The following is a 72089-nucleotide window of genomic DNA, read 5'->3' as shown; positions in this document are numbered from 1 at the left end:
TATAGATGAGGAAATGGAAGATCAGAATGGTACATGCACTTCACCAAAATCACATAGTTTGTAAACCACAGAAAGCATATTAAAACTCAGATATCTGTCTCCAAGACCATTTCTCTTCTTGCCAAATAATGTATGAAAGATAAGAGACTTAGCAAGAGACCTCTTTTCAAGGTAATGAAACATATTTGAGTCAGCCCAAAACCTCTAGCCCAACACTTTCTTGTGGGAAACTGGGTTGGGTCTTAATAAGCTTAATAGTAGCTTGCATTTATAAAACATTTTTCTTTGAGCATTTTCACATGCATTGCATCATTTGGTCCACACAACAATCAAAGACCATAGATTTAGAGCTGGAAGACAGGTCAACCTCCTCATTACTTGCCCAAGGAGAATAAGCACTTGAATCCTAAAAGGTAGGTATTGTCATCCTCATTTTTAATAGAGGAGGAAACTAGTTTTAAGAGGCTGAGGTCTGCCGTATGGTAAGGACTAGAACTCAAGTCTCAGGGCATCTTCATTCCACATTCATATACTTCATTTCTTTAATGAAAAGTGTTTTTGGACACAGTTAAGAAAATAAACCAGCTTAAACGTTTTTCTGCTTCTTTCTTAAACATTTCCCAATATAACTTGAATTTTATTTTGAAATATAAAAGTCAAAAATAGGGAGCTAGATATATGTCTTTTTCAATGTTTTTTTCCCTATCTACTTATAAGCATTCTCTCTCCTGTATCACATTCCCCATACATCCACACTCAATGATTTCTCCTTAGGTTGTGGGACCATCTTAGGAAGAAATCACAGAAATATTTCAAAAACACTTAAAGAAGGATTTCATGATGTCACAGAAGCAAAGACCCACAATGAAAACTGGAGAGATTAATAAGAAAGCAACGTCACTTAAACAAACAAAAAAAAGATCCAGAAACATTTTCAACTTTTTAACACTTTAATTTGGCCTTCATCATTGTAATCATATATGGTGTACTGTTTCCTCTCAATTATGTACTTTCCTATTAATTATTTAGCAACATTATTTAAATTTTATTAAAATAATAAAATTATCTACTTACCAACACATTGTGTTGAGGGTTAGACTTTCAATCAGGATTTTTATTACTGTGTATTTTCCCTGGGTGACTACTTGGTAGTTATTACTGGAAAATGTCCCTTTTCCTCTTCCTTCCCAGGCCTCAGAGGCTCTTCTCCATTATGTAAGGATGGAAATTTTTCTGTCACAAAAGGCCTGGGCTGCTGGCCCATCTGGAGCCTGGCCCTCATTGGACTGCCACAGACACAAAGAATTCGGGGAGATAAAGGGAACTGTGGTCCTTCTCAAAGGCTTCCTTCTTATTGTTGTTTTATTGCAGGGTGCTTGGGGCAATGCCTGGGAGAGGGAAGCATGAAGGAGCCAGGCCTCAGATGGCAGGCGTCAGACCCAGCCTAGACAGATGGTGAACAAAGGGGATGAGCCCAGGACACACATAGGCCGAGTCCCAACAAAGCCCTTTCACTAACCCTCAATTAAACTCTGCGCTAATACTCAAGGGAATACACTTCCCAGAAAGATGTCTGTCCCTACTATGTTGGGAGAAACGGACTTTCTTTAGTTGATTGTTCAGAGGAAGGAATGTTGGTATTAAATACCGATATTTAAAAGTATTATTGACTTAAGAATGCTTTTAATCCAATACATTATGTCATTTCCACCTTGTAGAACTGATCAATCAGTTAAATACCTTTTACAAACCTCTAAAAATAAGATCCTGGATTTGTCATTTTAGAGCTGAAAAGAGACTTGAGAGGGCTTTCTAGTCCAATACTTTCACTTTACAGAGAAGGAACTTGAGGCCCAGAGAGACTGTGACTTGTCCAGAGTTATTAATATTAAGGTAAATAATCAATCCCATGTTCTCTGACTACAAAAACGGCTGAAACAAATCTCTAATGACTATACTCTGTAGAGCCATAGGCAACCCAGCCCCCATTGAGAAAGGCTCTATTTCACTAGCTCTGTTGCATGTGTGTATGTGTATGTACATGGAGGGAGGTGTCCTATACTGCAGACAGGTTGATATGACACCTACTGAACTTTACCAACAAGGCACTAGATGGACATTTGGCTCTAGCCGTCAAGGTTTTCATTTGGTTTCAACTTGGTCTCCAAAAAAACAGATAAAACAAAAACCCGGGCCCTCTAAAAGAATATAGAGAATTTATTGTTATATCATTTTGCCCACTGTAGTCCAAGGGATTGCATTTCTTCATTGACTATATGAATGTTTGCAAATAGGAATGGCTTAACACCTAAACAGAGTAGATGGTAGGGCCTAGGAAGACCTCTTACCCACAAACCTCTTTCCTATCCAACAGCCTAAAGTAGGGATTTGAAAATCTTCCCTTAGAAATGAATTTATTTGGGTTGCACTCACTCCTGGTCCAGATCTAATTCCTACTGGGGTGTTAATCTGATACTTTCCTTCTTAACAGAAGGCCACTAGCACAACTTATAGAGGCTCTCTCTGAAAGAGGTGGGAGGTGGAGGTAGGGGGGAAAGTATTGAAAACTAGCATTATATGTAATGGAGAAATATTACAGGCATTCTCAGTTGTAAGTGATATAGTTTTAGAAATGCTTCCCTACTGTGCTGCCCCTTTCCGCTCTCTCCTCATCCTGTGATCTGGTGAAGCAGAGCCTAATGCTATATAAAATGCAGTAAAGGAATGAAGAGATTAAGGTATTTCTCTATGTAGAGGATGAAGAGAAACAGCTTGGCTAGTGAACAGAAGGGCTGACTTTTGAAAAGAACTGAATTGAATCCTGTCTCTGATGTAATACTAGCGATGTGATCACAGGAAACAGATATAGGTGGTAGAAATGACATGACTGTGTAGTTTTAAAAATCCAATAAACTCAACAAGAAGATGAGTTGACAAATTATTTTAGCAAGATAACCTAGGGTAAATTAAATCTGCAAATCACCTTAGAACGCTTAGCCTGGAAACAGGAAGACTTGAGTTGAAATCTGACCTCAGACCCTTCTAGTGGTATAATCCTGAGTGAGTCACTTAACCTCTGTTTACCTCAGTTTCCTTATCTGCAAAATACAAAACCTACCTTTGACAGTTGTGCTGATCAAATGGGATAATAATTGTAAAGCCCTTAGTAGAGTGCCTGGCACACAGTAAGTGCTATATAAATGTTAGCCATTATTATCTTCGTTTTTCTACATTACTAACAAAATCGGGAAATATTGATAGGAAAAGACAGCCTGTTTACAACAATGACAAAATATATCAAATATTTTGTCATTAACCTATTACATGAGACATATAAGGCAACTTCAGTATGGTACAGTAGAAATTAAGCAATCTATACCTTACTCATTTAGTTGGAGATCAGTCCTTTCAGTCTTGTCTGACTCTTTGTGACCCCATTTGGGGTTTTCTTGGCAAAGATACTGGAGTAGTTCGCTATTTCCATTTCTCCAGCTCGTTTTACAAATGAGGAAACCGAGGCAAACAGGGTTAAGTGTCTTGCCCAGGGTCATACAGTTAGGAGTGTCTGAAGCCAGATTTGAACTCAGGAAGATTAGTCTTCCTTACTTCAGGTGCAGCACTTTATCCAAGGCAACACTTGGTGGCCCATTCCTTATGCATAGTAGGTATTTAATGAATGTTGAATTGACTTGGCTGCTAGTGCCCCACTGTCCACTAGGGCACACCAACAGGATGCAAGTGATGATGTACCATCAGAAAACAATGAGAACATGTACTTCTGAGCTTCTTGTAGCTTCTGTTACCGAAGACTGGCCTAGTAGGAAGCACAGGGTGACCAAGGCATGGGGAAGGCTAAGATCCTACCATCCTCAAACTTTGGCCAAATGAATTTATTTTCTAATCTCTGTAGCAATTTACACCGAATGTGAAATTATTCCATCGACATCTTTCTGCCTGGCTAAAGTGATGAGAGTTTTCTCCTGCCATCCCTTCTTGGCTTGTGCTGGGGGAAGCCACACTTCCATGAGTATAAGTGGCAGCCTGACTGTGCTCTCTCTTTTCAGGGGAAATGGGAAGATATGCAGAAGTGTCTGTAATTGGCCACAGTTCCAGAAAAATGCCATGTATGTACAAGAACAATTTCCTAAGCATACTTGCAATATAGAAGACAGGAAATTCACTTTGGAGATGTGATATAACAGTTCCACATTCACAAATCAGAATTTAGTGTAATAGTTTCCAAGAATCCCAGAACAAATCCATACCAGATGCTTGTCAGACTTTGAGCTTCTCCTAAACAAAACTGACTGGCTTCCCCCATCCCACCCCTTTCAAACATTTATTGGCCACTGTTCAGCTCTGTTATTGTGACCTAACTGTGGTTGGATCTAACTATCTAAAGAACTATGGTGTTCCCCCCACTCCCCAATCGTTAGGTGTACTATAGGATATGAGCTGTTTACTTGCAAATTCCTTCTTACCTGATATTTCATACATGCACACATTTTTAGGACAAAAACAATCAAGAAAAATGCTTTTCCCACTGAACACATTTTCCCTTCTTTTTTTAGTAACAGCAAAACCTGCTGCCAGCAGCATGTTTAAGGATGTACTGTGTCTTTTCCAGGGCATTTGAAGGGTTAAGTCAAAGTTGGAACTGAGCGCTTCCCACTGGTCAGATTCCAGGAGGCCTGGGTTCTACTGGGAGGAGTGTGGCATAGTGGAAGTGGAACTGATCTGGGCGTTAGAAGAGCTGGGCTCCTATCTTGGCTCCACCATTAATGATGTACACGTGAACAAATGAACTAAACTTCTACGCCTCAATTTCCTCACTTGTACGATGAAGGGAACAGATTAGATGAGATCTTTTCCAGGTCTAACATTCTTATGTAGTCTAGGCCACTCTACCTCTGGCCCTCCCTACTGCAGTGGCCTCCTGATAGGCCTCTGCTGAGGTCAAGGACTTCCTTTTGCCTCTTTTTGTATCCCCAGGATTTATTGTAGTGCCTGGCACATAGTAGATGTTTAATACATGTTTATTTTCTCCACTCAGCTGCCAGATTGTTATTCTTGAAGGGCAGGTCTGAACACATCACTCCTCAGACTAAGAAGCTTCAGTGGCTTCTCATTTGTTTTAGGTTAAAATACCATCTCCTTTGGCATTTACAGCCCTCCATGATGTGGCTTCAGTCGATCTTTCCAGCTCGTGCCATATTCATTACTCCTCTTTACACATTGTAGGCTCCAGCCAACCCGGCCCGCTTGCTGTTCAACTTAAAAGATGTGGTTCTCCATCTCCCATCTCTGGACCTTTGTCCTGGCTATTCCTCATGACCAGAATTCACTCTAGTATCACTTTTATCTCTTGGAATCTGTACCTCCATCTAAGGTTCTGCTCAGTCGCCACACAGCTGTTCCTGCAATTGTTGATGCTGTCCCCATGACTATGTATTTATTTTGTATTATCTGTGAATATATGTCACTCCAGTAGCATGTAGGGCAGGTAGGTGGCACAGTGGATAAAGCACCAGGCCTGGAGTCAGGAAGAACTGAGATCAAATCTAGCCTCAGACACTTCTTAGCTATGTGACCTTGGGCGAGTCACTTAACCCTGTTTGCCTCAGTTTACTCACCTGTAAAATGAGCTAGAGAAGGAAATTGCAAACCACACTGGTATCTGCCAAGAAAACCCCAACTGGGGTCATGAAGAATCAGACACAACTGAAAAAAAATAACTGAACAAGTAGAATGTAAGCTCCCTTGAGATGAAGGACTTTTATATTTCTGTCTACAACACTGTGCCGAGCATGTAGTAGGTGCTTTAATAAATGTTTACTGATTGACTGATTGGTTGCCTGGTTACCTCACCCCATGACCTAAAATGACATGGCTGTCATCTTCCTGGTCTTATCCTCTAGGGAAACACTGAGCTAGGTCTACAGAAGCAACCTGGTCCGGCTTCCTCACGAACCTAAAGTGCTTAAGCCCCTAACCTGAAACCTGAAAGGAAGGAAATTCTAAATGTAATTACTATCTCTTAGTCATCTGGAAATCACATTCCTTTCTTTCCTTTTCTCTGATTCTCTCATAGATACATATGCAGCTGCAATTACAGTAGTCTTTCACTATAAGTAATAAGAAATTGTGAAAAGAAAGGGAGAGATGTTGAGATGAGAATTCTAATGAATTCTGCCACTGATTGCTGTATAATTCTGGTTCACAGTAGACAAATGATAGATCCACTAAATGAATAGGTTCTTTGGTAAGTGGGTTATAATGATATTAAACATTAATGAAGTTTACTAAGGATAGGGGTGATCCAGAACCAGATGCAGATTTCCCTTTACATTTCGCCTGTCTGTTTTTATTTTTAAAAGCTGCATTTATGCTTTTTGTTTTTTATACCACAGTCATATCCGCTTCCATTGAATCTTCCCTTGTAACAAAGGAAAACAACCAAGCAAGACTGATTGAAACACTGCGTGCGCAACATTTCACACCTGTAGTCTCCCCCTCCCCCTCCATCTCTCTACCACTTGGTAGAATGTGTTTTTCATTCTCTGCTCTGAGAACAGTTTATTTCATGAATCTTTGATTTTCTGCATGACTTTGGAGAATTATTTTCTGTCCTGGCATCCAAATCAGCATGAAACACATTCCACCAAAAGTGTGTCTGAAGAGCTTGGAAGAGGACGGAAGAGGGGATAGAGGAGGAAGATTATATCACTATTATATACGCTAAATCTAGAGCCAAATTATTTAAGGATTATTCGTGAATATTTTGCAAATATATTCACCAACTAAGCTGCAAATAAGAAAGTATCCAGCTGCTTTAAAAACTTTATAATTGCATGCTAGCTAAATTCTAAATCAAACACCACATCATTATGCCATAAAGTTATTAATATGAAGTGGAAAGTTAGTTATCAAACAGAGCTAAGCAGAATGCAGAAAGGCAGCTTCATGCTAGTAATAAATACACTACAATTACAGTTTATATTGTCATGGAAGGCTATAATACAATACTTATTTCTTTCCATATTTTAATGTTGCAATTTATCAAGCCTTTAAGAGTTTCACAAATCTCTCTGAAATGTTAGTATAAAAAACTTTTATGTGATTTTGGTGTGGGTGCTGATCAAACATTGTCTACAGTTTAGAGTCTTATACTCTTAGAAGCTAAGTGATTTCCTTAGGGTCATATGATATGGCATTATATAGTAATTAATTAATAACATATAATTAATATGAATTATAATGAATAATTCAGGAACTTGCTTCAATCAGGATTTGAACTCTGATCTTCCTAATTCTGAATCTAGCCACTACATTATAACGCATTGGGTCAACCCTCCACCCCCAAACCTAATTTTGCACAAATAAAAGTACTTCCAGGAATGGCTGACATTATATCCTTCTGAAAACTTCCATTGTCAATGCTTTAGATCAATATGAAGCAGTCAACCCTAACAGGACCTCCACAATGTTTGCAGGGTGGGAAAAGGTTATTTCTCCCTGAACCTTGCCAAAAGCTATTATAACAGAGCTTAGCCTCATGGCTGCCAAGGCCCCATCTAATGTTCTGGGCTTGACAAGTAATAGAAAAAAAAAGTTCATCTAATAAGGTTTCTGAAGGAACAACAAATCATCAGAGACCATATTTACATCAGAAACAAACTTTCTTTTATAAAGACTCTTCTCTTTGTATAATGTGTTTTGTTTATAAACTTTCTATTAATCTTCTCTTACTTCAGGGGTAAAATGATGAAGTCCTTTAAAAACTATAGCCTGTTAACCTTCTTCATCAGCATTTCAATCAATCCCATGATCACAGAATGTTAGAACTAGAAAGGATGAAAGAGTATCTTATTCCAGGGGCAAAGAACCCTTTTTTTGTTTAGTAGTTTGACATTGTTATTCTAAGAATTTTCTATCAAATGGAAATATGGTTTACATGATATATACCCTATATCAAATTGCTTACTGTCTTAGGGAGGAGGGAAGGAGGGAGAGAGAAAATTTGGAACTCAAAATTTTATTAATAAATGAATGTTAAAATTGTCTTTACTTGTAATTGAAAAAATAAAACACTATTAAAAAAGAATTGTCTATCAAACCATAAACTATGTTATTTACAAGTAAGCAAAAAGGCTGTAGTGAGGGGTCACAAAAAGTTTTCAGGACTCAGGTTCTCCACCTCTGATCTAATTTAACACTTTTGCTGTACAGAGGAAGCAGCTAGGTGGCAAGGTAGATCTAGTGCCTGGCCTGGAGCCAAGAAGAGCTGAGTTCAAATGTGGCCTCAGACATTAGGGGTGTGACCCTGGGCAAGTCCCTTAACCTCTGTCTACCTCATTTTCCTCTTCTGTAAAATTGGGATTGTAATAACACCTTCCTCCCAAGATTACTGTGGGAATAAGATGAGATAATATTTAGAAAGTACTTTGCAAACCTTCAAGCACTACATAAATTCTAGCTATTATTGTTAGTATTAATTGAGTCTTATCAGAAATGGCTTGCCCAAGGTCACACAGCTGGTTAGTGGTAGGGCTGGCACTAGCACCTGGGCCTCTTTAATTCCTGGTCTAGTGATCTTTCCCTCACATTATACAACATAAGATATTGACTCAGTACCTACTCATGCCCTTCCCTTTGCATGGTGCTGAAGAAGAGGAAGGAATCTATGACATGACTGAGCTTCATGGAGTTTATAATCTAGTTGATAAGACAAGGTTGATGGCAAGCAAATGAATTCAAGGATAATCAGGCTCTGAATGGCTTGATATTGACTTGGTGATGGAGGGTCAATAAAATGCCATTTGAGCCTATTTATTCACTACCCTGAAGGTGTCTTTCATTGTCAGCAGCACATTGCTTCTAGTTTTTTACTCCCTCCTTGGATTCATCCTATACATCACTGCTAGATTAATTTAGTTAAAGCAGTTCTGAATATGTCACTGCTTGAAAACCTCCATTTTCTCCTCATTACCTAGAGAAGGGAAGGGAAGGGAATAAGCATGTATTAAGCACCTACTATATACCAGGCACTGCCTCATTTGAGATACCTACAGAGTATTACCTGCAGAATAAATTCCAAACTCTGCAGGATACCTAGTCTCTTCGAGGCCTCAGTTCCATTATCTATAAAATGAGGTTAGACCAGGTGATTTCAAAGGTCACTTCTGCGTTTTAAATCCCATGATCTTCATTTTGACATCCAAGGCTCTCCAGAGTATTGTTAACCCACTCTAGCTTTTCAGCCTTATCTCCAACTACTTTTCTATTACCTTTGCGTTTCAGTCAGACTAGATTATTCCTTGTGCCCTAAATATGCTCTGCTTTTGTGCCTTTGTTCATTTTGTCCTCTTGGACAAATGTCATCCTCTTGGACTTCTCTGTCAAAGTCTTATCTATCCCTTAAAGCTCAACTCAAATGTTGTCTCCTTCATCAAGATTTCCCTGAGTCTACTCATGGGAACGATGGCAATGAGGCTTAATGCACAGAGCAAACTGGATTTAGAGTAACGAATAGTTGAGCAGTTAAGTGGTGCCATAGTGCACACAGCACTCGGCCTGGAGTCTGGAAGACTCATCTTCCTGAGTTCAAATCTGGCCCCAGACACTTCCCAGCTTGGTGACCCTGGGCAAGTCCCTTAACCCTGTTTGCCTCTGTTTCCTCATCTATAAAATGAGCTGGAGAAGAAAATGGCAAACCACTCTAGTATCTTTGCCTAGAAAACCCCAAATGGGATCTGAAGAGTCAGACACAACTGAACAACAGGTGGGTTCAGATCTTGCCCTCTGACATTTCCCAGCTGTGTGGTTTTGAGTGAATCTCTTAATCTCTTTGAGTCTGTTTCTCATCTGTAAAGTGAGAGAGTTGAATGAGAGGGCCTCCTGGTTCTACATCTATGATCTATAGGCTTCCTCCACTGAACTCATAAAGCATCTTGTTTTTACTGCTTGTAGAAGGGAACACATTGTACTAAGGTGTTTGTGTATGGGGAATTCCTACTAGACTGAAAAGTTTCTTGAGGACAGGGACTGTTTTATTGATCATTTTATCTTCCACAGTATCCTGAAGAGTGACTTGCACATAAATATTTGTTGCATTGAAAAGGTGCAGTTGGACTTCTTTCTTTTCATTGTTCAGACACTGCTGACACAGAAATATTTAATTATCATAAATTTAGTGTGGCTCAGCCTACCCAGACTAGATGTGGAAATTACTAACTCATCATTTGCCACCAAGCGTAGGGCTAATTTGTATAGGGAACAGAGTGAAATGAAAAGCATGTTGGATGTGGAGTCAGAGGACGAACATTCAAATCCTGACTGCCATTTACTACTGTGTGACTTTCGACAGATAAATTCCTTCCTATGAGGCCTCATTTTCCTTCTTCGTATTTGAGGGAGTGTGGTATGGCACAAAAATCAATTCCCTATTCAGCATTTTAATATCTCTTCGTATCTCAGTTTCCACATTTGTAAAATGGAGGTATTAGATTACATGATCTCTAGGGTTCATTACAATTCTAGATCTGTAATCTTGTGATTAGATCACCTCCAAGGGCCCTTTCAGCTATATTATCTACGATCTCTTTATGTAGCTGTCCTTGCTCCCTGAGATTATAAACCCCTGACAATGGGGACCATTACCTTTGTATCATCAAAACCTAGAATACAGGACAAGCTGGTGAATGTTGATGGCAATGATGAAATCATAAACCCTTTTCGATGAAATATGAATTCATCTAAGTGCTCCAAACTCCTGTAGTTATTTTATAAAATATTTGACTAAACATTTGAAAGGCAGCATGGAGTCCTGGGAAAGAAAACTGGACAAGGAATTAGTAGACTTGAGTTCTGTGACTGATCTGACATTTGGAAGAAACAAGACTATGGGCAAATTATTTAATCCTTGAGCCTGTCTGCCACCTGGAAGTGTGTAATGGAAGGAACACTGGACTTGATGTCAGAAGACCCTAACCAATTAGGGACTGGGACTTCAATTATACAGTTTACCAATAATAAATAAAACAATGTGTGGTAAACACGTGACTGTGTATGAGATCAACCTTGACTCTGTTCTTCACCTCCCACAGTCAATCAGTTGCCAGGCTCTGTCAATTTCACTTCCTCAACATCTCCTTTTCCTTTCCCTTCTACTTAAACCACAACTTGTCTAGTCTAGGGCCCCACCACCTCTTGCATGACCTATCGCAACAGACTCCTGACTGTTCTTCCTGCATTCATTCTCTCCTCTCTACAATTCATTCTCTATAGAACTACCAAGTTGATATTCCTTAAGTGTATATATGACCATGTGACTTCTCTGCTTAAGAAGTTTTAGTGGTTCCTCATTGCTTTTAGGAGAAAGCATAAACTCAACAGCTAGCATTATATAAATGTTAGTTATTATTATTATTCTTAGAGCAGTTAGGTGGCGCAGTGGATGGAGTGCAGGGCCTGGAGTCAGGAAGACTCATCTCCCTGAGTTAAAATCTGGCCTCACACACTTACTAGCTGTGTGACCCTGGGCAAGTCACTTAACCCTGTTTGCCTCCGTTTCCTTTCTGTATAATGAGCTGGAGAAGGAAATGGCAAACCACTCTAGTATCTCCACCAAGAAAACCCCAAATTGGGTCACAAAGAGTCACATGATGGAACAACAAATAAACTCCCCTGTTTGGAGCATATGAGTGCAAGAGACGGGAGTAATGTTTCATCAATATGGACACCAGATTATGAAGGGCTTTAAATGCCAAAACGGGAGGTTTATTGTTTTGTCCCAACGCTGTGAAGTCCTTAGACCTTGATTATTAGACATTGAAAACACCAACATCATCTTCTACATCCCGGGTCGGTTGCTGGTCATTTCGACTTTTGTCTTGCCACTGGACTTCGATGAAGAGAGTGAGACTGACGACTTTGTGTCCTTTGTCTCAGTTAGCCAATTCATATACAAGTCAAGCTATCACCCCATGACACCACTAACCCTCTTTGAAAAAGGAGAGCAAACAAGCTACGCAAACAGAAAATAGGTTGAAATCACTTTAGATTATCTAGTTTTATATAAAACAAGTGGGAAAGATGGAGAGGGATCTTGTTCTTAAGAATTATCTCAAGTACAGGGTCTATTTTTGTGTGTGTCATAAACCATTTTTTCAGGTGAAGCCTATGGACCCCCTTTCAGGATGTTTTTAAATCTTTAAAATAAAATAAGATTACAAAGGAAACCGAAAGCTGATGAAAATAAAGGTGCATTTTTTCTTCTTTCATGGACTGTGAAATCTGCGGACCCCAGGCTATGAAATCCAGCTCCAAAGGAATTTAAAGTAGCTCCTCTGTGGCTCAGTTTAAAATTTTATTGCTTAAAAAATCTATTTTATTTTCATTTCCAAATTCTCTCCCTTCTTCCACTGAGGCAAGAAAAACAAAGCCCATGACAAATATAGTCACATAAAATAAATTCCCACATTAGCCATGTCCTCCATCCCCCCCCCCCCATATCCCCCAAAAAAAAAGAAAAAGAGAAGAAAATGTGCTTCAATCTGCACTGCAACAGCTCTCTGGAAGTGGATGGCATGTTTCATCATTAGTCCTTTGGAATTGTGGTTGGTCATTGTGTTGATCAGTTACTAAACATTTCAGAGTCAATAATCTACAAAATCGGGTCACTGTATAAGTTGTTCTGGTTTTGCTCACTTTCCTTTGTGCAGGTTTATACAAGTCTTTCCAAGTCTCTAAAACTACACCCTTCATCATTTCTGATAGCATGACAGTATTCCATTGAATTCATATACCATAACTTGTTCAGCTATTCTCCAGCTGATAGTTATCTCCTCAGTTTCCAATTCTTTGTCACTACAGAAAAAACCATTATAAATATTCTTGTACATATGGGTCCTTTCTTTCTTTGGAGTACAGAACTAGTAGAAGAATTACTGGATCAAAGGGCATGCACAGTTTAATAGGTTTTTGGACAGTTCCAAATTGCTTTCCAAAATGGTTGGACTGGTTCATAACTCCACCAACAGTGCAATAGTATATCTTTTTTCCCATACCTTCTCTACCATTTGTCATCATAGCCAATCTGAGTGGTGTGAGGTGATAAAGAATTATTTTAATTTGCATTTCTCTAATTATTAGTGTTTTCGAGCATTTTTTCAATATGGCTGTTCAATGCTTTCAATAAATTTTATATGCCTACCAAATTTATAGGTGACACAAACTTAGGTGGGATTGCTGATCTGTTAGATTGAAGAATTGAAAATAAGATGGTTAAAACCCATAGATAGATTTTCTTTTTTGCTTTTATTTTTCCTCTTCTGCCACTTTCGTGTTTGCACTCGGCCCCTCAGCTTCCGACAGGCAGAACAATGCCGCGAATTCGTGGATCTCTACGCGCCCTGGAAATGCTCTGCGAGCCAACAGGATCATCGGGGCCAAGGACCACGAGTCCATCCAGATGAACGTGGCCGAGGTCGACAAGGTCACAGGCAGACCGAATGGCCAGTTTAAAACTTATGCTATTTGTGGAGCAATTCGTAGAATGGGAGAATCTGATGACTCTATTCTTCGGCTGGCAAAAAATGACGGTATCGTTTCGAAGAACTTCTAATTGAAGAAATCTCGTGGAAAATGTCTTAATAAATCAGAAAAACAGCAAAAAAAAACCCCAACCCATAGATAGAAATGCAAAATCCTATATTAAGATTAAAAAACCCCAACCATGTAAGTATGAGGGGCGAGAGGCAGCTTAACAGTTAATTAAAAAAAAAACCAAACCTAGGCATTTTGATTTCAAATTTAATGAGTTGTAATATGACATGATGGCCCATGTAGCTAATAATATTTAGCTAAATTTGCACAAGTATATGATATAGTGCTGGATAAACTACATCTGGAATATTGTACTTTGTTCTGGTTGATACAGAGGAAGGTTATTAGTGGTGTAATGAAAGCAGTAGATTCTATATGAGGCCTAATTCCCCCAGCTAGCTAGTGTTATCCCCTAATAATTTACGTATTTATTTTGTATATCTTTATATATGTATATTGTCTTCCTTAATAGAAAGGGTGGGGATTTTCGTTTTTTTTTCATTGTACCCTCAGAGTCTAATGTAGTGCCTGGAACATGGTAGGTACTTAATAAATGTTTAATAATTTGAAGACAAAGAAATCTAGGTTCAAATTCCAGCTGTCAGTTGCTACCCATGATGGTCCAATGATTTCACTTTTCTTTCTTTCTTTCTTTTTTTTGGTGAGGCGATGGGGTTAAGTGACTTGCCCAAGGTCACAAAGCTAGTAAGTGTTAAGTGTTTGAGGCTGGATTTGAACTCAGATCTTCGTGACTCCAAGGCCAGAACTCTATTCACTGCGCCACCCAGCTGCCCCTCAATGATTTCACTTTTCTAGGCCTTAGTTTTCTCATCTGTAAGAACAGAGGGTTGAATTAGATAAATTCTAAGGTCACTTCTAGCTCTAAATTTTTGATTCTATTTAATGTCAGCTATTATTATTGTTATATTTAATAAATCCTAAGGTTAGGAAATAAGGTGAGTTATTTTCAGTTTACTTTGTATTGAAAATGTTTCAACAGCTTTGTTCCCAAGGGAACTTGGCTTCTTTAGAAAGAAAGAAGCCGGCGGATGAAATAATAGGCATACCACATTAATGGGTGTCAGTATTACTTTATTGCCTTTACTACCTGAGGTTCAAGGTAAATTGGTATCTTAATCAATAAATTTATTTAGGTTTTGTTGATTAACATCTTTAGCAAAGTTATCTTTCATCACATCAATCTATTGCTTTAAAAAACTTAGTGATTCCCTAGTGTACTCAAGACAAGTTTGAATTTGAATGTTTTGACTTCTAAGTCTTTCCATAATCTGGTCCCACCTACATAATCTCATCTCTCATTAATTCCCAAAGGAAATTATTCCAGGTGGACTAACCTCATTGTTCCCCACAATGTTCATTTCATTGCCAAAAACACCTCCTTCCCTGCCTATCTGAATTCTACCTATCTTCCAAGGTCCAAACAAAGTTCTATCTTCTCCATAAAGCTTCTTACTGTCCTGCATAATATCCATAGCACATTTTTCTACTTTTGAACTCATATAGTATCAAAGTAGCACTCAGCTTGGTATACACATCCTGCCTGGCATTATTCAAGTTTCATGTATGTCTATTTTCTACCCTCTCCTCACCCCCAACTAGATGATAAACTCCTTGAGAACAGGGAGGATGTTACATTTCCCCTCTTATTACTGCTAATGCCTTTAATATCTTTTATTACTATGAGAGGCATCATAGTATAGTGGACGAAGCACTAACCTTGGAGCTAGGGAGAAATGGGCCCAAGTCTTGCCTGATGAATAGTGGCTATGTGATTGGCAAATTCCTTAACCTTACAGCGTCGCAGGAAGCCAAGGCCATAAGCTATTGAGATGGTATTGACCTACATTGGTAGTTGTCCTATGTGGCAATTCTCTATACCAATAAAATCATAGGCCCATTCTCTATCACCATGACTAGCACGAAAAGAGGGGTTGTTAAATGTTATTTTTAACTGGCTGTCAACACAGAAGCAAAAGAGCCAATTCCTTCAGTGCAAAATTCATAGACCAAATCACTCATTGACTGGAATACAATTTTCATTTTTTAACCAGTAGGTGTCACACAGCCCAAACTTAAAGAAACCAAAAACTTCTAGTTCAACTCTCTACAACTTCTACAATTTGTAAACACATGACTTTAAAAATGAACCCCGACAGAGAGAATCTCATGTGAACCTCAAACCACCACTTGTCTCTCTGATAACGATAGGCTTCTTTAATGGGAAGAGAATTATATTTAGAGAACTTTTATTTCTTTACTTAACTAGTGAAATGGGTAACTAGTATGTCAATGTCTAGCATAGCTTTTAAATAAAACAAATTCTATGTAAAAAGTTTTAAGGTCATAGATAAAATAAACATTAAAACTGAAGGAAGTAGCACAATCTCCTCTGACAATAAAAAAAAGTATAAATACTAATAATTTCAGGCAAGTGAAGGGAATAAGCATTTATTAAGTGTCTTCTATGTGCTTTGGAATATTATCTCTTTTGCTCTCAAATGAGATTATGGTGTGTGGTATAGTGAATAGGAGACTTTGGTGCCAGGAAGATCTGGGTTCAAGACCTACTTCTTCATGTTGGCAATGTGACCCTCGGGCTGAGGTCAACCCTTACTCTCTCTGTAAAATTATAAACTGGCGAACAGCTGACAATCTGCACCGTAGGAGTTTTTTCAATCTCCCTATTTTGATGAAATCAGAGGTCCTGACCCTTCCCCCACCCCCTAAAAAAAGTATTTCAGAACTACTAACACTTTTTTAAAGTCAAACTCAAAATCTTACCTACCTTTGCCAATTTCTCTTTCAGTATTGTATAGCTTAGGTGAGACTTGGATGGGACCTTTAAATTTTCTTTCTTTCTTCAAGTACCTAGTCTGGTGGTACAATAACAGTAAGGCACATTTCTAGAATGTCTTAAAGTTTACAAATAGCTTTTTCTTCAACATCCTTTTAAGACAGCTAGTGCCAGAATAATAGGATCCTAGAATTTTCAGTCTTAAGAGACCATTTTTTCCAACTATACCTGAACAAGAATTCCCCTTGGCTTTCCCATTCAACCTCTTCTTGAAGACAGAGAGGGGAACCCATTAACTCCCTGGCAGCTGATCCAATTATGGATAGCTCTAAATGTTGGGAATTTTTTCCTAGCATTGAGTCCTCAATTGGGCAGCTAGGTGGCCCAGTGAATGGAGTGCTGGACCTGGAGTCTGAAAGACCTGAGTTCAAATAAAACCGTAGTCACTTATTAGCAGTGTGACTATGACAAGTCACTTAACTAGTCTACATCAGTTTTCTCATCCCATCAAAATGAGAATAACACCTATTTCACAGGGTTATTAAAAAGCATCAAATGAGATAATGTCTATAAGGTGTGTTGTAAATCTTAAAGCACTATATAAATGCTATTATTTCTCTCTAGAACTAGTAGATCATCCGACCAGATGTTCTAATAAATTAGCTTCCAATTCTGTAATTCTGAGTAACCATACAGATATTTACACTTTTTTCTTCAATAACTTTAACTTCCCTCAAAACTAACACTGCATTAAGTTTTACAAGCAAAATAAATGGAAAGATAATTCAGTAAGTTTGTTCCCATTAAATATCCTTAGTATAACAGGACAAGGATTTATTTATTTTAAAACTAAACCAAAAGTCTGCTGGAGTTTTTAGAAACAATATTTGTCCTCGATGGAAATGAGAAGGATAATGAATAAGAAAAAATGCTATGCAAGGATTTAATATTAAGTGTTATGATACTGTTTCTTGTTCTCACTACAAAAAATAATCTTAAGGTCCTGGAGAACTAAAGTCTCTTGAAATAAAAGAATAGCAGCCATTTCTGCTCTACTTAGAATCTTAAGAAAGTATAACTAAATTCTCAAAGTACCAACTAATGAATTTTACAAAATAGTAGCAAAAACAAGTCACCATACTTGCATAAGCATTTTAATTTTTGAATTTTAACAGTCCAAACAAAAGTCAGCTAGATAACATAAATATAGCGTATATGCACACAATTTACAGCCACTTACATAGATGCAAGAATAGCAAACCTCACAAGAATGTCAAAATATTTCAACTTTCACGGAGTCAACTATTTAGATATGATGATGGGTCATAATTTCAAAATTCACATATGGAGGGGTAAAGACTTAAAAAAATTACACAAACTCATAAGTGATATTAGAATTTTCAGTTTCTGGAAGTATAAAAATGAGCACAGAAGTAACATGAAGGACAGGCAAGAGGGGATGTGTGGGCAGAAAGAAAGAGTACATTATTTACCTGAGGGTATTTCAGGGCTCATTTTAAAGAGTTTTATACAAAAGTCTTTTCCCAATTTAAATTCTTTGGAAGTAATGTCTCAGGAATGTTAAAAGTCATGATCAATGCTGGAACAGGAAAGGGATAAGGTGTGCTATCACAAAAGGTGTCCCTACAGTACTAACAGAATTAGAGAGGGTCATGTAAACAACCAATAATGCCAAAAGATGAAGGGTTAGCTTGGCTGGATTGACTTAAAATGTTAATAATCATAACATACATGACTTTTTTTTTTTCAGTAGTTTAAGGCCATTCTAAAAACTTTAACGAAATACCTATACGTCAATTAAAGGTAGATTAAACACCATTTTTCTTCGTAATACCCAAACTCTGCTGGTCTTATACAGAAATGCTGTTTCATATTTTGTATCAGGATTTATAAGGAGACAATGCCATTACATAACCTATTGATATTTTTTCTACTGTGGTTTCAAGTTATTAATTTTTTGAGGTGCTACTCTTTGTAAGGTTTTTTTTTTTGCACAAAGTCTTATCCATAATAAGAAAAAGCTTTGGTGGTACAGTTTTTTCATGGATTCATATACCATGATCATAACTAATAAAGCTCAACTTTGGACAATAAAACTTAGGCATCTGTTTCTATGACCCAGCTTACACTAAAGTCCCATCTACTGTTCTATTAGAGTACTAAAGAATGCTATTCCAGGACTTATGTTTCACCTATAATCACATATATACTAAATTTCCATGAGGATTACATATATATAAATAGATACATTCTGAAGAATGCTAATTGGCTGTCTGTATCCCAGAAATCATATATTATGATCTAATGGCAAACAGATGACAGAATAGGAGACCTGGTAAAAATGGGGGGAAAAAGTTATTTTGAAAACTCTGATATCATGACAAATTGTTTCTGCATTTAAAATCAATAAAAACAAAAAGAGGTGGAATCTTTTAACAAGCCTTTGGTAAACACAATGTTTGTATACGTATTTCATACATAATTTAACCTAATAGATCTCCATATAAACTGACCTTCTGGAGATTGTGCTTTGGAAAATCTGACGTTAAGAATTGCCAATTAGAATTAGAATTCATTGTTGTTCTTCTTTTAGTAGTACAACATAGCAAAAGGTTATACTATCTTCTTTTTTGTTACATAAATAATACTAATGTTTTAACGTTGTATGTATGCACGCATTAAAAGCAAATCGAATTTTTACAGGATTAGACCTGTTTTTAATCTTTAAAACGGCACTCATCTCATAATTTGAAGTAACTAAGTACAGTTTTGCTTAACTATTAGTTTTGTTGTTATTATCAATTAGGTATTTGTTGAATCTCATTATGATTGGAAGAGCCTCTGTTCCACATTCAATTCAATTAATGTTTGTGAGTCATTCATGGGACATATGGCACTGTAATTAGGTAGCATATGTGGCACCAGAAAGGCTAGAATACATTCATGATGTAGACTTTGTCTATGAATCTGAGTTAGAAAACCATCCTTTTCAGTGTTTTTCAGTAAATACATCAAAGTAAAAATTAGTTCAAAGTGTATTAATTGTTTTTACATTTAATTCACTTTTGGTTTCCAAACAGACTGGAATGCTCTATTTCTAATCAAAGCACCTCAAAAACATCCAGTTCTTAAAAGTTAAAGAAAAATTAGGAGATCACTGTGCTTCACTGTTAACAGCAGAGGAAAACTGCTATCAAACATTTCTATGTTGAACCTTGCAATGGCTCACTGAAATTACTCAGCAGGGAGGACACTACTAATGAAGAGAGTGCATTAGAAGCTTTTATAAGAAAAACTATGTATATAACACATATAATTCCAAAATGATATACAACACATTCTATGAGTAAATAGATGAGACATAGTTTCTCCTGTAGTATATGGGAATCAGGAAAAAATACTTAGTGAACGATTTGTTTGAAACACTGTCTAATATTCATTACCAATATTTCAAAATCTTAACATGGAAAAAAAAAATCACAAGCTTCCCCCCTCTTCCAGCCCACAAAAAAGGCCACAAAGTGCATAAGGAATCGTTCTTAAGATAAAGCCATTGCACAAAACCTACAGTCCTATGTATACTGAAATGTCACACTGGAGATTAATTGCACTCTTCTGTAAACCAGTGTAGGAACATCCATATGGAGAAGTCTACTGACAAAATTATAGTAAACATGTTTGTCAAGGGCCACACAGATATAAACCGTATTTAAGTATTAAAAGGTGCAACTGAGAAGTCTAATAACAACGTTAAAAGCTACATACTGTTAGCACATTTTAACCTTAATACCTTATGATTTGTCACTTAGTAAATTATTACAGAATGAACTTCTCTTGTCAAATGCAATCTGTAAATATCATTTACAAAACTAAGTCAATAAAATTACTACCAGTAAGTCAGATGTTAGGGGCCCCTTTTTAATGTTTGTATTGCCACAGTTTAACACAATGCTGCTCTTTAAAGAAGGGATATAACATTTAAGGGAAATGCTTTAAAACATTCTTAATTACCATTTTCTCCATTAACTGGACAAAGACTGCATTGTGCTAGAAATCAATCAAAGATTCAAATTCTTAATATATAGGGATATAGCTATAAAAATAAGAAACAACAAAATTCAGAAGTAGTAAAATAATTTCCCTTCAAATTAAATGACACCTAGGCCCAGCAAATTATTTTTGAAAGAATCTTATTTCTTGTCTTCATATATTACAATGTAGGGAAGATTTCAGGACATAATGTAGTCACTAAAATAGTCAACAATTAATTTTTCCGTGGTTCATTAAAAAAAAAAATCAACCTAGGTGGATCCATAATTTGCTGCAAGAAAGCATACCTACTACCCGAAATGTATTTACTAAAGAGTTATTTAAAAGGCTCATTTTGCTCAAAAACCAAGAGCTGGCACAAATGGAAATAAAAAAAAATTCAATATTAAAAGATTCAATATATCCTTCTCAGACATTTTACCAATTACCATAAAGATGACCATTGTGAGAAATAGTTCATTTTAGGCCACAAGATCTGATGACCTTATCAAAAGATAACATGGAAATGGTACTCAGAAGCTTAATTTTTAAAATTTAACTCAAAATTTAAAATAGAGTTGAATACATACAAGTAGAAATCCATGTTTTATCCAACTCTATCTTTTGATAAGAGTATAGTACAATTAATGTTTACTGGAGGCATTGCTTGGAAAAGTACTCATGGAGTAAAAACATTAGACACTCCCACCTTATTAGGAATCAGAATTTAACCATGTTGGGTCACACATGAGAGAAAATGGCAATTTTGAAAAATGGAATATTTAAAGGCATTCCCTTAAGAGCTAGCCAGGTTTTATTACATTGCCCAAAAAAGGCCAAATAAGGTAGCAGGACTGCATTTATTCCTACACCAATCATCCTTTTAGGGCATAACTATATGTTCCCAAATGGTTTTTTCTTCTGTCCACCAAGCTGGCCTTGACATTCTATGGTCCACTGCAATCTTTTGGTCTTCCCCCTTCTTAGGACGGCAGCAAAATACTGCTATCCATTGAGTAAGTAGACTACCAGTTCATAGGTGGCCATCATTATAGCTGTGTTTGGAATCTGTCTGACCAGATGTGTTGTTAGACCACGGTAGAGAGACCCATATCCTTCTTCTCGAACAACCAAAGATAGTGTCTGGAAGAATGATCTATATTTTGTTCCCTCTTCACGCAGCCTTGTTCTTACAACCTCTGTGTGAAGAAAAAAAAAGACATCTTACTACTTACTATTTTACATAAAGAAATCACCTTTACAACACTTAGTAGAGTTATGCTGATATCTTTCCCATTGCTAACATTACTTTTCTTAAAACAACAAAAACAAAACAAAACTCCCCCCTAAATTTAAAGAACACTAAAAAAGGGAAAATATTTCCATGTATAAAAAGTAGAACAGAAAGTGGTTCATTGAGAAATCATGAATTTCTCTTGTTTTTAATACACCTTATTTTTAAAAAAGTACACATATCTTCTACATAGTATTTCAAAACAATATATGTTTGTACTTTCTTCTGTGTAGTTTTAAAGATGCTTCAATGGCCCCATTTCATATCTTTCTCCCCCTCCCAAAATTTGCTTTTAACAAATCCCTCAAATCAAAGAAAAAGAGAAAGTATAACTGTTATAACAAATAAGCATAATTAAGAAAAACAAATCTACACAGTTGCCATGTCCAAAACTGTGTATCTTATACTGCATGTTGGGGTCTATCCCCTTTCTGTCAGGAGATAGACAGAATGTTTCATTATTACTGGTCCTCTAGAATAGTTGCTGGTCATTGCATAGATCAAAGTTCTTAAGTCTTTCCATGTTGTTTATTGAATAACTTTTTTCCCTCTTGCTTCTACTCACTTCATTATGTACCAGTTCATCTAAGTTTTCCCAGGTTTTTCTAAAACTATCTTTTTAAAGACTATTCCATAACATTTATATTATAATTTGTCAAGCCAGTTCCCAATTGATGAGCAATCCTTTTTGTTCCTAGTTTTTTAATATAGCAAAAAGAGCTGCTATAAATATTTTTGTATACATAGTTTCTTTTCTTCTTTTTTGGTCTCTAGGGGGTATAGGCCTAGTAGTGGTACTCTTGAATTAAAGAGTATGCACAGTAACTTTTAAGGTACAGTCCCAAATTGCTTTCCAGAATGGCTGGAATATTCACAGCTCTACCATCTCCTAGGGTAATTGGATTGTGCAACCCCCAAGATTTCTGTCCTTCTCTCAGTGGGGCATGTCTATTGGGTCTTTCTACTGTCACTGATTCCATCAATGACCCAGTGCTTATTTCTAAACTTTTTCTCCCTGCCCCTTTCTACACTCATGCCAATTTAAAAAAAAGTTCTGTTCTAGAAAATTTTCTAATCAAGAAATTATTGTATGTAATTAAGTTTATCTGAACTAAATTTAGGAGTCAACAATTAACTAATTAATTATTATTTCTATTTTATGCCTCCTAAAAGTAATAGTGTATAGTTACATTACAAGGTTACAAAGATGATATTCCATTTGGATTTAGTTTTATAATATTAAACTTAAGGCAAATTTAGTGAGATACAGTAAGAGTAAAGTACTTTAGCCAAATTAAAAGCAAGAGAGGGAAGTAATGTGGCCACAGAGTCTACCTTATTAACTTGTTCAACCTTTAATAAGCTAGTCCAAGAAAAAGATGAATACTGAATAAAAAAGCAATACCCATACGGGCCAAATCCTATTACAATGAACTCCAAGGGACTCTACTAGAATTTAAAACACTAAACACATTCGCTTGAAGGTAGAAAGGCTTTACGTATAGATTTCTATTGTAAACAGGACCGGACAAATATGAATCAAAATTCTCTTACCATGTGGATATGCTATAGATGTGGCACAAGTTTTAGAGGTGGCAGCAGCCAACATCATTCTCACAAAATCTGAAGGTTCTTTTGCAGAATCTTCCTCCTCTTCCATATTAGAAGCAGTCTTATGTTCCAGTAGCTTTTGCTTAATACTTTCATAAATAACAAAATGAATAACAGTCTCAGATATGCCAGCATATGAAGCAGACATGCCTCTATAAAATCCTTTAAGTCCATCTGTCTGATACACTTTACGGACACATTCAAAAGCACTCATTCGCTTTTCTCCACGGTTTCTGAAAAACAAAATGAAAACGGCTTATCATAAACTTAAAAACTGTGAGTCTATAATTATTTTCAAAAAAGAAATCTAAAATTGTAGAAGAGGCAGATGAATATGCCACTTTGATAAGGAACAACAGTTTGTAAATTGTGAAGATCAGGAGTCAGAAATTCCTTTAGTTTGAATTTAAAGAATAAAAAAATATATTTGATTTCATATTCCAAATGTCTAGCAAAGAAATATTTTATTGAACATTAAATACACATACATAGCCACACTGATGTGCCTCATTATGATTCTTGCTATGAGTTCATATCTTTTAAGAAATTCTTAAACTCCCTTACCCACAGGTCCAAATAGACACACCCTATACCAAATACACTTTGTGGCAATAAATGTTATGGTGGGTTTGCTTTTTATTTAAGAACATGCAAACAGGGGGGCAGTTTGGTGGCGCAGTGGATAGAGCACCAGCCCTGGAGTCAGGAAGACCTGAGTTCAAATCCGGCCTCAGACACATAACACTAGCTGTGTGACCCTGGGCAAGTCACCTAACTCCACTGCCTAGCAAAAACAACAACAAAAGAACATGCAAATAATAACTGTTGGGGTAGCGAGGTGACCCAGTGGATAAAGCACTGGCCCTGAATCAGGAGGACCTGAGTTCGAATTTGGCCTCAGACACTTGACACTTACTAGCTGTGTGACCCTGGGTAAGTCACCTAACCCAGACTGCCTTGCCCTTGCTTCCGTACCCCTAAACAGTAACTGTTGGTCAATTCTCATTTTCTTTTTGCAGTACCTATGTTAAATATTCTAACCTTGCTTCCTTACCAAAAAATACCTTTAGCTTTAAAATTCAGCTTCTTCAGGAAATCCCTAAATGCCCCCTCTCTAAGGACTGAATGTTCTTTGCACAGTAGGTACTCAGTAAATATTTTATTGATAAAGGTGTACTACAAGGAATACTAAAATAAATATGTTAGAATAAAAGGAATCTTGGAGTTTAGTAGAGTTAACCTTGGAAGACACAGTAATCAATCCTTATTCTTCTTGATCTTTGCAGCACCTGACACTGCTGATCACCTCTCTCCTTTAGATAGTCTCTTTTCTCTAGGTTTTCTTGACATTGATCTTTCTTGGTTGTCCTCCTACTGAGCTGACTACTTCTCAGGCTCTTTTGCTGGTTCTTCATTGATGTTGCAACTCTTGTGAGTATCCCCCAAGGTTCTATCCTGAGCCCTCTTCTCTTTCTGCTCAATATTACCTCAACTGGTGATTTCATCAGCTATCACAGATTCAATGATAATTTCTATGCAGAACATGCTCAGATTTATATATACAGCCCTAGTCTGTCTGCTGAACTACAGATATGCATTTCCAGTTGTCTTGTGGATATCTCAAACTGGATGTCCTGTAGGCATTTCAAACTCAGCATCTTGAAAACATAACTTATCATTCCCCTCAAATACTCCTCACTTCTCAACTTCCTTATTACCACTGAAGGGCACCATCATCCTCCTAGTTACCCAGGCCCACAATCTCAGTACCCTCAACTTACCCCGCACTCATTTCATTCCATACATCAAATCTGCTGCCAAGTCTTACTGTTTCTACCCTCGCAACACCTCTCATATACAGCCTTCTGCGCATTCACACAATCACAGTGTTAAGGTGGACAACTACAATAGCCTCCTAGGGTTCATCTTCACCCTCCACTAAGCTGCCAAGGTGATTTTCGTGAAGTCATAGCTCTAGTGATGACACTCCTACCCCCTTCCCTGCTCCATAAATTTCAGTGGCAGCCTATACATAATCCAGGATAAAATATAAAATCCTGTTTGGCATTTAAAGCTCTCATAATCTTGTCCCTTACAGCCTTCCTAGCCTTCTCACACCTTATTCCCCTCGGCACATTCTACCACCTGACATCTAACTAACTGCAGTTCCATTCCCCATCTCTGTGCCTTTGCACTCACTACAGCCTCTGCCTAGGATGCTCTGCCACCTCACTTCTCCTCTAAACTTCCCTGGCTTCCTTCACAACTCAACTTAAAGTCTACCTCTGGCAAAAAGCCTTTCTCCTTCATGTCAGCTACAAATGACTTCCCTTTTCAGATTACCTTCATGTGCTCCTTCAGGCAGGGCCTGTTTTTTTCCTTCTTTTTATCACAAGAACTTAGCACTGTTTGTTGCACAGGGTAAACTCATTAAGAAAATGCCTGTTAAAATCAAAAGTAGAATAGTTCCCACCCTCTAAGGAGCTTACATATCTTGTTACAGAGATACCACTGAATGCAGAAAAGCACAATCTAAAACATTTTGGGGAAGTGGAGACCACTGACAGTTGAAGAAGTCAAGGACATCTTTACTGAAGAGAAGACACATAAGCTGAATTTTGAATGAAAACTTGGATTCTGAAAGGGGAAAATGAAGAGAGATGATTGCTATCCATACCTAGGGGACACTGTGTGTATACACTCTGGCAGAAGACAAAATGTTTACTTTGGCAGGAATGCAGGGGACTTAAAAACGAAGGCTGTAATCAGAATGAAAAAAAGCTTAAAACCCAGACTGAGTTTGTACTTTATTTTAAAAGCAAAAGGGAGCCACTAAAGGTTTGCGATTAGGGGCATGATATAGTCAAATGCTCTGTGGAGATACATTGGAAATAGGAGAATCTGGAGGCAAGGAGACCAAAAGGAGAAGGCAATAGTCCATGTGAGCAAAGATAACCATCTGAACCAGGGTAGTGGCTGTGCAAGTGTAAAAAAAGGGGATGGATATAGATGATGCTATGGATATAGAATTAACAGGACTTAATAATGGATTGGATATAGGAGAGGGAGGAGTCAAGGATGACTGAGGCTACAACTGCAGCTGAGGCTTCCAGTAATGCAAGTTATCCTAATGAACTTTTAAGAAAAGATAATTAAGAGTTGGAAATTCCAAGGAGCCTGGTTGTTTTTTAAAAAACGATTTTTTTTTCGATAACCACTTAGTATGTTGTTGGTGAGATGGTGGTTGTAAGGGCAATCAGGTAGTACAGACAAAAAAAATTCTACATACAGCTGACTTTCTATTAAATATTTTTGATCACAATCCCCCTTATCAGTAAAACATTTTTTGGGCACACACCCCTAATACATGCATATTTACAAATGTACAACATAAAGTTTACACTAAAAGTAGAAATTTGAAAAAGTATGAGATAAAGATGGAAGAATATTTGATCCTAAGGTCAACAGGGAGCCACTGGAGTTATTTAATAGGGGAGAGTGATATGGTTAGACTTGTGCTTTAGGAATATCAATTTTAAATTCTTTTCTAATTCTCAGGGTCATAGTTTGTAAAGAGAAAGGCTTGTGTGAATCAATGGTCAGAGAGGAACTTTAATTTTAAATGGACGTTCCTCCATTTAAACAGGAAATGAAAAAACAGGCATGGCTGGGGAGGAGGTTTTGAATTTATGCAGCCATTCTGGAAAGCAATTGGGAACTATGCCCGTGCAATACTTAGCAATACCACCAGTAGGCCTTTGTCCCAAAGAGGTCAAAGACAGACATCTTTTCAAGTTGACACTGAATCATTAATAACCTCTAAAAAGATCTTTTTTTTTTCTTCTAGGAATGGGATTAAGTGATTTGCCCAGGGTCAAACAGCTAGTAAGTGTCAAGAGTCTGAGGACAGATTTGAACTCAGGTCCTCCTGACTCAGGGCTGGTGCTCTATCCACTTTGCCATCTAGCTGCCCCTAGAGAGATTTATAAAAGAGGAAAAGGACTCATATGTACAAAAACATTTGTTGTAGCTCCTTCTACAGTGATAAATAATTAGAAACTAAGGGAGTACCCATCAATTGGGAATATCTGAACAAACCATGGTATATGAATGTAATAGACTACTGTGCTGTAAAAAATGATGTGAGTTTCAGAGAAACCTCACAAGACTTTTATGAATTGATCCAGAGTGAAGATCAAAACAATTTATACATATTATAAAGACAAATAACTTTGAAAGACTAAAAAACTGATTTAATGCAATCATTATTCTGGAGGACCAATGGGTGAAGTATGCTATCCATTTCCTAAAAGAGAGGTAGGTGATGGACTCAAAATGCAAGCATGTACTTTTGGATATGACCAATGTGGGGACTTGTTTTTCTTTCTCCCTTCCTTTTTTTTTTTAATGGTGCAGAGAGCTAAGAGGGAGAAGGGAAAAATGATTGTTAATAGAAGAAAAAGACCAAAACAATCAAAAAGCAAAGTCTCTGTGATCTTCTTGGGAAGGTTTTCCTGAACCTCCCTGGGTTTCAGCAACCTGGGGCTTTAATTTAAAAAAGCTACATTACCAAAATTATACACAAAATTTTAAAAAATTAAATGAAGGTTATAATGAGGAGATATCCACACCTTTGTCCATTACTCCCAGAATCAACCCCTTTTTCTTCAAAATGAATGGGATTTATATAAAACAAGTGTTATTTTGCTTTATTGCAGACTGGTCAAAAAATTTGGTGAAGGATCACTTAGAAAAAGAGATTACTCCCTATATATTTGATAGCTGCTTCTTTATAAATGTAACTTAATTTCTCCACATCTCAGTTCATTTATCTGTAAAACAGGAATGGAAAACTCATTCCTTAGCGCTGTGTGGAGAGTGGACTGGAGTGGAGAAAAACTTGTGATAGGAGATCAAGTAGGAGGCTATACAATAGTTGAGGCAAAAACTAACAAGGGCTTGAATAACGTTGGTGGCCACATGAATGGAAAGAATTAAGATGTTACGGAGGCAGAATCACTAAGGTTTGGCAAATGATGGGTTGTATGGGGTGAGGGAAAGTGAAGAATCTAGGGTGATGGCAAGGTTGTGAACTCTGGTGACTTTCACCTCAGGTGAAAGTTCAGAGGAGGGTAGGTTAATGAATGAGATCTGTAATGCAGATCACAACTTTGGCACTGGCTTGTCCTGTATGACTCTCTCCCACTAAAAAATGAAAAGGGGAGAGAGGCCTTTTATTCCCTTGCCACAGTGTGGAGATTACTGAGGTGATCCAGGCAGACTGACTCATGAGGTGCAGCTATATTGGAGACGAAGGTAATTTTGCCTGTGTGGCCCTGTTGTGGTTAGGTTATAATCACTCTGAAGGGCTTACATGATTAATGTAAAGGGACAGGTTAGGAATTTGCATAGCCATAGGAGGCTAGTAACAGAAGGGAGTGGAGTGAGAAGTCCTGGGTGACACTAGGTGATAATGGGTGAAAGGGTCGGGATGTGGACTATCTCTTGATCAGCTACAGCAGGAAGGCTGACATCAGGTATTTTTCCAAGTGACCCTTCACTAAATATTTTTAATGGTTTACTATAAAGGAAATTAGGACTTCTTCTATAAGACTTTCTCTCCTTTGGTGGATTAACACTTCCCTTTGTTGAAGCAAAGGTGATTTGCTTCTGGAAGTGGTTTGTACTGGTATGATAGCAATCCATTACAACCTCCATTTAAAATAAAATTACTCCTCGACAACCCTAATTTACAAGTGCATTTTCTCTTATTTAACTACTACTGCTGAAGCAAAAAAGAAAAGCGCTACCAGTGCAATGGAAGCAACAACTTTATTCTGTACTTTTTTTCTACTCACCCACATGCCTGCTGTAGGCTTAAGCAAGTCATTGCTACCAAAATGGCAAAGTGAGTGAATTTCTCCCTTCTTCTGGAATTGTTAATTGGAACAGACAGGATGGAAACTGCATGGTCAAGCCAGTGATTAGCAAAATGCAATAGTGGGCTGTGAACAAATCTTCCAATAAGGGCTTACAGGTACATGTCCAGTTTTACTCATGTATCAGAAGATGTAATCCTATTATGCTAGGGAAACTTAAATTGGAAAGGAATTTAGAGGCTGACTACTGCATCTTATCTAATGCAGGAAATCCCTACTACCCCTCTAGCAGGTCATCAAGTTTGTATGTGAATACTTAATGATATTTCTCACAAAGAAGACCACTTCTTTTCTTAAATGATTCTAATTTGTTAGAAAAAAATTTTCAAATATTAAAATGAAATCGCATCTCTGCAACTTGCAGTCATTGGTCCTAAGTTCTGTCCTCTGGAGCCTCAAGAAGTTAAGTCTAATTCTTTGTGCTCATGATAGTTATTGTGGACCTTGTTTCTAGGCTAAATATCCCTTACCTACTTTTCCCACACAGAATCAGAGATGAAAGGGACCTTGGAGATCACAGGATCATAGCTTGGGAGCTAGAAAGGATGTTAGAGGTCATCTATTCCAGCCCCTTCCTTTTACATATGACAGAACTGAGGCCCAGAAAAGATACTTGCTCAGAGTCACATAGGAACTGGCAGAGCTGGGGTTGGCACCCAGGTCCTTTCATTCCAAATCCAGTGTTCCTTCCATCACACCACTGATCAGCTTTCTCACTGTCAACTAGAAGTGAAAACAATGCTCTAGAAGTGCTCTGCTAAACTGCATAGTTTATTTATTTGGTCAGACTAGTTAGCTTTGTTGGCTGTCATATCACACTGTGTGACTCACTGAACTTTCAGTCAAATAAAACACACAGGTTTTGGTTAGTTTAAAAAAACAAAACAAAACATGAACTTCTTTTCTACCCTTATACTCGTGTGTCTGATTTTCTGAATCTAAATAAAAGATTCTACATTTCTCCCTATGAAGTTTTATCTTCTTACTTTCAATTTTGTCTTCCAAAAAGGGAAAATCAGCAATCCCTCCGAATTTTGTGTTATATGTAAGTAAATCTATAAAATCGACAAATGTGGTGAGTAAAACTTAGAATAGCCACTTAAATGCCTTTAGAGTTAATTTTTATTTAGCCTTCTCTACTTTTCTACTGACTTTTATATAAAACTAGACAATAATCTGACTGAAAAGTAATTTCAATGAATTCATTTTTTATGGATTACATACCTTGCATCAAGCTGTAACCGAGTTTTTATGAGCCAAATGGGGTTGGTCATCGTAATTGCGGTAAAACCTAAACAAATGTGTTAAAATTAGTTCTTGTAACGATGAAGAACACTAAAATTAATCTGAATAAAAAAAAACCCCATAACACATAAAGTAACTTTTTGCTGATGGAAGCTATTCTTTAAATGACTACTTTAAAACTTTTTCCTTTTTTATTTTATAAGTTATGTCACATGACTACATTTTTCCAATTCAGATTTTAGGTAAGTAAGTCTTTAAAAGGCAAAGTATAAATGCATATAAATTCTTTTCCAGATCTAATGAGCTTTCTTTGAGAGTATCTTTTATTTCCTAAACTGAAATCTATTCAGGAACCAATTTCTACTAAAAAAAATTTTTTTTAAAAGGAGCTACGATTGTACCTATTTAAAAACATTTTATCATTTGAAATTTAGTCTGAGGTTTAAAAAGCATGCAAACTGAACAGATATTACTAAGGTTCAGATAAACATCATAAATTACTATCTCTAAGACAGCTACTTCATTAACTCTGTCAAATATTTGCTAATATTTCAGTGTTTCACCAGGGCTTGCAAAAATAAGGACTACTGGTTGGCTCCATGAATACATGTATAAATATACAAATATTAATACTGTTAAAATAATGGTATAATAGGTTATTTGCTATTTATACGAACTACTGTGCTTTATGTTAAGGTTAATACATCAAATTTATTTTTTTCATCTGCTTAAAGACATACCCACAAAAATCAGGGCTTTTCTCTCACTTCTGCAACCAATGAAAAAAGAAGCTCAGGGTAAAGTTAACTAGTGGAGTTAACTTTAAGGCTACAGTACCATACATTAACTAATGGGAACATTAAGGGGTCAGGTCTCCTGTGAGGAATGAGCAACTAGGCTGCAATTGCAATCTATGATGCTACACACTGGGTTTCTTGGGTGGTGTGTGTACATCCATTATTTGACACCTTCCAAGAATCAGGAAAGAAAAGGGCTTGTGAAACACAAGTAGTATGAAAGGGCGCCTACAAAGCATACTTCATATCTGTGCAAAACAAAATTTTGATGTACATATGAGTAACAAAATTCAGCTACACAAATTTCACAGAATTCTTGTCATTTTTCTTCAATCAACATGTTTAATTTAAATAAAAAATTAGAATACCCATTTGCAAAAATTATTAAGGATCTTAACTGTTTTAATATTTATAGTACCACTTAATAGCTAAAGAGAGTCCTTTTGGTATAAGAGTTATGCTGCAATATACTTAGATATTGCAACATAAACTGTAGGCAGGCAGTGTTCTGAAAAATCTTACTATGAACCTATCTTGGCTTTTACGGTCAGCATGGCTATGTCTATAATATTCAAAATGGTTTGACCAATTTAGTTTTTAAAAAGCCGAATTCAATCAAACAGCCCTCTCTCCCATGTGATGCCAAATAACCAGTTAAGACTGTTTTCAAGTCACCCTTTTAGCACTGTAGACATTGCTAAAGACCACCCAAAGGGTTGTCCTATTTAGCAAAAAGGAATATGTTCTTGGGTGAGACGGTAAAAGAGAGAAAAATTGGTTCAGTGACATGCAGAATATAATAACAAATTCAAAACTGTTAAACAATTTTGTATAGATTGTATACTCCAGTTATTTTTAAAGTACTTTTCAGTACTTATTTTTAAGTACTAAATAAGTACTTTTTAAAAGTACTTTTTAAAGGTAGGTAGTCCTATTTTTTTAGTCCTTAAAATACATGTGCATAAAACTAAAATGGGATTAACAACTCTAGAAACACCAACTGATATTAAAAATAATGAGTATTTTTAAGTGTTTGGGAAGTTGCCAGGAATACTTCTTTTTATTACAAATGGGAAACTTTAATAAAAATAATCTTAGTAAAATGAAAGAGAAGAGAATATATGAAACAATCATTCAGAACTGTTTAAACATTTTGTTCATTAACTGCAACTGTCAATGTTTCAAAGTTTTTTCCTCTTTTGAATCCCACTTTCCTACGTGAAAAGGACCAACTAAACATACCAGAATTATATTTTGAAGCAAGCTTTAGACACCAATACCTTTCCCAATTTCATCTCATATTGATTAATCATTTCCTCATTTATTTACCTGCATAACTAAATGTCTACACAGCAAAATCAAAGGTTAGTTTAAAACCGCCAAGCAGCATACAGGAACAAAGCATTATGCATTGCTCATTATGGCTTTTAAGAACTGCTCTTAAAAATTTAAATAACAATTTCTTCTTTTTGAAGCTTTATATGAAAACTGGGACCCCTTTGTACCACAAAAAATTTTTCATATCATTTCAAAATAAAATACTTTCCCCCGTCATATTGTTTCTATATAAATAAATACATTTATTTGAAAACTGGATAAGTTGAAATATTTTGCTAGTGCTTATCAGCACAATTTTTAAAATTAAGCATCAAACAATGCAAATTATAATCTATTTCTAAAAGTGTGAGCTTGATATCCAAGTTTCTACCCCTAATGTTGTTCTAAGATACAAAATTCTGTAAGTAAGGGGCCTGGAGTATAAAATAAACATTAAAAAAAACTAGCAAGGTGAAATAGTGGATAGATATAGAGCTGGAAGGGACCTTAGAGGTCATCTAGTCCAACCCCCCTCCTTTTATTTAAAGAAGACTAAGGCCCAGAGAGAAGAGAAGAAATGTGCCCAAAGTCACACAGGCATTAAGTGACAGAGGTGGGATTTGAACTCAAGTCCTAAGACTTTAAGTTCAGTAGTCTTCCTTTTGTAACATACTGCCTCCTTTCATTACTCAGAACAATTTACCTTTTAAAAAAAGAACAGTAGCTTTCTAATCTAAAACATATCCTCTATGGTAAACTTAAAAGTTATGAAGCAAACTACAGGTATTCCTCACTTAACTGAAAGTCACTTAAATTCCAAAATTAGGGAATTTTGTTAAGTCATAAATTACCTGAGGAACAACACCCACCAAACTTACGGAATGTGGGGGAGTCCCATGCTGCCATACTGTCCCTGCTGCTGCTGTCAGGTGGGCTGCCCAACTCTCATAACAATCAGCACTTTGCCACGCTCAACAAACAACATCTTGATCTGTGAACAGCCCCTAATGAGGACACTAGCCATCAGTTAACAACCATCATGGTGGAGACAGAACGGTCAACGCAGGCACGATCCACTGATTTTCAGGTTATTGTTGGAAATTAGTCAGTTTTTGGAGAACTATACTAATAAACGTTAAAGTGAGGCTCCAATGCTAATAAGGGTTTCAGTCCTTAGCTTTATGAATTATCATTTACTTTCCAAGGATTACATAATTAACTGGACAAGTATTACTGGATTAAGATGTTTCGAAGAAACCAGTAAAAAAAAAAGTACAAAAATTACCTTGGAATGCAGAGTTCTGAGTGTTTAAGGTGGTTGGAAGCTGTTTAAAAAGGCCTTAGCCGAAGTGCTAGCTTTTTGCACAACTTGCACAACACAGAAGACACATGGATGTACTAGGTAGTTTCTGATAAGACAAGCTATTTAAACCTTATTATTCTGTGACTTACTGAATACAGCAGGTTATTGTTAATAGTCTAAGCACAAAAGAACCTGACTATAACACTGATATTTTTTTATTTCAGTCACAAAAACCCCAATGAAAGGAGTAATTCAAGATAAATTAAACATATCGTGCATTCTGCTCTATAGTGAATAGTGATACTGTAAAGTTCCAATGAACTGGTAATAAGTGGTTAATATTTTACTATACACTTTTTCTTTTTAAATATGTGTTGTTAAAAGATTTGATATATTCTTAAAGAATGACTTATATTATTCCCCAGGGACCAATGGATGTTTCTCTTCAACAGAACACGTCTGATTTTGTAATAGAAATCAAAGGGAAAGTAGAATCTAACAGAAATGTTCTTTACATTAAATTACAGTGAAAATACCCATATTTCATTAAGTGAGAAATACCTGCAGTACTGCATTTTTAGTGATGTGTCTGGATTACTTAACCTACATATGGATAAAAATAAATAGCTAATGTACTAGGGAAAACTAGTTAGAAATGAATTTTTTTCTAAACACTCCTCCCACCTCCAAACAAATAATAATTAAGAAATAAAACAGCTAAGATCCAAGGTATTCTTATCCTGCATTTGATTTGGAAATTTTAGTTATAAGATAAAAAATATCCAGAAGAGTAGTCTGTTAGTTGTGTCACCTATGAAACCAGAACACATTGCCCTGCCTCTTGAATAATTAAATATCATTAAGGTGCACTAAATTTTTACAAGTATTGATATATAGCATCCTAAATTTTGCTCTGGGGTCAAAATTGCAATGGTCAAGCTAGGTACCAAAAATGTGTGTGTGTGTGTGTGTGTGTGTGTGTGTGTGTGTGTGTGTGTGGTCTAACTTAATGAAAAGTACAAGGTACCTGGCCTTCCCTTCAATACTTCTTTGAAATGAAAAACTACTACAAAATGATTAAGATTGATTTTATACATTCTCAGATAATGCACATATAAATCTAGAAAACAAAAATGTTTGCCTTCATTCTACTCATTCCATAACTATTAAAAACCAAATGTGTGTTTCTTATACTAGAGGCTGCAAGAGACGCTCAGTTCAGTACTCACGAGGTTTAAGTTAGTCCATATTTCTACAGGAAGTGACCTGCGGATGGGGAGCATGAGATGACAGGATCTCACTCTTTTCACGGGAGAAATGTACAGTAAATGCCTAAAATAGACACAGGCTTTTCTGTATCATAACAACAAGCAGTGACCTCCATCAGATACATGTGTACAAATTGAATCCCATTGGAAAGGATTTGAGAATTATTTACTGTGAGATCTAACTTTTTTAAAGTTTAAAAAAAGAAAAGAAAAATATCAGAACAGGCCACAGATTTTTAAAAAATGCACTGAGTACTGAAATTTCTGCCATCTGCAGCAGTTCACTTAAGAGATGTTAAATACTTACCTAAAAGAAAAAGAAACCTGCAATTTACTAAAAAAATGTTAACCTTGTCAAGGGAGAATAAGAAAAAATATGCTTTCTGGAGGGCTCATTAAGATTCTATTACCAAGACTATCCATTGTTAGTGAAGTTGGTGAACCACTTTTAGAAATCTGCCTGCTTAGTCAATCAACACAAAATCTCAAAAAGAAGTGAACTCATAACTAATTTTAATAAAAATTCTTTAAAGTAGTCTACGTGATATGAATGGTCCTATAAAAGTAACTGTGAACGTCTAAGAGCTTCTGCATCACGGATACCCTTCATTAAAAGAAAACATATGCTTTTAGAAAGTGTTAGGTTATTTTTTTTTTATTTCTCTAGAGAGGTAGCTGTGGAGCTGGCCTCAGACCCAAGAGAACCTAGGTTCAAGTTATCTCCTCTGATGTAGATTGGCTGTAAGACCAAGGACAAGTCACTTAACTTCTTAATGGTCTAGGTAACCCTCTAAGACTCTAAGTTGCAAAGAAGGTGCCAACTTGCATGAGTAGAGTAAGTTCTCTCATTTGAGAGTTCCCTATACAATGAACTCACCAGTACAAACCTTAACCCCCTATATTTTTATTATTTTGTTTTAAGAGAGTGGAAATACAAGTAAAAGGAAGACTTAATATATATCCATACATAAGAAATATATCCAGCCAAATGAATGAATAGCCATCAACAATTAAGAAAATGTGTATAAATTCACTGAAGTCTGGATAAAATAGCTTATTTTAATAAAAAATTAAGCATATCACCCATCACTGATTAAACAGAAATAATGTACTGCAAAAACTATTTGACTTTTGTGCAGAAGGTTGTCTCTACACATGTAGTATCTATTAAGTATAAGAAGCTTCAAATGGTTACATATTGATCATTCACATATTGATTATACATTAAATATTAACCTCTATTTGAATTTATTATCTACCAAAAAGGGTCTGCAGAAGACTAAAAATTACCTTTCAGTTTCTTGAACCATGAATGCAAAAAGTGAAATTAGTTTTAAACTATTACAAAGTTCTTATAAATCAACAGCTTCTCTACTATATGCTCTCTATAGAGAAATGTGTATGTATACACATTTAAATATAAATACAGACACACCCACACCATACCTCCAACAGCTGTTTTATGTAGTGTTAAAAAGTTAAGTTCACCTGATCTCAGAATAGTCTGACACCGTTTCCTTCTTATATCTAGTTTGAATGACTATTAGATTATAAACTTCTTGAAGACAGGGACTGTCTCAGTTGTCTCCCCAGCACCTAGAACAACACATGGCAGACAGAAGGTGCCTTTTCTGGGAGGCAAGAAGGAATACGGACCTGCGATTTCATCAGTATAGGGACTTTTCCTGTACCAATGTGGATAGGCAACTTGTTTGTACCTTATGGTCTTAAGAGAGCTACCTAGGGGCACTGAGAGGTTAAGTGACTTGTGCATGATCATACAATTAACATCTGTCAGATGGAGCACCTGAACCCAAGTCTTCTTGATATCAAGTTTAGCTTCTACCTATTATTCTATGCTGTCTCTCAGAGGGTGCTTAATGTCTGTTAAATTTAGAATTAAGACAAGAATAGTTTTTCTATGAAAGAAGTTTCTTAATCAAGTAGTTTTTGTTATTTTAGCTGTTATTTTGGAAATATATGTAAATATTTAAGACATTATTAAAATAGCATCAAACTTTTAGGTCTCAATTTAAGAGTGGTGGAAATCTACACAGTATTAAAACACACCTAAAAAACGAGTAAAAATTAGAAATCAGTTCTGTTTTATATAAGTTGTTTGGTTCAAAAAATTCAACATAAAACTAAGGAAATGCAAGAAGTAAGTTTATAATGATACTAAATCTCATGAAAGGAATTAAAACACATCTTTGATTTCAGGGGTTACCTAGATTAATAAAGACATTTATGGTGTTTTGCTAAATCCTTACCTTAGAAATAATTTGGCACTAGATGGTTACTTCTTATGTGTATAAACATCTATTAGATTATTAACTTCAGGGCAGGAGGACTATCTTCTTTCATCTTTGCATTCCAGTATATAGACTGCTTTAAATACAGTTTTGTTAAATAAAATCTTGCAGGCAATACCACCAATTGTTGCTTTTAATAGATTTTCTATTGCTAAAGTGACAAGGTTAGCATTTTTTGAGTAGCTACATTAATTTGTTTAATGCTTCTCACAGCAATCTACTTCCAGCACTTTTGAGACACAAAATCATTCATATTTACAGAACTTTAAATTCTTTTGGAGAATATCTAGAGCATACTGAACTAGGTCATTTCAAAAATGAAAAAAAAAAGCTACCTTAATGAATCTGCATGGGGCCATTCAGTTTCACCAATCATGTGGTTAAGTATATAACTGCAAAGCTCAATTTAACGCTCATGAATACTGTAAAGAAGCCCTAGAATCACAATTCTCAGAAAAACATAACTGCAAACAAATAGCAGTAGTCTCAGAATACAATGAGTGCACAATGAAATGATCTCCAAACAGGTATAAACATCTTAATCAACGTATTAAAAGGATCAAGGAATTCACACTGGGAAATAATTGCAGTGCATTGTAAAGAACACTGACAGATAATGAATCAGCATCTGTTCATGCCCAGGAAAAAGGACAAAGTAACCACTGCACTATTTTTTTTTTTGGAATGTGAAACAAACATACTAAGCCATTACAATGAGAGGTTATTTTGAACCTACATCTATGGTATGAATACATTATATTACAATGTCTGTCCTTGTAATTTTAAAATGAAAGCTGATTCATTTTCATGACTTCAAATGATGTCAACAGTGAAAACTCAAAAATTTCTTTATAATTCTCTGAGCAAAAAGAACACAAGTAATCAAGGGAAAAAATTCTGTTATAAACAATCTAAAGCAATATAAGTCAATAGTTCTCTACACAATTCTGAAACTTTCTCAATTTTGTATGGAGTAGAGGCAAGGGGAGAGAAAGAGAAAGGAAATTATCTAAATATATTCATAATATGTATTATTTTTTAAAATAAATTTTACCTAGTATCTTTATCAATTAAAAATTACTCCACTACTTTAAGTACTTCAGTTGAATAAAACTATGTCTACAATCTATAATCTTGGCATAAGTAATTATTGGTGCTGGGGTATATCATAAATGATATTTTATATATACAGTATAATTACCCATATCACTTATGTCTTAATGTTTTCATGGCCTTTTATTTTTAATAATCATTGACATATATTCAGAGCTGGAAAAGGCCTTAAAGATCAACTTATTTGATTTTTTTTCTTTTCCTGTTGTGTATTTTTTCATAAACTAGAAAACTCTTCAGCTGGTTAAATACTAGGAAAACTGTCAAGTAGAAAATATGCAGTGGTTGTGTCCAGACACAGCTTTTGAGTACAGAAGTGCTAAAATGTTCAAGAGAATACTAACAGTTTAATTTCCATCACTTTTAGAATTTATGATTCTTTTGCTAAAAATTTAGCTTTTTCTTTTTTAAGAACCCTGCATGAAGACGTAGGTTCTAATACTGGCTACCACTAACTAGCTAAATGACACGGGCAGATAACCTAACCTTTCTAACCTTTACAGAGTTCAAAAATTTAATATTTTACTATTCCCCCAGTTGCATATAAAAACAAATTTTAACATTAACTTTAAAATTTTTTGAGATCCTAATTCTCTCCCTCCCCCCTCTCTTCACTGACAAGGCAAGCAATTTGATATGTAAACCTTATATTTTTTAATCTATCAGTGATAGACTTACATGATTTCTAAAATCCTTGCTAGCTCCAAAGTTCTATGAGGAAATTTGTTTTGGGAAATAAAATTAAATAAGGTTTCTTATTCTGCAAAATAAGGGGATTGGACAAGATAATCTTTTAAGATTTCTAGCTCCAAACTTCTATTATTCAATGATTATTAAAAATACCATTAAAAATTCCATAAGATATTTGCTAGACTTATTGTATGACAATCAATGACTATAATTAAAAAACTTAGTGAAGTGAATATTTCAACATAAACTTCTTAGTAAAATGACCTAATTGTTTATCCTATACTTAGCATTATGGTCCAAAATAAACAAACTGAGCTATCTTTAGCTTAAAAAAAATTAAACCAACAAAAACCCACAAGTGAGGATGTAGATAATAGAGCAGCACACATTAGGCATTCAGTAATACTTGCTGGCTGACTGATAGATAAGAAGAGATCATAGTTGATAAAAGTAAACTTCTGTAGAAGTTTACTTCAAAGTTTCCTGGAAGCATCCCAACATAGTTTTATTTGGGATAAAGTATTAATGTATCAAATCTCATCCTGTGCAGATGAGAGACATTGCCTGTGCTTACCACGCAGAATGACAAGTTGTTTCAGAACCATGGCTGATTTCAAACCAATCATTTAAGGCCCATCTGTTAGGCAATGTGATTGAAGAGATTCTGAAACATTAGTTACTCTAACAGTAAAAGCTATCACGTTTAAACCAAGCAGTTATGGTTGGGGAAATTATTGGAAACATTTTTATGCAAAGCGTGTACAAAGAATCTACGCCTGACTTAAAAAAAATGCTACCCAGGTTTAAATAAAATGTTTAAAATATATTCCCACCATTCATCCTATAAACACATTCACAGGCCATTTTTGTTATTCCATCTCACTTACAAGGAAATATAACAAACAACAACAACAAAAAAAGAACTGAAGTATTTAAGCACAGGACAAATTAATACTTTACCAAGAACTGCCGGCACATTTCAGGCAGAAGCCAAAACATGCAGCATAGCGAAAAATGCACTAACAAATAAAAATCAAGGAGGAAAGAAGAATGAATTACAGCTACATAATTTTATAATGCAAGTGATACTTGGGTTTAAAAATATATGTAAAATTAAATTTTAAGTGTTCAATAAGATATTTAAGACAATATAAATATTTACCATTAGCCTAACTTGATCAAATTTCTCCAACTCTCCCATACAAAAAAATGCACACTGATATGCCACTGAATATTCTTCATCAGATACTGGTTAATGTAAAAGTCTATAACTATCTGCATTAAACAAAGCAAAATAGATAAATTATCTTAACTTTTCCAATTTATATTCATTATAGTTCATTTAATATCAGGGCTCTAAAGTTAAGTTAGAAAAACAAAGTTACAGATCCTTACCTGCCATTGCAGCTGAGATCATGTGAACCTGGGTAGAATCAGGATCAAATACATGGTTCATTTTTTCCTTGCAATTGGAATAAGCAGCAAAGTATATTGCTCTAAAATTAAAATAAAACTTGAATTACACTGTTATAGCTGAATATAACTGTTGTTTCATTCAGGACTTCAAATGACAAATAAACATTTTAATTTTAGAATGCCAACAAAATATACAAAATAATAAACAAAATCTAGCTAGGCATATCCATGACCTCATCTAACATTAGGTTACTACTGTTAGTTCTGCAAACGTTTTCTTTCCTAGAAAAATGACAAAGCACTTCTTGTAGTCTGGCTTAAAAAAAAAAAAGATTCTGAATGCTATTTGTTTAGTACAAGATAGATGTTGTATTGCTAGCATCTTTTCAACTTGATCAAACAAAAAAGTGCTGTTAAAGCTATTTAGCAATTGCCCAACCGAAACAAAGTGTTTGAACAAGGTTTTGATGATTAGAAAAACCAGGAATGGGCTAATTTAAGGTTAAATAAATTTACTGAAGTGCCACAAATGTGGCATGGACACTGGGAAACAAGCAAACTGATTTTTTTTTTGATTGCTGAGTAAACTTACTTAACTGCATTAACTAATGAAACAAGAACGACAAGAAATCCTGTTTTAGCACCTACTTTCTCTGCACATTTAAAAATAAGAATTCAGACATGAATAGCAACGTTATTACTTTGAGGATAGGCAACATTTTAAACCAACAGACAAGTAATTTTAGCAATGAAAACCATCTTAGAAATTAATCCAAGTCCTTACATTCCTTTTGGGATTAGTTTTTATTTTTAATAAGTTTGCATTGATGACTTTTGTTTTTTACATTACCACAGTTCACCTTCAGTATCCTTTCCCCCAGTAACCCTCTCCCCTCCTGGAGAGAGCTATCTTATATAACAAATAATATTTTTTTAAAAGAAAAAAAGAGAAAAAAATCACGAATGATTAATAGATCAAAAAATCTGAAAATATGTGCAACATTTGTGGACCTCCCACTTCTTCAAAACGATAGGTTGGGGATGTCTTCTCATATTGCTCCTTTTGAGCCATGCTTATCCTTTTAATAATTTTGCCATTCACTTTTGATTTCTATGTATGAGGTTGTTCCTTCCATTGCATTTTTGTAAACTGCATATTGACATTGTTCTTACTGTTTTCTTGGCTCTGCTTACTTCACTCTACAATTGGTTCACATAGATCTTGGTATTCATCATTTCTTATGCTGCCCAGTAATCGTGTGTTATATTCATGTACCACAATTTGTTTAGCCATTCCCCAACTGATTGGAATAGGCTTTGTTCGCAATTCTCTGCTATCACAAAACTGAACACTGGGCTGTGAGTTTCATTATTCTGACTCTCCCGTGTCTAGTCTGTTTCATTGATCTGTCTTCGTATTTTTTAACCAACAGCAGATGGTTCTGATGATTACTGCTTTACAGTTTAAGGCTTGCCAGTGCTATCCCCTCTTCATCCTTCCTTCTTTTCATCATTTCTGTTGACATCTCAAACCTTTTCATTTTCCAAATGAATTTTGTTATTATTTTATCAATTTCTATAAAGTATTCCCTTGATAAATTGTTTGGTATAGCATCAAAAGTTTAAATTAACTTTGGTAATATTGTTATTTAAAATATACTGACATGGCCCAACTATAAGCACTGAATATTCCTCGATTCAGGATGCATTTTCTTAAAAACAGATATAATTTTGATGATATGGTAGTGAAATGACTCATAGAATAAACAATGTTAAATATGTCAAATGATAAAGGGAAAAAAGAAAATATCTGATGAATTTAAAGGCATTCTTAATTTTAAAATCTCATAATCCTTTTGGAAGTAGACAAGGTATGAAACCTAAGTAATGAAATAATTTAACAGGAAAATAATTATTAAATGATGATACAACATATTTACCAAGATATAGAATACAGATAAAAATATATATGTATTGCCAAATGTAACCAAAGGTTGGGGAATAAAATGTGGCAAATTGAACATTTCTAAATCCAACTTTAATTTCAGAAGTACCATTTTTCGTGGGGCAATGTAAAGAGCAATGGACCCAACACGATAAAATTTTGGTCTCAAGTCTTGCTCTGCTATGTGCTACCTGACACTGGGCAAGTCATTTGACCCAAGACTCATTTTCCTCATCTGCAAAATGAGGAGACCTATAACCAACACTCTATAGTTGACAAAATTGTTATAAGGCAAATGCTCTAAAAGCAATAAAGCACTGTAGTGATGTGAGGTGAGTACTTTTAAGCATCAGAAAATTCACAAAGGAGAAAATCCACATGATTAAATATTAATGACATTATAAAAAAAAATCCAAAACTTTTTATTGAAATTTTTTATAAACTGGGAAAGAGGGTTATATTTGAAGTTATGACAATGTTGCACATTATTTTGAAGTCAATGCATGTGACAACTTGAAGGGGTCAGTGGAATGACTGGTTTACCTGACTTCCATCATGTATGGTGCAGTGAAAAGGATCTTAGGTTTGGAGTATTTGGGTTAGAATTCCATTTACCACTGGTAAAATGTTGGGCAAGTTCCTCAACCTTCTCAGGACCCCAGTTTCTTCATCTAGAAAATGAGGGACTGGACTAAAGTACCTAAAAGGTCCCCTATAGCTGTAAATCTATGATTGATCCCATGAACTTACTCTAGGGAAGAACTATTACTTTACTATCTCATTCATATGTCAGGCTCCCCTTCAAGTGTGAATCTTGCCCATTACATCAGTTCTAATTTTAAAAAAAATTTATTTATAGTTTTCAACATTCACTTCCATAAGATTTTTGAGTTCCAAATTTTCTCCCTATCTCTCCCAGTGCTGACATTTTTTACAGGTGTGAAACAATTTTCTTAAAATCTAGAAATTATTTTCCTATTGTTTATGTACCTAATTTCTCCTGTCAGCTCTTCCTGATGAAAGAATTTCTATCCTTCAATAATCTTGGCTGTCTGTATTATCTCTTCTTCTGAGAAGGGCATAACCTATCATTTTAATCTAGTCAGTCAGTTATTATTTTAATGTAATACTGTTTTTACTATGTGTAGGGGCTCCATTCCATAATGGTTAGATTGGGTAGCCGTCAAGCAAGCTGGCTTGAACCATAAGTTAAAAATATAACTCAGGAGAAACATGCTGCATGTTGATGTGGGTTATGTGGGTTCTACTGTACCAACCACCCCCCATCCCAATTTAGTCATGTAGCAATAAAAACAGCTAATATTTACCTCAGGCACTTTAAGCTTTACAAAGCACTGTTCTCAAAATAGCTCTTTGATGTAGGTATTATAAGCATTACACCTTTTACAAATAAGGAAACAGGAAGCAAAATAATTTTTTCCAGGTCACATAGCTCTCAAGTAGCATCTCACTAGTGGATTGTGTAGATATTCTGGCTACAGAAAGTCAAGCACATCCTCACACATAATGGAAACTTTGGCCCTGTTTTTTAAAAACAAATCAGAATAAACCAAATTAACTAAAAAGTATCAAGTGAATGAATGGATTAATAGGATTTCACATCACAGATTTAGTTAACTCTCACATATCAAAGGCTTAAAGAAGTAAAGTGGCTTCTCTAGGGTCACCTGGATTTATTATAAATAGTAGGGCTGTGCTTTGAATGCAGGTTTTCTGACTCCTAACCCAATGACTCTTCCACTATACCTTGCTGCCTCTTTGCTTCTTTTTGAGGTCAAGTCAATAAACATTTATTAAGACCTGACTATAGGGGCAACCAAGTGGTACAGTGGGGAGAGCTCCAGCCTTGCAGTCAGGAGAACCTGAGTTCAAATCTAGCCTCAGACACTTGACACTTACTAGCTGTGTGACTCTAGGCAAGTCACTTACCCCTAACTGCCTCGCCAAAAAAAGAAAAAGAAAAGAAAGAGCTGACTATGTTCACGGCACTGCACTAGGTGCTGGGAGTACAAATACAAGCAGAAAGACAGAATCTGCCTTCAAGGAGCTTACATTCTAATGTGGGAAGAGAGTACATAAAAGGGCCAGGAATCTTCCTTAGAACATAGTTGTCAGGTGTGAGAAATGCAGAATGAAGAAGTTTCTGGGGCCTAGTAGACAAAGTCGAGTCACTAGCGAAGGCCAAAGAGAAATGCAGATAGACATGGATGGCCTCGGTTGTCCTCCTTTGAATGGAGGTTCTGGGAGGAACCAGCCAGTCAGAGAAAGGCTATGCTGGGGAGGGGCACTTCCAAAGTGAGAAGTCCAGGGGTGTATCGAACTTCTAGAGTGAAGAGGTTTTTGCAGCAGGGTAAAGTTCAGAAAATCAGGAGTGTAGCCTAGAGACGAGGGGATCTCTTGTGTTTCTGTCTTTAACCTAGCACAGTGCCTGGGGTCAGAAGGGGAAGAGACTAAGCATTTATTAATAGAACCTACTATGCACTATGTGCTTTAAAACTGTGACTTCATTTGCTTCTCACAACAACTCTGGGAGGTAGTACTATTATTATCTCCATTTTACAGTTGAGGAAAGGGAGGCAGACAGAGGTAAAGTCACAGATCACATAACTAGTGAGGGGTCTGAGACTTGATTTCAGGTCTTCCTGACTCCAGGCCCAGTGCTTTAACCACTGTGTGCCACCTATCTGCTTGGCACATAATAAGCACTTGATAAATGCTTGTTTCTTTCTTTCCTCTTTGAGGAAACCAGGTTATATCTGCAATCGCCTACCAAACTATATGTTATGGTGGCAATTCTCAAAACGTGGTCCAAGGGCATGTGGGGGTCTGCAATGTCAAAACTATTTTTATAATAATACTAAGATGTTATGTGGCTATTAAAAAGGTCCTCTCTTTTCCAATTATGTATCTGAGGATGGATTTTCTTCATGTGTTTCAACTAAAACAACATATGGCAACAGACTGAATGTAGAAGCAGATATGAGAACACAGCTATCTTCTATTAAGCAAAACATTAAAGAGATTTTATGTATATGTAAATATATATGTATATATAAAATATGTATATCTCAAAATATGTAAAATATCACTTCTCGTGAATTTTTTATTACAGAAAATAGTTATTTTCCATTAAAATGTTATCTCAAGACATGAGTTTACTGTTAATATTTTAAAATTTTGTCATTTTAGTTTTTAATATAGTAAACATCAATAGATATTACTGACATCATCATCATGCTGATGATAATATCTAACAATTTTATAGTGCTTACTATGTGCCAGGCACTGTGATCCATATAATTAAAAGTTCTTTGGAGTGCTCAATAATTTTTAAGAGTATAAAGGAGTCCTGAGATAAAAAAAGGCTTGATAACCCCTGTGCTATGGTATTCTTTATCCTCCCTATTGATAATTTCCTTCCATTCTTTACCTTTGAACTCTGACACTTCTGAATCTGGTGTCTCCCCCCCCCCCAATCTCTGTCCTTTTGCTATGTTATCCTGAGATTTATACTTATAAATATACAAATACATGCATACATACATACACACATATATCCACAGATAAAAATAACAGACTGCAAAGAACTGAACTTCACAATGAGTATTACAGGATTACCACTCCCACTCATTAGATCTACATTCCCTATTACCCTTACATCCTACTGTCGGACCTTTGTGATCTCCTCTTCCAGAGATAAGAAACCCCTGACACTTTCAAGCTTCCTTCCTTTTACCTAAATCCAGAGCAAGACCAAAAGACTTCTGAAAGCACCCCTGTCCAGATCTTCCATCTTGTTTCATTAAATCTGGATTTTATGTAGAAAACAGGAAGGAAGAATGACTTGTACCCTGAAGCACCATCTTGACTGTTATCAGGTCTCAAGACTTAAAGGAGATTAACTTGTGTGAAGGATCATTTAATTTAGGAGTTAGACACAAAGAGCTAGTTTACTTGATTCTTACAAAAAACTGCCAAATACTGAAAATTTTAAAGTACAATTGGTATGAATGTATATTAACTTTACCCACACATTTTGCTCAAGGCTCTGCCTTTACAGAATGATCTACTGGCAAGAACACTGACTCTGAAGTCACAGGACTTAGGTTCTAAGATCTATTTCTCACACTTGCTATGTAAGTATGCAACTTGGACAATTCATTTCTCTTTTTTGGGCTTCAGTTTCCCTAACTGTAAAATGAAGGGGTTAAATTATATGGTGGTCTAGTCCAGCTCTAGATCTAGTCAGATGGGGAAAGCTTTATTAATTCTCATGGAAGTAATGAAGATTCATAATCTACTAGGAGCTTTTCACTCTTCAGAATAAATGTATCAGATAAATAAAATGCATTTTGTTTGTTTCCTTCAGAATTAAGTCTTCTAGAGATGACAAATTACAGTACTATAAACTTATGAAGTAAAATTTAAATGGAACACTTTATTCTTAACAACTACATAAAAATTACGATCAAATGATTGTATTAACCCAAACAAGATAGTGCTGAATTTAAAATAACCCCTTAAAGTTTTGTGTAGTATTGTATAGCTATAATCAGCACACAATAATACAAACTTTGTACTAATGATTTACCTGAAGGTAGCCTTTCATTTTCTGTTCTTATGCTTCATTAAATTGCCTTCCAACTTTTACAATTCTTGTTATTTAACTTCCATCACTCTTTTTTCCATTTTCTGTCTTCACTATTATCAACTTCCCTGCTTCAAGTTCTGCCCCCTCCTCCAACCTCTAAACACCTGACAAAACGTTTTTTCGTAAAGTGCAGGCCTGACCATGTCTCTTGCCCAAAAAACTCTAGTGATTCCCTACTACTCACAGTCACATACAAACTCCTTTTTTGATGGGGAGGGAGGAAGAAGGATTTCGTGTTCTTACAACCTGAGCCTTTCTTAGTTAGCTTTCCACTCTTCTACATGACTCCTCACTTTATGGTCTAGCTACCCCCGGATGTACTTGTTGTCCTTTTTAAAGTCCATCTCGTGCCCTCGCCTGTGCACTGGCTGTCTCCTATGCATGGAATATTCTGCCTCTCCACTTCTGCCTCCTAGAATCCCAGGCTTTCCTTCAAGATTAGGTCAAATTCCAACTTCTGGAGGACTTTCCCAGTTCCTTTCACTGCTTGCGCCTTCCCTTCTAAGGTTATCTTACATTGGCTCTGTACGTATCTTGCATGTACGTTTTATGTACGTACATAAATTTATGTACATTTTAAATATTCAGTGGGCAGGAAGACTACTTGTTATTTGTGTCCCTAGTGTTCAGCATGGTGCCTGGCACATAGTTGGGCAACAGGTGGTACACTGCATAGAGTGCCATGCTTGGAGTCAGGAAGACTCACCTTCCTATTTCAAACCCAGCCTCACATATTTACTAGTTGTGTGACCCTGTGCAAGTCACTTTAACCCTGTTTGCCTCAGTTTTCTCAACTGTAAAATGAGTTGGAGAAATAGCAAATCATTCTAGTGTCTTTGCCAAGAAAAGATCAAATGAGCTCACAAAGAGTTGGACGCTATTGAAAATGACTGAACAACAAGTGGCACATAGTAAAGGCATAATAAATGCTCATGATTCCTCAAACTTAAAGAAAGATAGAACTTTCGGTTCCATCAATGTAATTCAGATTTTAAAAAATGCAAAGGTCTATTGCTAAAATTTACAAATGTAACCAGTTCCGTGGTGTTTCAATCCAATGACAAAGTTTTTCCTTTTATTAAAATGGGACTCTCTGAAGAGACACCATCAAAATTTTAAAATACAAAACAATGGCATTTCCTTATACATTTTGATATGTTCCTTTTTGTAGGTATTTACTTCTTTCAATGGTCTGTCTTGGAAAAATTTCAAACCACCACTGACTTAAGTTAAATTACTTAAGGAAAAAATAAGTTCTCCCCACACCCCTTTTGATACCCACATATGGACATGTAACATTAATCACAAATTTTAAAAACTGGAATTACATTACTTAGATTTTTCACTCAGAAAGCAATTAACATTTGTTATTTCATACTTTCTGAATTATCTGCATTCCTATGAAATCATGCATGGTACTACTCTGGTCTGATACCTGAGAAGGTCTGTATGCCCCCTCTCTAAAATCCTTTAAAGTACTCTTTCTATTGTACTGCTAGATAGGTAGGATTACAACAGGAAAAGTGACAGAGGAGATATTAGGTGGAAGAAATAGTATTGACAAAGGCATAGAAGCAGAAAAATATCAGTATGAATGGGGGCAAAGAAATTCAGTTTAGTTGGAGCTCAGCTCATGAGGGAGGAAACAATATGATAGACAGGAAAGGGAGGTGGTTGGAAAGCCTTGAATATCAGGCTACAGAATCTAAACTTTACTTAGTAAGAAACAGGGAACCACTGAAGAATTTTGAGCAGAACAGTGGTATCATTAGTTCTATTCAGAAGGAAGAGGAGTCTGGCAGAAAGTATGAAGGACTGCTTAGAGCAGGGGAAGAAAAGTGAAGGCAGGAGGAACTTGTTAGAAGGCAAGTGAAATAGTCCAAGAGTGAGTTAATGAGTCTACTTTAGGGTAGCAGAAACAGAAAAGGAGAAGGATTTGAGAGATGCTGAGGAAGCAGAATGCAAAAGATATGAAGCAGGGAAGGGTCAAATACATCAAGGTTTCAAGTATGGGAGAACAAACGAATGATGGTAAGATTTATCTCCCTAGGGAGGATAGTTAAATACAGGGAGATTTCCAAAGAAGAGAGATAAAAGAGGAGGAAGGAAGCATGCAAGTGAGTGGGTTTATACATGAATCAAGATCACCACCTTGGGGAACAGCCATTATGAGGAATCAGGAATAGAAAAAGGAATGAATCGCATGGGAGCAATTAAAGCTGGGGTTCTCAACTTGTTACAAGTCAGAGACTACAGATGGCAATTTGAGGAACTATGGACCTGTTCTCAGAATAATGTTTGTTGCCTATATTTTTAATGTAAGGAAATGCTAAATTTCACTTAGATTAGTGATAAAGTTGTAATTTTTTTTTCCATTCAAGTTCTTAGACCTCTTGAAATCTATGCATGTACCCTTGAATTAGAGTTAGGAGATCCAGAAGAATAAGGTATCTCTGAAGCAAAGGAAAGAGAAAATACTGTCTAGATGAAAGAGGTGCTTAATAATGTCAAATGCAGTAAAAAGATCAAGTAAGATGAGGACCTTTGAGAAAACAGTCTAATTAGCATTGTAGGGATAAAGGCAGCTGAATGAAGGCATGGGGGTGGGGGAGGGCAGAGGGTTAGAGTAGGTAAGGAGGGAGGCACTGGTCATGGACTATTTTCTTAAGAAGTACTGCTAGGAAGGAGAGGGGAGAGACAGGATTTTAGTTGGTTCGTGTAGAAATTCAAAGACTTCTTTGTTATACTTTCTTCACTGGTACCCAGATCTCCTATACCAAGGTTTTATGTTTTATATATCAAATTATGTGTTTTTCAATTGTTAATCTAAATGATTATTCTTATTAGTATTAATAATGAAAAGTGGATTATGTGGGGGAAAAAGAGAAGATAAAAGGTGTCCACAAAACCCCACTATCCTGAAACTTCTTAATACATTCTGAAAAGTTTTTTACTTTTAAAGCAGATAAAACAAAGACCATAAAAACACTTCCATATAGTGCTTTTAGTCCCTTTAGTTGTTAAAAGTTCATTTATCTTGAAATGTGAAAAAACAATGTTTTTGCTTACTATTTTTATTTTTTACCTGGAAGGGGCCACTCCTACTAAATTGGGGCCTAATCCTCTGAACAAAGAACGAGAACCTTCTTTTTCCAAGATCATCCTGAAAGAGAAAAAGAAAATATTTCATAAGGAAGGTAAAGTTTGTCACAAAAATATTTTAAATAACAAAAGTATACATGTATACTTTAATTAGGTACTGTTCTTTTTTTTATCATCAATTTTTCTTTTCCAAGAACAATCTAAAAAGTTATGGAAGCCTTCATTTAGTTACTTCATGGTAAGACATATATTGGTTTCATATTCCTCCCTAAAAGAGGAGTTATGGGAAGATAGGCACATTAGTACATTGGTGGTGGAACTCTGAATCAGGATTTCCAATCTGAAACTATTCAAATAAACTGACTAAAATGTCCATACCCTTTGACTCAGAGTACCACTAGACTTTTAGCTCAAGGAGGCCACTAATAAGAAGAAAGTCCCCATACATACCAAAATTTTATAGCAGCACTTTTTGTGGTATCAAAGAATTGGAAACAAAGTAGACGTCTACTGATTGGGGGAAGGTGGAATATGGATATAATGAAACAGTACTGGTTTCTAAGAAATAACTGAATGTGATGAATATAGAGAGGCATGGAAAGATCTATGTGAATTGACTCAGAGTAAAGTGAGCAGAGGCAAGAAAACTGTATATAGAATGTCTACAACATAAATGCAGAAAAACACAATCAAAAGCGAATATTACAAAATTACAAAGAAAAAGTATGACTCCAAAGAAGGGATGAGAACACACAACCACTCCATCCCTTTACAGAGATAGGATATTCAGAGATGTGGTACTTTTCACACATTTTCAGATTTTTTTTTGATGGAGTAATCCATTTTGCCAATTTTTTTTCCATCAAATTATTTTTAAATAGTTTTTTCCACTTTAAAAATATTATTTGTGGCTGGTAGTACATGTTTGTAATTCCTGCTATTAGGGGAAGTTGAGGCGGATGGATCACCTGAGTTTGGGGGTTCTGAACTACATTAGGGCTAACATTGATCAGGTGTCCGTACTATGTCTGGAACGAATATGATGAGCCCCAGAAGCAAAGGACTATCAGGCTGCTTAAAGAAGGACTAAGTAGTCCAGCTCAGAAAAATGGAGCAGGTTTAAGGCTTCCTTACTGTTCAGCATCAGAAATGGGCTCCACGAGGCTGCTATACTTCCAGGCTAGGTAAGATAAAGAGATCCAGTCTCAAAAAACAAACAAATAAAATTTTGTTTTATGGGATGGCTATTTGGAAGGGGGCAGAGGAAGATATACTGGAGGAAGTTTTGGTGATGAAGAAAAAGAGAAAGATTGTCTAGAAATTTATTAAAAAAAAAAAAAGAAAAAAACCCAGAGATCAAAGCTATACTAGTAAAGATTTTCATATTAATCTGTGAGTCAAAACAGTAATACAAGCAACTCCTATGCACATCTGAGTCTGACAATAATCTGCCCACAACTGGGACTGGGTTGTATTTCCTAGCTAGGGATACATCTCAACCAACCACAAAAGGGAAAATAAGATTTAGCACAGCATATTTATCACTTTAGAGAAGAATCATAATGTATTCCAAAGTTATTTAAACAGGTAAGTTACTAAATTGTCTACTAATCTGTTATAAAGTATTCTACTCTATTATTATAATAATATTTAGTACCTATTGTAAACAGCACATTCTACTGGGTAAAGGGAAGAGACACAAAAGAAACAACAGATACAGTTCTTTGCCATCCAGAAATTTTCCATCTAACCTTGTAGAAAGATCATAGACAAAACATAGTGATGTAAGAACGTTACAGAGCAATTAAGAAATGTGAATATAATTCATGCTGCTGAGCAGAGGAATAAACAGAACAGGTAAGTCAATCATAACAGGTTTTCTGGAGGGTAACAGGTTGGTGAAGAGGAAAGGGTATTTTCAGTCAGAGTTGATGACGTTAGAAGATTAGACAGAAGAATGAACAAGTCAGGTCAAGAATATCTCAGAGATGATCTTGAATGGAATGGAATACTGGTGCAGGGGAAGAAAATAAGCAACAGCGGGGAGATGAGGATCAGATGTAACAAGAGTCACCTGCGTAGCTGAAACCACTGGAATGCATACTGTCCCAGTGGGAGCGAATTATAAAGACAGAAGAACTGAGGGTCTAGAGGACTTTCTACAATTAATGGAAAGTGAAGAAAAAAGTGGGGCAAGCAGTGATGGCAAGGAAGAGTCAAAGAGGGAACAATCAGAGAGATGAAAAAGAATTTTTAAAAATGGAATGTCACACAGATCAAAAAAAAGGAACATATTTTAAGGAGAGGTGGTCAGTAGCATCAAATACCAATGCATTATAAATGATCTTCTATAAAACATTCTCTTCTTAAGTTTGAAAAAAATCTCAAAATAGCCCTATAATTTAGTCAATTGAACAAAGGAAAGGACAGGCATATGAAATCTTCTTGGGGCAAAGGGCAACACAGGATGAGTTTATTTTGCTACTAAAAAGTAAACATCATTGAACTTAGTTCAAATAGATCTAGTTCTAAATGGCTGATAAACCCAGACACAGAACATTTGGTTACATAAGCAGTCATGAAAATGCTAATCTTCAATGATTTTTCTATCTTTCAAATGTATGAAGAAAGACTGTTGAAAGTTCTTTGGGTAAAAGATCCCAGCTTCTGGGATAAGAACCCACTCTTTGAAAAAAACTGCTGGGAAAACTGGAAAAGAGTATGGCAGAAACTAGGCACAGACCCAAATCTCATACCATACACCAAAATAAACTCAAAATGGGTTCATGACTTAGATATAAAGGCTGATACCATAAGTAAACTGGGAGAACAAGGAATAGTTTACCTATCAGATCTATGGAGAACAGAAGAATTCATAACCAAACAGGAGATAGAGAACATTATAAAATGCAAAATGAATCATTTTGATTACATTAAATTGAAAAGTTTTTGCACAAACAAAGCCAATGCAACTAAGATTAGAAGGAAGGTAGAAAATTGGGAAAGAATTTTTACAACCAGTCTCTCTTATAAAGACCTCATTTATAAAATATATAGAGAATTAAGACGAATTTATAAGAACACAAGCCATTCCCCAATTGATAAATGGTCAAAGGATATGAACAGACAGTTCTCAGGTGAAGAAATTAAAGCCATCTATAGTCATGTGAAAAAATGCTCTAAATCGTTATTGATTAGAGAAATGCAAATTTAAAACAACTCTGAGGTACCACATCACACCTATCAGATTGGCCAACATGACAAAACAGGAAAATGATAAATGTTGGAGAAGATGTGGGAAAATTGGAACACTAATACCTTGTTGGTGGAGTTGTGAAATGATCCAACCATTTTGGAGAACAATTTGGAACTATGTCCAAAGGGCTACAAAAATGTGCATACCCTTTGATCCAGCAATAGCACTTCTAGGGCTATAACCCAAAGAGATCAAACAAATGGGAAAAGGACCCACATGTACCAAAATATTCATAGCAGCTCTTTTTGTGGTGGCAAAGAATTGGAAATTGAGAGGATGCCCATCAATTGGGGAATGGCTGAGCAAGTTGTGGTATATGAATGTAATGGAATACTATTGTGCTACAAGAAATGATGAACAGGCTGACTTCAGAAAAACCTGGAAAGACTTCTATGGTCTGATGCTGAGTGAAGTGAGCAGAACCAAGAGGACTTTGTACACAATAACAGCCATGTTATGCAATGACTAAGATTGTTAAACGGAACCCTTTTCAGCATTACGAGGATCTAAGACATCTCCAGAGGCCTCAGGATGGAAAATGCTGTCCACATCCAAAGAAAGAACTATGGAAGTCGAATCGCTATCACTTATTTTTACCTTCTGTTGAGTTTTGTTTCATCTTTCTGACGGTTCCTCCTATTGGTTTTAATTTTTACTTACAACTTCACTAATGTGAAAATATGTTTAATGGGTATGTAAATGTAAAGCCTATATCAGATTGTGTGCCGTCTTGGGGAGGGTGGGGGGAGGAAGGGGGAGAAAAATTTTCAACTCAAAAGCATATGGAAGGGATTGTTGATAAATCAAAATAAATTAATAAAATTTAAAAAAAAAAGAAAGTTTTTTTGGGTAAAGAGATATTTCATTTTTGTATCTGTATTTCCACTGCCTAACATGTAACAGGTAGGCAATTAATAATTTTTTGTTGGTTATCAACTCTTTGGCATTTTTGACTCTCTAAGAAACTTAGGATCTTCTAAAAATGTTAGGAAAACTCTTAACTCATTTTAAAGTTCTGGTTATCTTGAAATAAAAAAGATTACTACTATTTTTTGTCTATTTTTTTTAGCAAAGATTAACACTGGATGATTTTATTTGTTACTAGAAAATATATTTTATCAGGAGGCAAAAATACTAAATACTATTTTCAGATCAATAAATAATTTTGTTGTTGCTAAAATACAAATACGTAGACATGAAATTGTCCATCATCTATCTGCATGCAAAAATTAGTATCAATTTATATTATCTGCCTCACAACATATAACTTTTGAAAAGCTAAAGTATTAAACAAAGCAAGATTATATTGGTACTACTATTCCTTACATAAACATTATATAACTCATTAATCTAATGCATGTAATATCACTGTTAGGTTCCTGGGAAAGACACAATAAAGATGTATTTTTGTTCTTCTGCCTAAGTACAGAAATAGAACTCAAACATACATGATTTGAGAATTATAGTTCCCCTATCCCAGCTACACAGGCCAACCAGAAATTTACAATACCATTAACTGAAATAATCTGAATATACAGAGCAGCTTCTCTAATCTTGTTAAACAGTTTTAAAATATTTCAAATTTGGTAAATTATATATAACATGCCCAAAGTCTACTTAGTATTATTGACAGACTGAGGAGAATATATGAGCATCATACTTACTTTAGACAATGGAGAGGTCCAGGAGAGACTCTAGCTACTCTGTTGACGCTAGCACCAGTCATGGTGTTCAGCTGTACTTCAGAGATGTAAAGTGTCACAGAGGAAGACTGTAGCCTTGTTTTCACAACTTCTAGTGGACATGTTAGAATTGCTCCAACAGTTCCCCCACATCTGCAAGAAAGAAAACATACTGAAATAACTGCTGTTCTACTTGTTCCTCAAAACAACTTTTTCTTCTGTCCCACATGTAGACCTTGCCCTCTCCCAGATGCTCAACTATAAGAGATAGCTCTGAGCAGGTAAGAAATAGGTGAGTGATTTTTATTTTTTGCCACATTTTTCATCTGTATTGAAAAAAACTCCCTGGAGGAAAAAGGTTTCAAATCTTCACATTTGAAAAAGCTTTGTAATTTTTAGGCAGGTAGTGAGGGGCAAAGAATGAGAAGAGAAGGGAAAAAGATCTCTGAAATGTCTAGAGAGGAAACTAGGCATTAAGGATACTTCAGCTTAGGCCTGTCAAATATAACTAAATGCCCAAATACTCTATTTTGCAAAGTGTTTAAAAATGAATTGTGAGTGGCTCATGTAATTTTTGCTACCAGGGAGATGGCAAAGTTGGTGAATCACTTCAACTTAGGAATTCTGAGGTTCAGTAGGGCTAGAAACTAATTTAGTATCTATACTAAGTCTGGCACAAATGGAGTGAGCCTCATAGAAGTGGGGGTGGGGGCACCAAACTGCTGAAAGAGGGGAAAACTGGCCTAGGTCAATAACAGAGGTCTAAGCTTCTGTGTCAACCAGTAGTGGGTTGGAGGTATGAGCTGCCAATGTACTTCCAGCTTGCGTGAGATAGGAGAGCCAGTTTCAAAAATCAAACAAAACTCCAAAAAACAAAAACCCAGCTATAGTCAATATTTTTGAAATGTTATTTAAAAGGTACATGGAAGGAATAAAACAAAAGAAACCAAATATTTCTTTATTAAAAAATAGTACAAATATTTCCAATAAGGATATTAAATGAAAGCTCCCAATTAATTTATAAAAAATAGTAAAGAATTGAGAACTGTAGTGTATCAATTTTTAAGAAAATGTTTGTAATAAGCCTTGGACTAAGATCTGGGATTTAGTGTGAGCTCTGACATTGTAAGACAATGCAAAATTCACTCAAATCTGTTGTACTCCGCTTCCTCATGTTTGTGTAAAAGTAATACTTGTATATCTACCTCAAAGGGCTGTTGAGAGGAAAGTGCTATATGTAATGTTTGAACTATGATTATTTCTAGGTCTAATTATACATATTTTCCTCCCATTCAAGCACTTCCAGAATATAGATTTAGACTCGTGTATGGAAATACACCAATTTCTACACTGCCTTACTTAAAAATGGCCAAACAGGTCCCACATCTCAGCAAAAGGAACAACATGGGCTCATTCAAAATCAATTAAGTGTTTATTTGAAAGATTTCTAAGTTATCTATGACTGAAATGTTGTCAAGCAAATTAGCAAATAAAACTCATTAAAACACATTTGAGACATTCAAGTTATGAGAACTTCATTTTGATGGAAAGGAAAATAGTAGAACTGCTCCCTGCTAAACAGGCATTTTAAAAAAATGTATTGCTCTTATTTCAAGAAAGAATTAAAGGTCTTAACTAGCTTTCTATAATTGGACAAGGCCTATTTATAAATAGTCAACTTTCTCCACACTGGGTGTAAATTACACATTACAATTTATAATAATGGAGACTGAACTGTAGCTACGAATTTTTGAGGGAATACTGCTATGGCTTAATATGTACTGAGGAATAAAGACACTAAATCTGTGGTGCTTCTTGAACTAGTCTCAGTATTTTAGTTAAATTTTGTCTTTACCAGGGTTTATAACTCTATTTAGTTATCTTTAAAGTAAAAACAAAATTGAAATAAGATTTTCAGCCAATTTTGAGGTTTTTTACCATACTGAAGCAGGAGACCATTCTAGCAACTACAACAAATTATTAGGAACCAAATTTTTAAATATAGTCTCCTAAAACTATAAGTACTAACCAGCTCAACAACTTGTAGAGGGAATATAATCAATTGTGTTTTTTGATCCTATCTCTCACTCTTCAAAAACTACATCCTAATTAGAGCCACCCTTTTATCTTTAAATAGTATTTAGTAAACATTTACTTGCATAAAAGGCTATACTTTACATAGTCTAACAGCTAAATACATGAAAAAGACATTTTTACATTAGACACAACAGATACAAGTACAAAATCGAGTATTATCTATGTTGTACAGTTTGGGGACACATTTAAATAGAAATGGAAGCTATAGACCCTGTTTCATAACCAGTTCACATACAAAATGTACATAATATAGGAATGGATTAAAAACTAATATTGCATTGATCATTACTTAAAGCAGAACACTCATTCTGGACATGAGTTAACAAAATATAACTGTCAAAAGGTTTTTTTTTAATTAAAGATACAACTGTAAGATTTGTAGCATTTTAAAAGTTAGAGGAATCATCTGGCATCACAGAAGTCCTACAATTTACAGGAAATTGAAGTCTAGAAAGGTCAAGTCACTTTTCTGAAGTCTTCTACCTAGTTTGTGGTAGGTAGTCTGACTTTTCTATACCTGCCAGCTACTTACTGTATTTTGGTCTTGTGATTTCTAGGTTAATAAACTCTACCAATGTAAACTTGCAATTGCTCAGCAATTTATAGTCTTGGAAAGTTGTCTGAGTCCATGAAAGGTTAAATAACTTGCCCTGGATCACACAGCCAATGTGTGTCACAGGCAGAATATGAAATAGGTCACGCTAACTCCAAAGGTGGCCCTTTATCCAAGACTCCATACTTCCTGTCTACTACATTAGAATTTATGGACATTTGTGAGCTATTAATAGAGAATGAAAAGTTCTTCACTATCCCCATGTAAAGTAAGGAATATTTAATATGGTAGTTTGAAGATCTGATGAAAGAGTAAAGATATCAAAAAAAAATCAAATCAGTTTTGAACTGTTTTCTTTACTTCTGCTATACAGGGAAAACATTGATCTCTTCAGATCTATTTACTACTGGGATAAAAGTGGTGGAGACAAACACTGATGATGACCAATAGCTACACTTGTTTTCTTTAAGTTTATTTAGCCAGAAGGAAGTTTTCATATGTAATTGGTTTATAAATGACATAACATCTAAGAACAGAAAACATATTTGTTAATTCTAATGAACTTATGGAGGTGAATAAATTATACTTAAACTGTATTTTATGTTTTGTTTTGTTTTTTTGCGAGGCAACTGGAGTTAAGTGACTTGCCCAGGGTCATACAGCTAGTAAGTGTCAAGTGTCTGCAGGTCCTCCTGACTTCAGGGCCGCTGCTCTATCTACGGTGCCACTCAGCTGCCCCTAACCTGTATTTTATGACTGGTTCTAAATGAAACAACCTGGTTCAAATTTAACTGAAAAACAAAACACAAAACAACAAAGTTACCAGCAAATATAATTAGCATGTGTATTTTAGAAAAGACAGAGTTTGTAAATATATCTAGCAAAAAAGCAACAAGCCCACAAGTTGACAAATTTTATAAAACTTTAAAAAATGCTAATTTGTACCTAAAGATTTAAATAGGACATAAACACACTAATGCTATGGCTTCAGATAAAATTAAACCTTTGGTAACTTGAAGATAGGACCGTAACTTTCAAAGATGCTACATTTACCTGTTGCTTAAATAGTGGGTGGTTAGTTAATTTTTTTCCTGGCTGGTTCCATTATATTTTTATTATATGAAATTAAAGAATGCTTTAGAAATGTAGCCTTGACTGAAGATAGCAAAACTATTTTAATATTAGAAAACTGCAGTTTAAGTTTTTGAGAATAACTAGCATCTGATAATATTATAATCCTGCCAGGATTATCTCACTGATGTGTCTATGAATTATTCAAATTGTGAAATATTTTTTATAGCAAATTGTTGCAAGATGTGCAAGTACTATTCAAACTTTCAATCTCATTCTCTCATGAAGACAACATAATATTTAATATTTTTGGTATTTATAATTCTGCTGAAAGTGGAGCATTAAGAGAACTTAAAAGAAAATTATAGCTTGGTGCTTATCTGTGCAAAAATATAAGGGTTATATTAGGTGATCTTTCCGTTATAAAATAAAAATAATTTAAGATATAATTGAGGCTTTAAATAGTACAAGGACTATTAAAAATATAGGATACTATATTTTATACTCTTCCTACACAGCCAATCAACATGTAACACATTTAATGAAAACAGGACAGAGGAACGGGTTGCTTTAGTGGCACATAGTATTAACTAATAAATGAGAGACTAACTTCCTCTACCAATGCAGGCTGGCCACTTTTCCACAATTTATAGTCTCAGAGGGCTGCCTAGTGCCCTGAAAGATTAAGTGAATTGCTCAGGGTTGTGGAACTAGTGTCAGAATGTGGACTGGAACCCTGGTTTTTCTAAGTATGGTTAGTTAGTTCTCTAGCTACTATGGCAAACTGCTTTCATTTTGAATGCTTAATAATGGGAGGAAAAATGAGAGATTATGTGTAAGATTTCAGTTCAAGAGGAAAAACTACTTGAAAAAGACAGCTTCATTTTTTGAGTTGATAATAAAATTGAACAATTAAGTAACTACATGTATGCTACTTAAATGTCTAGTTATACATTTTATAAACTATAAAATGCTAAGAAATCAAGTTGATGGCTGAAATTTATTTAAAAAACAGAACAAACGCATAACAACCAAGCAAGCAGGGACATTTTCTTGGATCAATAAAATTCTTGTTACACTGGCAGTGATGTTTCCCAACTGTCACTCTGATGCACTGCAATATTGTGAATTATAAAAAAAATCGAATCATGCTCAGCATATTGTACTTAACCAAGGCAATTAAATGTAGTTTTTGTAAGATTTTTCAATAAAAATGGCTAGTGCTTAAATGGTTAATCTGTAATCAGAAATTTTAATTAGCTAGCAGCATTACTAAGCACTCCAACTCATTCTGTTTTATTAAACTCAACTCAATTTCTGAAAAAGCCAAGACAGGTGTCAATATATTTCCTTAGCTTTAGATATCTTTTTATACTGTGCTGAAAACAATATTTTATTGAAATAAAATTTAGTTGTTTAGTAATTCTAAATGAATTAAGGGAAAAAAAGAAGGTAAGATGAGCTTCAGTGATGAAAAACTGTCAAAGAATTTCATGTGCAGAAGTGTAACATAGGTGGCTCTGAGCTTTACTACTATTCTAAGATTCTTGGCCCATGCAGGGCCAAGGTTCATATGGAGCCAGAATCATAAGACATGCTCAGTAGGCAATGCATTTGTCTGGTCTTTTCAAGAGCTGCAGTACTGGATCTGTCCTGGGATGCAACAGAAGAGAAATGAGGGTGAATGAGGACAGAGAATTGAAGACAAAATCTAAAGACATACCACTTGGTGGTTTTAGATAGCTAACAAAAGTACAGTAAGAACCAAATTATCACCAGTTATCTTAGAGACATAAAATTTTACATTTAAATTAAAAAAAAGCCTTAGATGAGTTCAAAATAATCTTTACATACACAGTTTTCATTAGTGTCAGTGCTGAAAGATGAAGACTTGGATCAGATGATCTGTAAGGTTCCTTTTAGTACTACCATTTCATAATCTTTTATATTTATATATTTTGCATTTATTCACCTTCTTAGTGCACTGACTGTCTACCTATAGTCAAATATGCTTATAACTCATTCCTTCAAACATAACCTAAAAAATTACATACAGATTATAATATAGGCAAAGCTTATATTTTTATGCCTCCTAATTTTCTTTCATATTTGGGTATATTCTTATTTGTAAGGCTGTTTTAATGTTTTTACAGTTTTATTAGGACAAAAATATCCTTATTATTCCAGTTATTTTTAATTTATATAAATGTTTATATAGACTGTCTAAAAATTATGCTATTGTTAGGTACCCTCCAACATGTGGGACAGATCCTCTATAAAGGAAGGAACTAGGGGTAACCTGGACAAGAATTGCACTGGATGCTTCAGAAGGTACAGATGGGATGCAGTCTGTACGACGAAGGTACTATCTACAAAGTAAGATCATAGATTCAGGGAAATTCTATAAATACTGTAATTGTGAGAACATTCATATGTTCACATTAATAATGACAAATATCTATTGGCTATTATTTTTACTGTACCACAACTGAGAAATAATCTGTCTGTAAATACTCTAGAAGGTCAGCAGCCTTTTCAGTCCTAAGTACTATGAATGAACGGTGCTAAATGACAAAATTGTTCCTACAAGGGCTAAGAGAGGCAAAGGAGAAAGAAAAGGGTTAGAGAGGAAAAGGAAGTAAGTAAAAGTGAAAAACAGACATTAAAGAGGAAATAGAAGAATGTAAAAATTACCATAAATGCCAGAATACTTTTTATATATAAGATATAGGTCTTCATAACACATACTCTTATGATAGTATCTGCACAACTAAGACTTTCAATTTCTAAGATATGACTCTTTTAATGGAGCAATTTCTGATATAATATCATTGCAATAATAGTAATACAATTTGGATAGTTTAAGAGTTCAATATAAAGAAATATCTTATATTGTTAACATTTATAAAGTTCTCTTAATATAGAAAAAACTGCACAGAAAAATGGAAATGGCATACCAAATTTTAAAATAATGCTACAAAATTTTTGTTTTCTTTTTGAACTCTTCCAATATGTAATATCCTTCTCTCCATTTGCGTTGAGTGATGTAAAGCTAGGCACAGTCAATATAGTAGTAACTACTGGAACTTTGACTCTCTCAAAAATGTCAAAGAACATTTTAGTCTATATAGCTTCTTTTATTTTTTGTAAAAAAAAACCCTGCAAAAATAACACAAAATTTGAATTATAGCTAAAACTGTACTATAGTCACATTTTTTTTTAAAGGCAGTAACAGTTAATTTGCAGCCAGTTATTTTTAAAAACTAGAATGACTCAAAGACAGACCTTACAAACAGCTCTGAATATTAACTCTGACAATGAGACCAAAGGGTGTCTTATGGGAAGCACGGGGCATGCATGTGAGTAAGTCAGACGAATACAAGGTACAATTCAGCTTTCAAATGTTTCTTATTTAACAATGCCGCTTGCTACTAGAAATCTTTCTGTGATACTGATAAGCCAATATAGACACAATACAGCTACTACCTACTGGATTATGTATCAGTAAATGCTACTGGGCAGTTTGAAAACTCCAATGTGTTAAAATTTTATCATAAAATCCATTGTTTTTGTGAAATATTACACTATCCATAAAATTTAACTCCTGTCAATTTCCAAAGACATTTATGAACTTTAATAATTTAATCCATAATAACCACAGCAGCTTTGTGTAGTGGTTAGAAGCACTCCCTTAGAGTCAGGAAGACCTGAGTTCAAGTCCTGCTTTCTGAAATGCACTGGTTGTGACCACACACAAGTCACTCAAACCTCTCAGGGTCCCAGGCAACTAAGACTGTAACTGTAAGACTTCTTTGTAAAGAAGTTGTTCATTGAGACCAGCGGAGGGAGTTTCAACACTAGAAGTTCCTCATACTGGGGATATTGGTTTAAGCTGGTCAGCACCATTTCAACCACAAACTTACCAAAACCTGGACAAGAATAATGATACATTTCTCCTTTTCCCTATGTGGTTACTGTGAAAACAAGAATTAGATCTCAGAATTTTCAAGTCCAAATTTATTTCATCACATTTCTCCTCAGAATATACAAAGAATGAAATTTAAATCCACTCTCCCATAAAGCACTTATAAAGATCACTGCTTAAATGTTCAGCATCCACAAGGACAAGATTAGGTCCAACTTGAATTTTACAGATGAAGAAAAACTCTTTGATATTTCTTTCAGTCTAAGTCTTCCTCTGTTGTAGCTGCACAGTGAGGGTACTGGTCTCACTTTATAACGAAAACACTGGAAGCCTAGAAAGAGGGTGAAAGACTTGCCCAATGTCCAGCAGGTCTCTGATTCTATAAAACTGAGGCTCAGAGTTTGTAAAAGGACTTTATCTAAGGTGATTTAATGGCTGACTTGGGTCTAAAATCTAGATTGTTTTACTCCTAGTACAATGGCTTTACAATATACTATCCTGTCTTTATTTCTACAATTCTGAGCCCTAAAAAATCTGTTAGATTAAATTCTAGGTCTTTAAAAAAAAAGTTTGTTCAAAAAAGGGTCAGTCTTGGAATCAGGAAGACTGGGGGTCAAGTCCTGCTTCTAACACATACAACCTGTGTGAGCATAGGCAAGTCACTTAGCTCTTTCATTGTCTCCATGGGACTCTCTTGAGAATATATCTTGATGTGCATAATGTAAAAGTAGATCCTCACACTGATAAAACTGAAGGTGTAGGAAAAACATACATATTAAATTTTAAAAACTGTGTGAAGGCTTTTCCTTTATGAATAGAGACAAAACAACTGACTAGTGATCCTAATTTAATATGGACTCGGAATCTAATTTATTTGAAATGACTGATGTTACCAAGATAATAGATTGGTAATAATTTTTTTCTTTGAAACTCATAGATCCCGCAAAGTAAGGAACAAGTTTAGTGAAAAGAGAACTGAACTTAACATTAAAATGTCTAGGTCCAAATCACAGCTCCAAAGCATACAATATGACTGGATGTGGGCAATTAATTTCACCCTTCTCTGTAAAATAATAAGATAGAGCTAGATGATCTCTAAGGTGTTTTCCAGTTCTAAATATACAATACTAAGATCACATAAAGGTTTAAACCAGTTAAAAGGAAAAAATATCCGCAGGTTATTTTCATTAATTAGCAATTCAGTCCATCTCTCTAACCCAAAACATTTATTTGGGGACAAATTCTTGGTCAAAATAAACGCTAAAAAGTTTTATCACTTCCAATTGATACAGAAAACGTAACACCCCAGGTTAAAGATTTGTAAAGTGAACTATCAAGGGGCATTTTTATTTTATTTTATTTTTTTAGGCAATTAGGGTTAAGTGACTTGCCCAGGGTCACACAGCTAGTGTCAAGTGTTCAGCCTGAGGTCACATTTGAACTCAGGTCCTCCAGACTTCAGGGCCGGTGCTCTATCCACTGCCCCACCTAGCTGGCCCCAAGGGGCATTTTTAGGTGCCTAACTGTATTAAACACTGTACAAAGAATTAGTGTCCCAACCTTATGAAGCTGACAACACAGGTCTTAACTGTATAATTATATGGCATAAAACTTAGCTTTTCTAAAAGATCCTCTAACCCTCTCTCAAGGAATTTCGTGTAAGGAAGGAAGGAATATGCAAAAGGGCCTTACTTAAAGTCTTCTATGACCTTACAGTAAGATTTCTTTATATTCCTCAAAATCCCTTAGAAAAAGCAAACATAAACGGCCCTCTTCATTAGATAACAGAAAGGGTAGAGACATCAGGAGACTGAGATTTCGGTTCTAGTTTCTGTAAATATAGGCAAACTATCGGCAAATTATGGAAATTCTCCCCAGTTAACTTCATTAAAGCAATATGGAATGCAACCTATCTACAGAGGAATTCATTAAGGTTTTTCCATTAGGTAACACATTTGGGCCCAAGGTGGGGGTGGGGTGGGGGTGCTTCCAACTCCGCAGGCTCTCGGGCATTCCCTCCCCCCCCCACAACCGGGGTGGATCCGCAGCACCCCGCTGGGGCTAGAGAAGAACCCGAAGCCTTTCCCCTTGAGCTGGTCCTAAAGCTCCTCGGAGCCCAGGACAAGCGAGGCCGGGGGCCTCGGCAGGCCTGGAGGCCTCGGGCTGCTCCAAGGGCACCCATTTTTGTCCCCGGCTCCCCAGTTTCTGGGCCTTCCTCCTCCTCCTCTCCCCGCCCTCCAAGAGTCACCACCTGCCAGGCCTCGGAGCCTACACGAGGCCAGGCGGCCCCCGGGAGCGTGGCCTGACGGATACTGCTACCGCCGCCACTTCCCCTTCCCCCGCTCTCAGATGGGGGGATGCGCGCGGAGCATTTTGGCAAAGCGTGACAGACAAGCTGTTAATTATTATTGTTTTTTGTCTTTGTTTCAATCAAGCCGAGGGCTCCGCACCCCTTCCCCCGACTCGGCGAGTTAACCCGGCCTCACCCCACCCCCATCCCCGAAGCTCCAAGCCGGCCCCCTTCCCTAGCCCCCCTCCCCCTTTTCCTTCTTCTCAGTTCCTCCCCTTCCATCCTCCCCCCACCCGCCATCTGATCCGTACCCTCCAGCAAACAGATGCACCAACGTGTCGCTCTGGCTCATTCTCTCTCCCGCATGTCCCCCGAGAGCAGAAGGCTGGACCGGGACGGGGCCGGGCGGCGGCGGCGGCTTGGCTCCCCTGGCAGGCCCGAGCTGCGCAGCTCAGACGTCGGGGGAGGGGGAGTTGGAAGGGGGGGTTCAAGGCAACCGCGATGCGGCTGCTTCCCCCCGCCCGCACCTCGGCTCCTCGGCTCCCCCGGCTCTCAGGTCCCGCAGTCCCTGCCCCCGCACTCCCCGCCTCCGCCGCGGCCGCCTTTGCCACCGTCGCCTCCCTCCCGGCTTGGCTAGGGGCCCGGAAAGCCGACCTCAGGGAAGGCAGGCGGGCGGAACGGGGGCCACAACTTGAATATTCAAATGACCCCGACATAAACAGAGGCGCCTATTGGCCCGCCCCCGCCATGGCGTCACGCCGCCCGCACGCCACTTTCACGTGATCAATAAGCGTCTTCTCAATGAAAGCAAGGAGTGGGGGCAAATAGGAGGGAGAGGACCGTGGTGGCCTCCGGGTGGGAGAGTGCGTGCCTCTGGGGCGGGCTCCGGCTCGGGTTCTTCACGCTCCGTAAATGACAGCGCCCGAGGCTGGATGGCGGTCATAGATCCGGGGTCCAGAGGCCCTGTCAGCCAAGCGAGAAAGAAAGGGTGGGGGGCGGGTTGTAAGCACGGTGGCACAGTGAACGTCTAGTGTCCTTCCCTGCCCTACATTAGCAGGGCCGGGTACTCTGGGCAGTGGGGTTATTGTCACATTGACCTTGCTCCATCTTACTTCACCGACTTGGGGTCTAATAGCTTCATGTCTGTGTTGCACTCTCAGAAGGGAAAGGCTAGGGAGAGAAAAAAAAAACACCCACCAATGAGGGGTCAGAAAGTCCCAACCCTGGGGGGGAAGAAAACATTTTAAAATTCCTGAATCATTTTTCTTTTTTTCATTTTTCTTTGAGGTTTACATTTCTGGAAGTGTAGAGTTGAAACCCCTTCGCCCCATTTAGCCTTTATATCAGTATTAGGTGGGGGTCACTATCTCATTTCGCCGATGCGAGCAAAATTGGATTGATCTTAAGCAATTAAAAATCTGTAACAGTAGAGGTCTAGTTGTGAACAAAATTTTAGGCTGTTTTTAAGCAATCATATATATGTAGAGTGGGAGTCCATCTCACACCTGCCCTAGGCATTCTAGACCACTAAGCCCTTTAATATTTTCTGGTTGAGAATACAATTCCAATTGTTCACTAGGTGGGAACACGTCCTGGACCTGGGTTTGGGAGAGTAGCTCCAGAGGATAAGCTGTATGTAGGGGAATTGTGTAAGATAAACTTTTTGATGACCCACTGAGAGATTCACCACCCTGAACTCTTTCGCTATTGGATGCCCTAATTTTCAAGGTCAACTAAAGAAAAGTTAACATTTTTAAAAGTGTATTTTACGATTATTGTTTCCAATATGTTTTTTTCAAAGGGCTTCAGTTATTTTGAAATAACTTTTGCCTATTTGAATACTTAAATATTAATATCTATTACTGTACCCTTCTGTATCCCTGAAAAACTAGTGCCTAGAAGTTCATCTAGAGCATACTAGGATAGCTCAAAAATACTCATTTTTTTCTTTCTTGCTTTTAGACCTAGAATATTGTTCTTGTTGGAACATGAGTCTAGACAACTTGTCTGAGTTATTTATGGACTGCTCCTCCTTAGGAAAAAGTTTGCCTGCTGGCCTAGAAAATTCCCCCTCTTCCCACTTGTGGGTCCCCCTCCCCCAAGTATCCAATGTGCTTAATCCCCTTTTGGGAGTTCCATAGGTCTGTGAGGACTCCCCCCCCCTTTTTTTAAGGTTAACCTACTTGTTCTTGTGAAAGGTGAATTAGAAATTGTATTTGAATAGTGTAAGGGATCTGTTGGGGAAAATTTTGGGTGCTCTTTATGTATAGGAACCCAGAAGAAATTTTCCTGGAACTCCTAGGGGCCTGCCAATGGTACAGGGGTACCCCTGGAAAAATTTGGGCCTACCCTGTATAGAAAGGAACACCTGGAGATTTGGTACATGAGTCCATGATTCCAGTTGGATTCCCTGTGTGTTTCAGGGATCCCTGGAGAAAATTAGGAAGCCTTATGTTGTATCAGGTACCCAGAGGAATTTTGAACATTAAATCTTTTCTGTTAGGGTGAATACTTAGCTGGGGGCGGGGCTTAATAAGAAAGGGCTAAGTGCCCCCCAGTTTTCCCACTCCCTGTCTATGCCCAGACCCAGAGCTAGGTTGCTGGCCTCTAGCCAAATTGCTTTGGATTTTCACTTGAGGGTGAAGGTGCCTTCCAGTTGCCTCAGTTCGTAATGCATGGAGGAAAATACACTTGCTGTGGGATGTCTGTAGGGACTAAACTTTTCTTCTTATATGAGAAGCTTGATTTTTTTTCCTTTTTAAATTAATTGATGAAATCTGGCCTAAGCGTGTGGGTCCAGAGAAGGGAGAGTGAGAATGAGGCCTCCCCTGACTCACACCCCTCCCCAGAGTTCAAGCACAGAGCCAAATATGTTTAGGTTCTCACTTTAAAGATCGGATAATTTAGCCTTAATCTGAAGATCCTAATCCTTGTGAGAAGAGCCCTACATGCTTTGTTGTTGTTGTTCAGTCTTTGGGTTTGTTGTTGTTGTTGTTTTGGCAACAGTACTGGAGTGGTTTGTCATTGCCTTCTTCAGCTCATTTTACTACAAGGAAACGGAGGCAAATGAGAGTTAAGTGACTTGTCCAGGGTCACAAAGCTAGTGTCTGAGGTCAGATTTGGACTTAGGTCCTCCTGAGTCCAAGCCTGATGCTCTGCTCTATACACCGTGCCATCTATCTGCCTCCTACATGTGTAGGGAGCTCCCTATAAGGACCAAGGTTTCCCTCTGAGAAGGGAGGATTGATTTTTCATCCTTTTTCCTTTATTATTTTTGGGTTGGGGAAGTCTTTTTGCAAGCAACAAAGATGGGCATAACCTACTAGAATTTTGTAAAATGGTACTGGCTTGTTAAATTATATCACCATATTTTTGGAAGTATGGAAGTATGTTACTTTGCAGGATTTATTATGAATTGTCCTACATACTTTTCCCAAGGTTTTCCCTAGGACTTTTCCCTGGTACAAAATACTAGATAAGACATTCAAAAAGCAAATGTTAAACCTACTGATGTCACTAAGGGCTATCCAGGATTTGGGACTATGGACTTTGCCAAACACACTCTAGTAGAATTGTTAAGGACATCAAATATTAAAACAGGGGAGAGTCAAAATCACCTTATTCCACTTAGGCCTGAAACATTTATTAGGTCAGAATTCATCTTGATTGTTGGCTAGGTGTGAACAAAGTCTAGATAACTCTCTAGGTAGACAGGAAGTTTTTCCAGATTGACGCAGGAACTTGGTCAGGTCTTTTAGCGCCCATATAAAACTAATTGGAACCAAAGGAATCAGGTCTCTAGTTGGCAGAGAGAAGAGAGCATTCCACCCAAAAGGTCTGGAGGATTTGGCATTTTTCTTCGGTATCCTAGCAACAGAATGATGCAATGACAGCAATATCTTCTTTAGGAGCCAAGAGCAGACTGGATGTGATGAAGAAAGCAAATTCAAGGCTGTGCAAAGAGCCCAGCATAAAAGCTACTACCCTAGGCCTCAGGGGAACATTTTGAGGACTCCAGCAAAAAGACTTTCAGGAGCTGTGAATTACTTCTTTGCCACATGTGCTGCCTAAGCTTGAGCCCACTTTTCCTTAGAAGGTGTATGTACTATGGAGAGTGCATTACATACTTTGGGGGAAATGTTTTGTACCAACTCTCTTACTATAACACCTTAGTAAACAATCCTAGAACTCTAAAGGGAGATGTAGCTCACTGTGCTTTGTGGACCCAAACTCACCACTGCAAGTGGGACATGGGATAGTTGTCTCCAGAGCCTGTGCTACTTATCTAAACTGTTATTGTTGATATCTGAAACCATGTTTAATCTGGATGAAGCGACTTGGCCTTTTGCAAAAAGAAGCCTTGGAAATGATGCTAGCTTTCAGGTCAAAGAACCTATGTTTTGAATGCCTGCTTTGCCTCCTGACTACCCATGTGGCCTCTCTGAATTTCATTGTCTTCATCTGTAAAATAAAGGAAATGGACTATGTGATCTCGGAGATCCCTTCCGGTTTTGATATCCCATGTTTCTACTGTCTTCTATTGTTCAATCACTAAGTATTTTTGTTGTTGTTGAGTCGTTCCAATCCTGTCTGAATCTTCATGACCCCATTTGGGTTGTTGTTGTTGTTGGTGCAAAGTTACTGGAGTGGTTTGCCATTTCCTTCTCTAGCTCATTTTACAGATGAGGAAACTGAGGCAAACAGGGTTAAATGACTTACCCAGGATCACACAGCTAGTAAGTGTCTGAAGCCAGACACAAAGATGAGTCTTCCTGACTTAAGGCCTGGCACTCTATCTATTGTGCTACCTAACTGCCCCGCAATAACTATCAGATGCCTACTTTAGAATCATAGATCTAAGAACCAGAAGGGACCTCAGAGGCCATTCAGTCTGACCCCCTCATTTTATAACTGAGGAAATGGAGACTCTGGGAGGTTCTAGGTTCTAGGTATCTCAGTTCACTCAAGGTAATAGGTATCTGAGGTAGGACAGGAATTCAGACCTTGTGATTCTAAGCCTAGTGCTCCCTCCACTGTACCAGGTGGCCTCCACTAAGCACTCTATTGGGTGCTGGGCATCCAAAGCAGAGATGAAAATGTCCCAGCCATGGAGGAATTTATATCGTAATGGGGAGACAACAAGTAAAAGCAAAATGAAAACGTTAGTTTTGTTGGGGGATGGCACTAGTAGCCGGGATGATTAGGAGAGGCTTTATTAAGTAGCAGGAAGCCTTTAGCTGGGCAATGAAGTCAACTAGAGATTCTTGGAGTGGAAGGTTGGGAAGGAATCCATTCTAGACACAGAGTCTGTGAAAAGGCAGGGAGACCGAGATGGCCATTCATGTGTGAGGAACAGCCGTAAGGCCAGTTTGGCTGGACTGGAATGCTTGAAGGAGAGAGACGTGTAATAAGTGTACTTAGTGGAGAGGTAGGTTGGGGGCAGGTTGGGAATGACTTTGAATGCTAAACAAGAATTCAAATTTTACCTTAGAAGCAATCAATCAACGAACAATTATTAAATGCCTACTATATGCTAGACACTAATGAAATCACTTTTCTGGTTGGTCTCCTGGGCTTGTCTTTCCTCAAGTCTCTTTGTTGCCAAAGTGATCTCCCTCAAGTCAAACTTTCTCAGCTTTGAATGAGTCCTAACTCTGTCACTCTACCATCTATCTGCATGACCAACTCCAGCCAACTTAACTCCATCTTTACTTCAGTGAGTCTCAGTTTCTGCATCTAAAAATGGAGATAGTAATACTTGTACTGCTTACTACATAGATCATTTTTTAATGAGAAAATTACCTTGTAGACTTTAAAATGTATAAATGAGTTGTTACAGAGGATGTCAAAGATTACTTTGAGGTATCAAGCCAGGGTGTCTGGAAAAAAGGTTCTATCTTTGCTAATAACAAAATTAATGCGCTACCAATGGTAGGACTGCTTGGTAAAGATTTATTACAAAGCCTGTAGCCAACCCAAAGCCACAGTTACAATTTGCCCACATAGAGCTACAGAATGAGGTGAGGATAGTTGTGGGAGAAACCATTTCCTGGCTAGTGGTAGGTACACATTTAAGGAATTCAAACTTATATGAAAAAAATGTTAAACAAAACAACATCCCTACCTAAAAATACCATAGAAGAAAAGATTTTCAATCTTTTCATCCTGGGTCATTCATTCACTGACTCCTCAGTAGTGTGTCTTTCAAGAAAATTATTCTACCCCCTGCTGAACAGATAGCCTTCCCTTAACTTCTTCCTTTCCTAGTTTTCTCCCACCTCAAGCCCTTCCTGCCTCAGAGCCCTCTTTGATTACATTTTTCCTGCTTATATCACCATCCCAAATCCTGCCCTTCACTGACATTACAGTGTTCTAAAATGTTCTGTTCCCTGGGAGTTCCATCAAGCTCCTTGTTATCTGTGAGCACAGAACGCACGTCTGTTAGGCAGGGCAGAGGTTGCCTGGCAATTCTCTAGTGACCTCTCCTTCCTCAGAGCATAAGTAAGCCTCTCCTTCTACCTTTCCCTCTCGCTCTTTGAGAACAAAGGACAAACACAACAATCAAGTCTAACTTGTCTTTTGGTGCCTTCTGTTGGAACTGTACTTCTCCGTCAGTAAGCACTCAATTATCCATAGTAATATCTCTTATATCTGTCCCTTTTTTTCTTATGGTCACCACTGATATTCACTTGTTCCTTAGTGCCTACAGGAATAGTGTCCT

The 72089-nt window shown here is 36.6% G+C and overlaps 1 protein-coding gene across 1 annotated transcript; it reads right to left on the bottom strand.

The window, feature by feature from the left end:
- Positions 1 to 17558: 17558 nt before the first annotated feature.
- On the bottom strand, positions 17559 to 66067 carry SLC25A36 (solute carrier family 25 member 36). Its single transcript, XM_020986142.2, has 7 exons — positions 65680 to 66067; positions 55415 to 55585; positions 50478 to 50555; positions 40755 to 40855; positions 30539 to 30605; positions 23319 to 23608; positions 17559 to 21669 (listed from the first exon to the last, which is right to left on the bottom strand). The coding sequence occupies exons 1-7, from the start codon at positions 65718 to 65720 to the stop codon at positions 21476 to 21478; spliced, it is 942 nt and encodes a 313-aa protein (XP_020841801.1). The 5' UTR covers positions 65721 to 66067; the 3' UTR covers positions 17559 to 21475.
- Between the last annotated feature and the right edge of the window lie 6022 nt (positions 66068 to 72089).

The sequence above is a fragment of the Phascolarctos cinereus genome, unplaced genomic scaffold (genome assembly GCF_003287225.1).
Source record: "Phascolarctos cinereus isolate Bilbo 61053 unplaced genomic scaffold, phaCin_HiC Scaffold_726;HRSCAF=1367, whole genome shotgun sequence".
Classification (NCBI taxonomy): Eukaryota; Metazoa; Chordata; class Mammalia; order Diprotodontia; family Phascolarctidae; genus Phascolarctos; species Phascolarctos cinereus.
The sequence above is the reverse complement of the archived record's forward strand: the minus strand, read 5'-3'. Positions and strand labels throughout refer to the sequence as shown.

Excerpts from the sequence above, each read along its gene's own strand:
- SLC25A36 (XM_020986142.2), bottom strand. The coding sequence starts at position 65,720 with ATGAGCCAGAGCGACACGTTGGTGCATCTGTTTGCTGGAGG. Across the intron at positions 40,856-50,477 it reads GTAGGAGTGGCCCCTTCCAG|AGCAATATACTTTGCTGCTT; the intron begins GTAAAAAATAAA and ends TTTTAATTTTAG. Across the intron at positions 23,609-30,538 it reads CGGTTACAGCTTGATGCAAG|AAACCGTGGAGAAAAGCGAA; the intron begins GTATGTAATCCA and ends TTTGTTTTTCAG.